Source organism: Neolamprologus brichardi, chromosome 2, assembly GCF_056152115.1.
Source record: "Neolamprologus brichardi isolate AB-2024 chromosome 2, ASM5615211v1, whole genome shotgun sequence".
NCBI classification, from domain to species: Eukaryota; Metazoa; Chordata; class Actinopteri; order Cichliformes; family Cichlidae; genus Neolamprologus; species Neolamprologus brichardi.
Window position 1 is genome coordinate 14416974 of NC_142105.1, and position 72089 is coordinate 14489062.

Here is a 72089-nt window from a genome sequence, read left to right on the forward strand (position 1 = left end):
AACTTCTTACAAACTAATCCAGCTGCTTTTTTTTATGTTTCAGTGCAGCTTGCCAAACAATGAGGGCCAGTTACTGCTAAAAAAGACAGACAGTGAAAGTAGACAATATAGCCTTGATTTCTTAAAACTCATTGTTGCAGCTGGAGGAAGTACCAAAGTGACTTCCCCTTAGACTGATTTTTAGTTTTAGTCCCCTTGTTTTCCTAAGAGTTATAGATTCTGTAACTATTTAAATAATGTAAACTAATGTAAGTCTGTTGGCCACAACCAACCAACCTGTTGACCTCACATTCTGTTCTGGCACAAGATGCCACTAAACATGTTCTAAAATCTTTAAGCACTTATTTTTCAAAACCAGCTTTTCAGACAGCGTTAAATCCATGCTAGTTCTTGAGAGCAGGGCTCCATAGTGTAAATTAGACTTTATACATGTAGTGTTTTATGTTCACCACAACCCACATTAACAATTATCTTGCTCTAAGGTGCAGTGCTAACCATTGCACCATTCTACCACCCAGAATAGAGTGCATCGAAAAAAGACTACACATTGAAAAAGGCAGGTCATTTTTAGCCTTGAAAGTGTTGTATTCAAATTTGTCCCAATAGCTCTCCTGACTCGTGTTATCTACAAATATGCCAGCAAATTGGCTCTCTGCATGGTGAAAATGTAATCAGTGTTATGTTGAATATATATTACCAAAAACAATATATTCAGAAATGCAATACAGGGACCATAAACAAAACGTCTGCACACCCCTTAATCCTCGAGGCCTCCTGTTTTTAAATGTCCAACATACAGTAACAGCATTGAAAAAGCAAAAAAAGCAGCCTGCTACACATCAACATATACACAACATGCACACATCCTGCAGATCCCTGCAGCAGGGACCTTTTAACATGGGTATGATTGGATATCCGTGTCAGCTCTGTTTTGTCTTTAATAGAGGTTGTTATTTTGTGCACAGATATGTACACACTGCTGCGAGGTTAGGTTGCTGTGTAATGAGCTCCCCGATTTACATTTCGGAACCACGGTCGTCTTGGTGATAGCGTTTTATGTGTTGTTATAGGTTCTGGACAAAATGTCTCCCAGCAGTAACAGTGCAGTGGTTTCTGTGTTAACAGATTGTCTTCAGCTGACCACCTGCCTTCTGCAATTTGCCTGATTGGAACCAATTTGCAAATTGCTTTAGATAAACACACACGCACACACACACACTGTAACACACTCTGAAAATGCCAACATTTGTCAAAGTTCATTCACTTACCAAATTACAATAAATAAAGGTGTATTTCAACTGCATAAATAAAGCAGCTTCAGTATAAATTCTGTTCTTTTCTATTATTTATTCTATTCACATCAGAAGCACCCTCTTGCTCTGTGTAATATGGATGCAGTTGGCTTTTGCGGTGTGTGTGTGTGTGTGTGTGTGTGTGTGTGTGTGTGTGTGTGTGTGTTGTAAGTTAGTGAAGCAGTCTAGTCAGATCTAATCGGATGGTGTCTTTAACCTGCCTTTTGGCAAGGTGATTGCTTGACTCCATATACTCAGAGACGCGGTGCCTCTACATACACAAATGCACAAATGTGATCACAGTTTTCTTTCTGAACATGTATTTCATCTATTTTAATTATTCTCAAGTGTTTTTATAAATTTTAAATTTTATAAATTTTGTTCATATCTTTTGCATTGACCAAGGGTTGGTTCTTACTGAGCTGAGCTGATAGACAAGTTATTAACTGATAAAATAATTTCCTCCTTTCAGAGTCTTAAAATGACCAGAGTATACAAAAATTAGGCATGTGCTTTATTCCTTATAAACTGTGACTAGAAACTGAGCCCATAATGTTTACAGAGATCACAGAGCAGAGATGCCAAGATCTGGGTTTCTTTCTCATTATGCAGATTTAAGAGACACTGGCTTCAGTTTTCAGGCTTGGATGTTACATCTATCATTCGCATCACAAGAGATGGTGACCACACAAAAATCTTACAGGTCAAAGATTTTACATGCACTTACTCACATGAACCCTAAAGTTTTCCTAAATCTAACCAAGCAGATTTATCATCATTGATTTGTTCATCAAGCTCTTCTACAGCAGACTTCATGCATGCCTTTATGCTGCAACCTCACATGAAGTGGAATACATCGACAGCAAAAGTCTTAAATGACTTTCTTTTGGAACATTTTGTGGTGTTTGCATGTTGTTTTAACAAACTACATGCCACTACTATATAATATGGATAAAGTGTTGCCAACAAAGTCTCAGTATACTAAAATTACATATTCACATGCTGAGGGGTATTTTTTTTTCCTTTTAATGTTGATAAATGCTAAACTAAAAATCTGATTTGTTCTGTTCTGTGTCAGACTATGTAGTAAAACAAATGCTAGAAAGTCACATACACAATACAGCTCAATAAATGAATTCTGACAAATCCCTGTAGTTACTGATCTGCCTTATATGCAGTTGTCAATCATCAGTCACTCTCAACACAGCTGAAATCTCTAGTAGATTAAAGCTGAAGGCCAAAGGTAAAAAAGTAGACTAGTATTTTTTTAAAAAGTACATTTAGATACATCATATGAACCCTTGCAGCAGCTGCGGGTTGTCCTTGCTAGTTGGAGAATGGGGGAGAATAGGCTGTTACTATAATCTCAATTTTTAAAAAAACATGATTAGTAACACCCCTTCCCCCCCCCCCCCCCCCAAAAAAAAAAAAAAAACAAAAAAAACAGTTTTCAGATGCTCTTTAGCTGCAACACTTCCTTTGGAGAAGAAAATTACATATTGCTTGTAATTACTATCACAAAATTGCAATATTAGTTTAGAATTCTTAAATACTATCACAAAATTTCCTCATATAAATGTCATAAATCATTCAACAGCTATGATCTTCATCATCTGTGTTGGTAGTCAGATAAGTAACAGTTTTGTTTTTTGTTTTTTACAGAATCCATTAAATATTTAAGAGAGAGATGTACAAAAGCTCCTCATTTTGCATGAAAAGAGTGCATCTTTTTTCGCTCTTTGTGGTTTGATGGTAAAGTCGTACACCTCTAGAAACATGCTGACATTTAGAAATGGCCAGACGCTGCTGGAGAAAAAAAAGTGACACTTCTTAAAGTGCATTTCTACATCAACCCCTGTGATATGTGGTGACACTTGGACAATATAGGCCAGAGTCATCCTTAATCCAATGCAATGAAGTTGGGGCCTGGAAGGAATGCCAAAGAGGAAAAACAACAGCAGAGACGTGATTTCTCACATTTACCCATTTCAAGTCACCTAGAGTCCGAGAGAGCAGCCATTTGGCTTTTCTACCTTTAAAAGCCGCCTACCAGCCAAATGGCTAATATCCTGAACTGAACTGAACTGAACTGTGAACTGCTGCTTTTGTTATGTAAATAAGGTGGTGCTGAGCCACTTGGAGTGGTTAGTTTCCTGGGCCACAAGGAAGACATTGCAAATGTACTTGGACTTGGATTTTAGGTCGCAAGCCACCCAAAACTTGATCCCAAACTTGTCAGGTTTACTTGCAATATACTGCAGGGTTAGGGTTATACTGTGGGTTTCCCAGGTTTGCTGACCAGCAGTCATGTAGTGATGGAACCCTAGTAAACCCCCGCAAGATGACAATTGCATCCACCTCAACACAAAAGGAAGTTCACAGCTTTTAGCAGCTCCCCACCCCCACACACAAACAAAGAGGCAGTTAGCAGTTAGAAATCAGCAATCATTCACACACACCCACTTCTCAAGTAAGAACCTAATTTACATATGAATTGATGCTAAAAGACTAGCCAATTTAGCTTCCACTTGGCTGACTTGGGTTAGGAAAGCCTGGGACTTCCAGTGTTAATACAACCCAAGCATACATAATGGTTCTGCAGGTTCTATTATTATGAGTATATTAAATTCAATTCAATTTTATTTATATAGCGCCAAAACACAACAAAAGTCACCTCAAGGCGCTTCATAGATACAGACCCAACAATCATATGACCCCCTATGAGCAAGCACTTTGGCGACAGTGAGAAGGAAAAACTCCCTTTTAACAGGAAGAAACCTCCGGCAGAACCAGGCTCAGGGAGGGGCGGCCATCTGCTGCGACCGGTTGGGGTGAGAGAAGGAAGACAGGATAAAAGACATGCTGTGGAAGAGAGACAGAGGTTAATAACAGATATGATTCAATGCAGAGAGGTCTATCAACACATAGTGGGTGAGAAATATGATGCTTGGTCTGCAGCTCAGTAATAAAGAAAAATAAGGGTTAGTGAGATGTGACTGTCTTTTAGACAAAATGAATAAAAGTTGATCTGTTATAGACAGAATGTCTGCCTTACTTATTCTAAAGCTATGCACACACTGTAAGCTAATTACCAAAATAACCACTGGCAACAGGAAAGTGGCAGAGCCCAGTATAAACCTTTCAGCTTCCACCGGCACTCCCAGCACCTTGACAAGAATCAAGAGTAAGAGATGCCTTCTACTTTCTAAACCCACTGCTTGTTATTCCACCAGTCTGAGACAGGACACTTTGAGTCAAACTTAATTTCTGCCTGTCTTCTTTAAAAACACAATGAATTCATAAATGCATACAAATGTTTTATTAACTATATTTTTATTCTGTATTTTCCCGGTTTCTTCTGTAAAACAGAAATCAACCTTGTTGATAACTCACCCTGATTTTAGAGTGCTGCACTCAGATATGATTTGAAAGGTTGCCAACTGTGACTATCAGTCAATTTAACATCCTAGGCAAGTAATATTTTTAAATGATTCAGTGAAATTTAAGTAGCCATGAGTGATAAACCTGTCCTTTTTGGTGTTAGTGAGCACAATTCTTTAATAACTGGGATAATTTAAGTGATGAATTAGTTTCTGCACCTTAAAAGTCACATTTTTGCGAACAGTGTTAGACCTTTAGAGAAGGGAGTTGGCATTAATGCTAATGATCAGCTGACGGTGACTCTCATTGTCGCAAAGTCAGATTGTATAGAAGACCGTGTGAAAATAACAGAGCTCCTCACTTGATTTATAATGTCAGTAGACATTTTCCTCATGTCTTGATGGCTAATATAAAGTCTAATTAGAATGCTGGAAGGTCTTTAGTTAGACTTAGACTTAGAGACTTAGAGCTTTTTATTGTGATTGTGCAGTTTCTTGCACAGCAAAATTGGGTAGCTGGACCACAAAGGTGCAAAAGTAAGAAGAAGAGAAAACAATATACAACAAGGGGGAAAAACTAAATAAATAAATACTTTTTTTAAAAAAGCAATGTATATGTATATATATATGTGAGTGAAACTACATACATGGTGTATGTGTAAGAAACATTGGAACAGAAACATTGTGGGTCTGTATACAAGGGCAGTTATATAATATAATAAATAAATAAGGGTGGAGGGGCTATGGTCATTTAGGGTGGAGGTGGTAGTTCTACTGGGACCAAAATATTGCACAGGACCGAAAAACATTGCACATACCAAGGATATTGCACACGAGCCAAAAATATTGCACAGAACATGGAAAGACTGAGATATTGCACATAGATGATCAACAGCAGTGTCAGAGTGGATGTGTTGGGGAAGTCTGTACACACTCTTAGTTTGCATTAATAGTTCTGACAGCCCACGGGAAGAAGCTGTTCTTTAGTCTGTTGGTTTTGCACCTGATGGATCCTTTTTCCAGAGGGCAGGATGTTGAAGAGGTGGTGGTTAGGATGGAGGTGGTCCTTTATAATTGCCCTGGCTCTGGAGAGACATCTTAAGCTGGCAATTAAGTCCAGGGAGGGGAGTTCTCTGCAGTTCTGATGACCCTCTGTAGTCTCTTCTTGTCAGCTGTTGTGCAACCAGCGTACCACACAGGGATGGCATGCACCAGCACACTCTCAATAGTGGCATGGTAGAAGGACACTAGGAGTTCAGTCTGCAGCCTGTTTCATCTCAAAACCCGAGGAACTTAAAGGAGGACACCCTCTCCACACAGTCACCTTTTATGGATAGGAGAGGGTGATCAGTTCTTGTTTTGCGGAAGTCCATGACCACTTCCTTTGTTTTCTTGGTGTTTAGGGTGAGGTTATTGTAGTTACACCATTCTGATAGTCGCTGGACCTCATCCCTGTCGGCAGTGTCATCATCGTTGGTGATGAGCCCCATCAGAGTGGTGTCATCTGCAAATTTGATGATGATGTTGCAGGGGTGCGTAGGGGTGCAGTCACTGGTGTAGATGGTGTATAAGAGTGGACTCAGCACACATCCCTGTGGTGAGCCATTGCTGAGTGACAGGGTGGATGATCGCTGGTTGCCAACCTTGACTGATTGTGAACGATCTGTGAGGAAGTTTTTGATCCATGCACATGTGGAAGGGGGGAAGTCCAAGTTTACCAGCTTGTCTATAAGAATGTCTGGGATGATGGTATTGAAGGCCGAGCTGAAATCAATGAAGAGCATCCTTACTGATGTCCCAGGATTCTTCAGGTGATGCAGAGCGGAGGGCGGTGGTAAATTGCATCCTCTGTGGACCTATTTGCCTTATAGGCAAACTGGTGGGGGTCGAAGCTGGGGGGGAGGAAGTCCTTTATGTGTTTTAGGACCAGCTTCTCGAAGCACTTTGCAACCACTGGAGTCAGTGCGATGGGTCTGTAGTCACTGAGGCTATTGATGGTGGTGGACTTGGGGACTGGGACTATTGTTGATGATTTCAGGCAGTGAGGGACAGTGGCATGTGTCAGGGAGATGTTGAATAGTCTGGTGAACACAGGAGCCAGTTGGTCGGCACAGGCTTTGAGCACTCTACCAGGTATTCCGTCAGGGCCAGCAGCTTTCCTCTGATTTGCTGCTCCGAACACATTACGGACCTGATGTTGTTGGAGTTGTAGCTGATGGTCAGAACTAGGGTAGAATACACATTAAAATTTTAGGAGGATAGGCACAGCTACTTTGTTATTGACAAGACACTACTGTCCTCAGTTTGCATTCAGGTCCACCACTCACCTGTGACATCTTGTTTCCAAGTACAATGGAACCCTGACTTACGAAATTAATTCGTTCCAGAGGGTCTTTCGTAAGTCAAAATTTTCGTAAGTCGAAGCACGTTTTTCCATCACCTTTTGAGTGAGGCGATGCTGGCTGAAGATGAAGTTCTTGGTGGAGGCTGAACAAAGCATACGTATGCATGCATACGTACGTATGTGTTAATGTACATGACATTATGGAATTTAATTCTAAACATTCAAACTAAAACTTACATTTACGTTAATTAATGTACGTACGTACGTACACTGTGCAATTATATTTTTTTAAACATTTTTTTTAAACTCGCTCATATTTATGCCTTATGCCGGCCCCATTATGAATGAACGATAGGCTAACTGCAAACAAAAAGCACACAAAAAAGCGCACTACAACAACAATACGTCTTTCACGTGGAACAGCAAAACGCATTTTGCAAACAGATTTCGTTACACGGGCATTTTGTCGTACCATGGGCAAAAATATTGCCGTTTAGTGCCTTTGTAACTTGAATTTTTCGTTAAATGGGGTCTTTGTAAGCCGGGGTTCCACTGTACCAAGATGGTAGAGGCCAAAATGATTAGATTGAGGTTAAACCAAAGCTATAAGCTATAAGCAAATGAATAATTGACTTCAGAGTATTTTTTGTATAATATTTATATAATAATACATTTTTTAAAAAAAGCAACACTCAGATGTGCCCCTATAAGCAAGTGCATTGGTGACAGTGGGAAGGAAAAACTTCCTTTTAACAGGACGAAACCTAGCAGAGGCAGGCTCAGAGCTGTTGGGGTGAGGGGAGGAAGACAGGTCAAAGACACGTTGTTATTAGTTATTATTATGCATTAATAACTAAAAACTACAGTTTCCTGTTATTATTGTATAACTTTGTGTTTTAAAGGATGCCTTAATTGCTAATTACTAGCCACTCAGTTAAAGATATATATATTATGAGCACAAGACAGCAGCACCCAGTCCCAAAATATTTCTGCCCAATTTTGTGCAGTGGGATGAAATAATGGCATATAAAGGCATATCATGGAAAAGTTGCCTTCTCCAGCAACTTTTCCATGATGAAGCAGCCAGTCGTTCCAGGTCACTGCAGGTCACAAGAGACTGTAAGTGCTTTGGACTAACCACCTTCAGGGAAAGGGTAACTGTAGCTCATCACTCATCCCAGCTTAAGCTGAAAAAAAAAAATAGAAGAATGTATCACTTGAACATCAAAACACATTACATAAAAGAAGACTGAGAAACCACAGGAGACAGTGCAGGGAAGGACACCAGACAAAACACCAACTGATGCACTACCCTTAAATGACAGCACAACAACTTCAACAACTACACCCCCCCCCCTCCCCCCCTCCCACAGTACCCCCTGCTCCCCCTCTAAGCTAAGCATCTTTTTGTGGACTGGAGCAAACAGGACTTATATTCATCCAAAACTCTTCTCACCAGCATCCATCTGCATAAAACACCACCGTGTAAGAACATGTGTTACAAAACACTGACATGTGTCTCTTTTGGATACAGGCGCCTCTTTGGTAAAGGGCAGACAGTTTGGACGGTGAACAGAAACTTCACACAAACCAATGCCGTTTAGTGCTGCATCAGATTGTGACGTTACAATTAATATTAGCAAAACTGTCCAAAAATCATGCTCAGCTAGTTGTTCTAAGAAGAGAAGTCCACACAGTATCAAATTAAATATTGCATGATTTCATCAAGAGGGCAAACCAACAACGTGAGTTTTAAAATTACATTGATAATATATGCTTTTAAAGACCTGAATACAACAACGAGGTGCAACAAGTTCTGTGTATTTTAATTGTTTGAAGCAGTGAAGAAAAAGGATGCTCCTAAAAAGAAACCACAAAGAATCTCTAGCTGTCAATCGGGTATTAATTTTCACATTAAATTGTATATCTTTTTAAATATTTGGTTTTATAATTTATCTAAGCAAGCCGAACTGTTGGAAAAAACACTCTGAAAGCTGCTCTGTGATCAAAGATGATCCCGACTCCTCCCTTTGCTGTAATTGCAATATAAATCCAAAGAATGCGTGAGGACCACACTTGTGATTTTTTTTCACTGCTAGAGACCCAGAATATCCCTGACAATGGACTACAAACCTCTTAAAATAAGAACTGTTGCAGAGCACAGACGATAGACTCCACAGATTCTCTCTAGTCTTTTCACGTCACTTCCTTTGCTCTATTCTAATCAATGGTTCACTGAAAGCTGCAGCCAAATAAACACTGGCATCAACTACAGACTTTGTCTATATAAATAGAACGTAGAGTTAATTAGTGGTCAATGAGACACCGCTCTTAAAGTTCTGCAGTCAGTAAAAGGTTTGCAGATTCAATGATCCACACCACAAGTTGGTTTATAATATAGTTTGTATTTGCATTTTAATGCCATATTAGATTATACTGCATGATAGTTCAGATTAGATAACACTAATTCTAGTAAATCAAATATAAAGCCGGTTTAATTGATGCACAGAAGGTGAAAGATCGTTTAACGATTATTTATTAAAGGTGACCTTTGGAAGTTAATTTTCCTGATTTAAGTCTGTCCTCACACACACCAGCATACACATGATAGGAACGATGCACAAGCACAGAGATCCTAAAGCAGCATTACTGATCAGGCACTGCCCCTGTGTGGCTAGTATAAATACAAGCCCATGTATTTCCAAATGAAACACAATCCTTTGACTGTATGTGCATTTCTGCAGTGTCTCTTGCTATGTGGACAAACCGTTTTCAGTAGACATTCCCAGCTGCTCGGTTTGAAGTCTGGATTCACTCTGTCTGAGACAGAGTGAATCCTGTCTGAGACATCTTGTTCCTTATCTCAAACTACACTCGACAAGTTACAAGATGACACAACAAAAGAACAAATCTCAGATTAAAATATTAAAATATTCACAATGTCTGTGGTTCTCCGTACACAAATGAAATTCTAATAATTTTTCCTTTGTTGACTGTACTACATGAATTCAAACAGAATACCAAAAAGGTTGACTAAGCAGGAGAATTACACTCATCCTCCAAATGTCTTAGCCCATTTCACAGTTACTGTAGTAACAGGGAGAGAAGAGACACAGAGGCATCCCTGTATCTGGCAAATTCTTCCAGGTCATCCTGGATGACCCAAAGACCTGCTCTTAGTTTAGCTGGGAGATACAGTCTCAACCCACAAGTTGCCTTCTCTATTGTTTGGTATAAGTATTGATTGCAAATATTGTCTTCCTGCTAGTAACATGTCTATAGAATATCATATTAATTTGCCACTGGTAAGTTTTATTGTGACAAACAGGAACAGTACATAGTTTTGCACATGCTCACAGCAAATCTTGCTGCCACAAGTGGATGCGTGCTTATGAGGTTTATCTGTAGTTGTCTGGGGAGGAGAGCTGTGGACCAGGACTGGGCAATTTGCTTCAGAGTAATACCATCTTATTGCCATCCTATTGGCAGGTGAATGATGACTTAGCCATTGGGAAACAAAGGATCCTATCATGATGCTAGCACTATTCCCTATCTGTAACCCAAACCCACCAAGAAATATTTGCACATTGACATTCAATAGTGATTGATGTAGCAAACCATAATTAGTGAACAACGTGTGTAATTAGTGAACTATAAATATAATAACTATCAGCTTTTTCCATGTAAAATATCACATCTGTCTCTTCTGCACGCTTCAGTGTGCCCTGCAGTGGGTGTGTGCATGCAAAAACATGCCTGTGTTGCTAGTGTCAGTCAGATGGGGCATGAAAATATGGATTAAAGCTATTATGAATAACAAAATAATGATCACCATCGTCAGTTTCCATTATCATTGTCATTAGTCCCGTACAGTGATGATGTTAGGAATTGATAAAGTGGATTTTGTATAAGTCCCTTTTAAATGCCATTTCCAGTGGTACTGTGTTTAGTGTGTGTGTATGAGTGTGTGTGAGATCCTCACCTGCATCATGATCCAGCAAGAGCTTGAGTAAACTATTCCAACCCATGAGGACAGCTCTGCATGCACCATTTGATCAAAAAGGTTGGAAGTGTGACGTGATAAAGAGGCTCATGGAGTAGCTATGGTTTACGGCTATGCTCTGACTAAAGCTGGGCTTTAGGCTGGAGGTGAATAAACACAGCAGGGATAGCAGAGCACAGAGAACAGATCTATTAATAAACAATAAATGGTCTGATCCAAATCCAAAGAAGAAAATTGACAGGTGTTAGAGATCCTGAGAGAAATATTGGATCTGTGTGCAGAAATATGGTTATAATAAATTGGTAACATGTGACAAATCAGAATACAACCATTAATGCAATGTACTGTATTCATTTCAGAACTGTTGTTAGCACATTTGCCATATGAAGGTTGTGATTTCTGTAATACATTACAGTATATTTGACAAGTTATAGACAAATCATAATTGTATAGCATATAGTATTATAGATTCACATCATCTTTAGCTATCACTGTCTCAAACTGTGTTTAATCTATCTAGATCATCATGTAAATGGTAAATAGACCAGTTAAACTGTAACTGCAGAAAGCACTGCAGAGGGTCGTCAAGGTGACACAAATGTCATCAGGACCAAACTGCCACAGCAGTGCCTCTATGATCACCCGGGGCATATTATCTTTAATTCAATTCAATTCAATTTTATTTATACAGCGCCAAATCACTACAACAGTCACCTCATGGTGCTTTATATTGTAAGGTAGACTCTACAATAATACAGAGGAAAACCCAACAATCATATGACCCCTTATGGGCAAGCACTTCGGCAACAGTGGGAAGGAAAAACTCCCTTTTAACAGGAAGAAACCTCCGGCAGAACCAGGCTCAGGGAGGGGCGGCCATCTGCTGCGACCGGTTGGGGTGAGAGAAGGAAGACAGGACAAAAGACATGCTGTAGAATAGAGACAGAGGTTAATAACAGATATGATTCAATGCAGAGAGGTCTATCAACACATAGTGGGTGAGAAATATGATGCTTGGTCTGCAGCTCAGTAATAAAGAAAAATAAGGGTTAGTGAGATGTGACTGTCTTTTAGACAAATAACGAGATTAATAACAAGTATGATTCAATGCAGAGAGGTCTATCAACACAAAGTGAGTGAAAAATGTGACTGAAGAAGAAATACTCAATGCATCATGGGAATCCCCTAGCAGCTTATGCCTACTGCAGCTTAACTAAGGGAGGATTCAGGGTTACCTGATCCAGCCCTAACTATATGCTTTAGCAAAAAGGAAAATTTTAAGCCTAATCTTAAAAGTAGAGATAGTTTCTGTCTCTAGTTCCACAGAAGAGGGGCCTGAAAACTTAAGGCTCTTTCTCCCATTCTAAATTTAAATACTCTATGAACAACAAGTAAGCCTGCAGTGTGAGAGCGAAGTGCTCTAATGGGGTGAACTTCTCCCTTCAAGCAGGAGTACAGATCACTACACTCAAAACACACAAGACTGAAAAATAGCTTCTTCACTAAAGCCATCCATATTGTACATAAACGCTGATACATATATACACACACACTCCACACATGATTACAAGCCTACATAACACAACTCCTGTGCAATAACATTACAATGTAATATTTTGAAATGTGTACATAGAATTTGTGAAGTCATTGCTAATTTTTTTTTAATCTTGAAATGCATTGTCAAAGTGAATTGATCTCCTACCTCCTAATTCTGGAGGTAGGAGATCACAAAGCAGGCTATGAGGATGGGAAGCAGCAGAAGTCTGGCCTCCAAGGGTGGGACCATCTATATAAATTTAATACACTTTATTTTTTCCGACACTGAACACAACCCAGAAAACTGGAGTGTTTTCAGATCATTATTCACTAGGTCTTTTTCAGAACGATTAGAAAGTAGAATGCTATTCACTGACTGCCAAGACATGGGAGAACAGTAAACAAGAAATAAAAACAAGAAAATAAATGTACTTATTGCCTAGGGATATGGAGTTAGGACTGGGGTCAACACCACTGACAAATTAGACCCCAGAGAGTCAAGGCAAGTATTTTTAAATTTAGTTTTCAGGTTGTGGCAACAAAACTACTTGGTTAGGTGAATGAAAAGGTTGAGCTGAGCTCACAAAAGCTTCTCTATCTCTTTGAAATATAAGTTGTTATTGGTGACTAGCCCAACCATGCCCATAACCTCATGTTTTCAAGAGAAATAAAAATGACTTTTTTATTTTTAAGACAAAATGTAAAGAGATTATAATGTGTCATATGCAGTGATTCATTTCCATGCAAAGACGTGGCAGGACACTATTTTTAAAAGAACAAAAATTGCATCATTAAATAGCATAGTATAGTTAGTTGAATACCTAGTAATAATTATCACCTGTGATGGCTTAGATCATAGAGGGTTAACAGGGCAAAACATCATGTCACCCTGGTAACTAAACAACGGAGAGAAGCTTGTTCCTTTCTGCTGTTCTGGCACATTACTTGAATGGACTGGATTCCACCACCGAATAACTTTGTGTTGAACAATTTTGGCAGTTACATGTATTTATGTAAAGCATGCCTATTCCATCTTCCTGTTTCAATGCATATTTTTAGTAAAAACACTGAGAGACATTTTTTATTATAATTTTTCCATTTGGTTGGGCTGGAAATGGTGCAGTAGTAAAAGCACAATCCATCATTTATAATGTATCATCTCACTGTGCTCCATTCTGACTTATTAAGAATTATAATAGCAAGTGTCTCCGGCATCTAAATTGTTCAACTCTTGATATTTTACAAAAAAGTACTAAATCAAAATTGCTTTTATTATACATTTTCTTTTTTCGGTTAAGTTGTGATAGTGAGCAATTGAAATAATAAAGAAAAAGGTCAGGCAAAGGCAAGAAAACAACAAACTTAACTGAAAAAGTGGAAGAACTTTCAAAGCTAATGTTTTTTTTGTTTGTTTTGTTTTTGTTATTGTCCCAAAAGGTTGATTCTGTTCATCTGAAAGTAGCGTTTTCAGTGGGAGAAGCGTCCAGATGAATAGAATCAACCTTTTAGGATTTACTTACCTGGATGATTGAGCATGCATCAAGACTTTTGGTTATTGTGTTTCTTGTTTGTTTGTTTAGGGGTTGTTGTTTTTTTACCTTTCTGAGCTATTTAGTTCAATTTGAATTTTATTGCAATAGATTGTTGCTCATGTTTTGGCTACTTTCACAGTTTCCAAATGTGACAGGAGAATGACGGAACCGCCCACATCTCAACACTTTCAAACACTTTTATTTACGGTTGCTGTCATTTCTACATTTCCGAACTGTCATTTCCGAACACATCACCAACAACAATACAGTTAGGATCCATTTCAGACTTTTATACGGGTGCGACACGATCACTGATGCCGCTCGGGTGTGTCCGCCTCGCCACAGCCACACCAAATTTTGGAATTCAAAATTGGAAAAGGATGAATAAACAAAAGTTTTGACAAACTACAAAAAATGGGAGGAAAATTCTTGCATATAAAATGTAAATGAAAGAAAAGAAAATTATGCAAAAGGGTACTTGGAAACAAATCCTAGATAGAGTAGCAAATGAATAAATGTTTTGCATGTATCATCCATGATGCAGTAAATGTAAAAGGATAGTGGTGTTTAGTGGAGGCAGGCCTTCCCTCATAACAAATAACAATACATGAATGGAACCACAAAGAAGAATGGTAACAATGGCTTGAATCAATTCTGTTATTCATCACAATGGAGTTTACGTCCACTCAGATCCACAATGCCATTATTACAGCTGAGAGGGAAAGTGTCACGTCCGGTGTGGCAGACGTGTGGAATATATTAGGACCCAAAATGTGGCAGCTCAGGTGCAGGTGAGTATTTATTAAATAAAAGGAAATACAAACAACAATGGCACTGGGAACATAAAACCAGAACCTAAACTGGGTAAAACTAACAGAAACGAAGATGCAGGGAGGTCCGGGGAAATACATACGGAGAGACGCAGGGAGACCGAGGGGAAACAACACAGACGAACCAGCAACTAACAAAGGCAGACACGAGGTTAAAATACACAGAAGGATAACGAGGGAATGAGACACAAAAGGAGGGCACAGCTGGGAGTAATCCGACCTGACGAAACAGGGGAAAAGTAAACTGAACACACTGAGAACAAACATGGACCTTCAAAGTAAAACAGGAAACACATACACGTAATGACATAACACACCAACTTAAAACAGACTGGGGGACACAGAACCTAGGAACATGAACCATGAAAGAGTACAAACACCCAAGGTAACCAAAACCACAGAATAATAATAAACTAAAACATAAACACGGAGTCACAGACTCCGGACCATGACAGAAAGACAGGAAGCAGCAGGGAGATTGTGGAAGCATGAATGTTGCTCAGTATTTATTTTCATTTTGTGTTGAGCTCCAGTTGAATTCAAGGTCTTTCACCATTGATCTGTTGGTTTTTCTTTTTCTCCCTCCCATTTTTTTCTGTACTTCCCCAACATTATTATGCTTAGGCTAACATCTTCTGTACTTCATAAACTGCCAGCATTTGATATGTATTAAAGTAACAGACTGTCCTGGAAGAATAATGTAAGTGAACCAGAGGTCATTTGTGCTTATTACAACCCTGTATGACCTCTGGGTCTGAAAAGTGAGCCAAATAGAAAAGTGCCTTACAACTGTAAGTATAGCAAAGGTTTCACAAAGATGAAAATGAATATTGTTCCCTGCATTCTTATGATTGAAATAATATAACACGTGAAGTTATTAGGGTTTTGTCATGCTTTAATGCACACTAAAATTCAATTTCAGTTTTCTTGACATGAACCTAATCCTTCCAATCTTTGTCTATATCCACAAAAATACAAATCATTTCTCTCAAAATTGGTATTTTAGTATTTTAAAATGGGTTTCAGCAGGGCAAATCACAAAAGCCTGCACTTTGCAGAAAGTTCAGAGAGAGAACTCCCTTGGTGGAGGTTTTTTCCTGGCTGACTATGTCAGAATCAGAATGTCTTTACTGCCATTGTCACAGGTACAACGAAATTAAAAGTGGTCCCCAATCAGTGCATCATCAGTTCAAACAGGGAGTGGCCAGGGTGTGAGGTATCGTTTATAATGTTTTGAGCTTTTTTAAGACAGCAGGTATTGTGTAGATCTTCCAGCGTGGGGAGAGGGCAGCTACTGATCCTTTGGGTGGTGTTAATGATCCCTTGGAGTGCTTTCCTCTGAGCCACTGTGCAGCTAGTGTACCAGATGCATATGCAATAGGTTATTACACTCTCGATGGTGGCTCTGTAGAAGGACACCAGCCATCTCTGTGTGATGTTATTCCTCCTGAGAATTCTCAAGAAGTACAGTCTCTGTTGGGCCTTTTTTAGCAGCTCGGAGGTGTTCGCACTCCAGGAAAGGTTCCTCTATGTTGACTCCCAGGAAGCGAAAGTTTGCCACCCTTTCTACACTGTTCCCATTAATGATTAGTGGTGGGATCTCTGCCTTTTTCCTTCTGAAGTCTATTATGAGTTCTTTGGTCCACCTCGTCTCTATAAGCAGACTTGTCTAGGAGATGAGCCCCACCACGGTGGTGTCGTCTGCAAACTTCACAAAGATGTTTCTCTGGTGGAGAGGAGTGCAGTCGTGTGTGTAGAGAGAGTAGAGCAGTGGACTGAGCACACAGCCCTGGGGTGAGCCAGTGCTGAGGCTCAGAGCAGAGAATGTGCGAGGGCCAATTCTCACTCTCTGTCTACGGCCCGAGAGGAAGCTGTTGATCCACATGCAGGTGCTGTATGGAAGCCCCAGGTCTTGTAGCTTTACCACCAGTTTGTGTGGAAGGATGGTGTTAAAAGCTGAGCAGTAATCCCCGAAAAGCATCCGCACATAGCTTCCAAGCCCCTCCAGGTGTGTTACGGCAGCATGGAGTACTATGGCTACAGCGTCTTCCGTGGACCGGTTTGCTCTGTAGGCAAACTGGTGTGGTTCATGCCTGTATTTTATGCTCAATTCCAATTTTATCTTTCTATATATATCTTCTTGTACTTAAAACCCGTGTGTTTTTACCAAGTTTGATTTGATATTCACTTTTATTCTTGTGTAGCTAGTGCCATTGACCTGTTAGCATATTCAGTACTTTGTTAATGGTCTTATATTATTCATGTTTTAACCTGCTGTTTTATTGTGAAGCACTTTGGTATACCATTGGTTTTTATATGTGCTATATAAATAAAGTTGTATTGTATTGTGGATCCAGGCTGCAAGGCAGGGCTGCTGTGATGTGTCTGTGGACCAGCTTCTCAAAGCATTTCATTACCACTGGGGTGAGTGCCACTGGTCTGTAGTCATTCAGGCTGATTATGTGGGGCTTCTTAGGCAAGGGGACTATGGTGGAGGACTTCAGGCAGAGTGGGACAGTCACCTGTGCGAGGGATTTGTTGAAGATCCTGGTGAAGATCCCAGCCAGCTGTTCTGCACAATCCCTCAATATTCGACCTGGCACACCATCAGGACCCGCCGCCTTCCTCAGGTTAACGGCCTGCAGAGTGCACCTCACCTTGTGTTCTTCCAGGGTGAGGGTGGTGCTGCTGTACGTCCGGTACCATGGCCTCAAAGCCGGCGAAGAAGATATTCAGCTCCTCCGCCAGCGCCAGGTCACCTTCCGCAGCTCCGAGGTTGATCTTATACTTTGTTAGATGCTGAATGCCCTGCCACACCTGCCGGCTGTTGTTACTCTCCAGATGGTCCTCAATCCTCCTCCTATAGCCCCCCTTCGCCTCTCTGATGCATCTCTTCAGGTTGGATCTGGCTGCGGTGTAGTGGTCTATGTTGCCAGACCTGAACGCGATGTTCCTCTCCTTCAGCAGCTGCTTCTCCTCCCGGGTCATCCAGGGCTTTTGGTTGGGATAAGCCTGGATACATTTGTCTACTGTAACAGTGTCTATGCAGTGTTTTATGTAGCAGAGAAAACTGTCGGTGAACATTTCCAGGTCCTGATGTTCAAAGATATCCCAGTTAGTCCTGTCCTAATCATATGATAATGAGCCAACAAAATATCCTTTGGTTTTTGGAATAGATAATATAGTAAAATTTAATCTACTATCTGGTCATGCAGTCAGGTCATTGATACACTGCAATGTTTCCACACATGAATTGAATGCTGTATGGAAGCCCCAGGTCCAGAATTGAATTCAAAATCCTGCTCCTCACATACAAGGTCTTAAATAATCAGGCCCCATCTTATCTTAATGACCTTGTAGTACCATATCACCCTATTAGAGCACTTCGCTCTCGCTCTGCAGGCCTACTTGTTGTTCCTAGAGTATTTAAAAGTAGAATGGGAGGGAGAGCCTTCAGTTTTCAGGCCCCTCTTCTGTGGAACCAGCTTCCAGTTTGGATTCGGGAGACAGACACTATCTCTACTTTTAAGATTAGGCTTAAAACTTTCCTTTTTGCTAAAGCATATAGTTAGGGCTGGACCAGGTGACCCTGAATCCTCCCTTAGTTATGCTGCAATAGACATAGGCTGCCGGGGGATTCCCATGATGCATTGAGTTTTTCCTTTCCAGTCACTTTTCTCACTCACTATGTATTAATAGACTTCTCTGCATTGAATCATATCTGTTATTAACCTCTGTCTCTCTTCCACAGCATGTCTTTTATCCCGTCTTCCTTCTCTCACCCCAACCGGTCGCAGCAGATGGCCGCCCCTGAGCCTGGTTCTGCCGGAGGTTTCTTCCTGTTAAAAGGGAGTTTTTCCTTCCCACTGTCGGCAAAGTGCTTGCTCATAGGGGGTCATATGATTGTTGGGTTTTTCTCTGTATCTATGAAGCGCCTTGAGGCGACTTTAGTTGTGATTTGGCACTATATAAATAAAATTGAATTGAATTGAAGATGTCCTCTGCATATATGGGATTTAGCTTCTACTCTTGAACATAAACACATAAGGATGCAGTTGTGGGTGCTTTCAAAAGTTGGAGCTCTCCAGAACAACTCTTCTGGTGCTAATGGCCTCTGCAGTAGAGCAGCCCATGCTGAGTAAAAAGGTAGCTGTGAGGGAAGAGGACACCATTGCCATTCAACTTCCTCTGCATCCATTGCTACTGTAGCCACCTGCCCTATCAGCCACACTGCTGTTAGATTCTGCATCCGTAACTTATGTGACATACAGCAGCCAGCAGGGACTGGCCACAACAGCACTTCCACCTCCTGCTCTCAGGGCACTGTGTTACAGTGTCCCATTAGTGCTGACAGCAGGGCCATTGCATGCCCCATAAACTTTGTATGGCTTCACCTTTTTTTCTTTTTCTTTTTTTTTTGGCTCGACCTCACTCAGTCGTGCTCACTCATAACAACACATCAAGTGGATGTATGGCCACCCGCAGACACCAGAGAAAGACATTACTTTTTGTGTGTGTGAGTGTGACAAAAAAAAACAGCCTCTCACCTCATGACCAAAAAAAGGAAGTAAATCATCTCCTCGTGGCTGTGGTTTTCATGCCACAGCTTTTCCATGTTCCCATCACTTCAGAGTTCATTATAGTGACCTTCCCATAACCTAAAACTGACCTTAAGGCTAGCTTTAAAATGATTAATATAATGGGGTCTTTTTTTTTAATCTCCAGTGTGGCTGTTAAAGTGATTTATGTGCTTGCCATGTCAATAATACAAGTATACACACACATTTGCTGACTGATTTAGATGTTCTCAACTGTTACCTGATAACTGTATATTTTATTTTCCATCGGTTTTTTGTCTGTGGAGCACTGAGCTTATATTACATTTATACACACAAACTGTGCTTTATGTGGTGTATAATAAAACATACTGATTATCTTTTATTTTCCATATTTTCTTTCTATTTGTTTGATTTGCTCGGTTTTGTCCCTTCACTTAGATATCCCCATTGTTTTCCATTAGTCTCTAAAATATTTTTTCTCCTCTCACCATTCTCTCTGCATTTATCTGACTGTGGCTGCTCTGCCTATTTGTCAGAATCTAGCTGCCCTGGCAAACACCAGCATCTGAATAGATTAAAATAGAAAGGGCACTTCCATTTATCTTACATTTGCTGAAATCCGTTTTTCCCTGGTCTACCTTATGTAGATGTGACAGATCCTTATATATTGTTTTATGGACCAACTTTAGCTAGAATTACTAATTGTTAATTGCTCAGAGTCTAGGTCCTAATGTTTAAACAGCTTATTAAAACAAAATGAGTGGTTTTATTTCCTAAACCAAAGATATTTTTGGTGTCTTAAGCAGTGGTATAAATTTTAGGGGGTGTAAAATTGGGTCTGACGGTCAGTACTAGGACTTTGGAAGAGCAGACACTGAAAGTAAAATAAAGCATTGTTCAGCCCACATTCGGTCAGCCAACTCCGCTTGTCAATCAGAGTATTGTGGATAATCTCATAATTGATTCATTATCCTGTAACCCCTCATTCCCACACTACAATATGTTCATGTACAAAATTAAGCTATGACTGTGGTTACAGCGATCAGAAGCTGCCACAGTACATCGCCCCATTACCAGGAGGCAACTTGGAATCTTGTTCAAGGACACTTCAGCAGAGCAGGTAGCTGCCAAACCATCACCTTCCTGCCACGCTCTAGCCACACTCTTGGCAAGGACTTCTGCATACATACAACAGTGCTTATTTGCAACACAACATCAGTGATGCTTTATATTCTAGATGGGGAAGTTCCCTCTTTATCTGTCCTAATTCTGAGCCAGCTGTCATCTAACAGCCCGGCTGTGTTGTGGGACAGAGGCTATCAGAGGATATTATCTGGGAGGATATCACAGTTTTATGATCCATCTTTGCAGTTAAAAAGGCAGTTCGAAACAGACTGGTATTTTCACGGTCACAATTAACTGTGGTGAGGGGTCCGACAGGAGAAATATAATACAAAGCAATAAATCTAAACCCTGGAGCAAATACTTTGAACACCGAGCGCTCTTTGAACACCAAATGTTAAGAAAAACTTTAGCTTGAACACAGGTTGTGATTTTAATATTAAAATACTGCCTGCTTCACCCTCTACTCTCTCTTTGCAATTCTATGTATTTAATGTAATGGGTACCTTCTGCCAAAGACTGTCTGCAAATGGCAATGACTGCAAATTGGTTTGGCTAAATTTAAAAAGTAGCGACACATTTGAGTTGCAGTTGAGACATTTTATTCTCTGTGGCTTTTAAACCCCAAAACACGCTGCGCCAAAAATTGGTCAGTCCCAAGGATCGGGTCCCCCGACACAAACAGAGAAATATAGTGTACGCTGGTTTTTTTTGTTTGTTTTTTTGTGTCCCGTTTGGATCTTTAGCCATCAGAATTGTTGTCTTACGGCCAAGAAAGATGCCAAGCGGATTTATTTTACCAAGTGGATCATCATGGCCTTGCCATATTGGTCCATTTGATTGACCTTTATTATAATTATGTATTTATTTTATTTTCGGTTGCTACAAACGGGACAGACATGACTGGGGGATAGGACAGGGAGAAAGAATTAAAGAAAGAGAGGGAGAGAAAGAAAACCAGAGGGGAGAAGAAAAGGTGAGAAAGGGGGGAAGAAAGAAAGAAAAACAAACAAAACACCTGGATCACCTGTATGGAGAACAAAAACAGAAGAGAAAGCAAACAAAAAAAAGAGCAACATAATAAATACAGCACCATCACAATAAACTAGCTAGCAGTAGATAACAGTAGATACTAAATATTAAACGATATTGTGCAGCACGCAAGATAGACAGCGCACAATGTGCTTTGAGGCAGCAGCCAAGAAAGGTGTAGTCCGTGTCTGTGAACACCTGTGTGTACACCTGTGTGCATACCTGTGTGGATCAGCATGCTTGTATTCCAAAGATTTCTCCATGTAACGATCTGCTAGGGAGTGTGGGGAGCCATAGCCCCATCCCCCAGGGCATGAAGCAGGTATGAAGGAGATCCAGGCCCCAGATATCCAAAGGCCCCAGAGTACGAGGACCCGAGGAGGACCACCAAAAGGGGGGGAACCGTGCCACCCTCCTGGGAAGAGCTGAGTAGAGCCCCAAACGAGAGGTCACCCAGCAGCTACGGAGCAGAGGCCAGAGGAGGTTGCAGTGGCATGCCCGCGGGCTCTGCCGGCAGCCAGCTGTGCCAGAGAGGACCGAGCTTCAGGCCCAGAGGCCAGAGGCCTGAGGGCACCCCGCCCCCCGGAGGGGGCCCAGCCGGGCCACAGGCGCCAGGCCCCGCCAATCGGCCACCAGGAGTGAGCCGGTACATACATGAGCGCCCAGCCCCAGTCGACAAGGACCACCAACACACCAACGTCTGAGGGCATCAGCCACCGGCAGGGAGTGTGGTGAGGGGAGATAGGCCTCCGTACTTTGGAGGGCCTGAGATGTACCCAGAGAGGTTGAGTCTAAGACCCAACCTGACATATAGACATAGACAAACAGGTGCACGCGGACACAAACGTGCATTCCCACCCCCATATACAGAACCAAATACTCGGCACTCACCCAACGTATAGACAGACACAAATAGACATCGATGCACCAGAGGTCCCCTGCACCGGGGCTGAGCCCCCCTGCACCCACCCGCCCACAGCTCCGGCAACACAACAGCCAGGACCCAAGCCCCCAAGGCCCAGCCAGCACCCCAGACCGGGGGCGGAGTACCCCCAGACCCCCAAGCCTCCACGCCCGTCCCGGACCACCCAGGGGCAGCCAGGCTACCAGGCCAGTAACCAACATCTGCCAGCACAGACCCTCCCCCATCTCCGCTGTACGCAGCCACAAGGAAAACACCATCTAAGAGCCACCAGAGCCCCTAACCAGGTCATGGCCACGTAGGGATGGGTATTGATAAGATTTTCACGATTCCGATTCCGTTTTCGATTCTGTTTAACAATTCGATTCTTTATGATTCTCTTATCGATTCTTTTTTTTTTTTTAAAGGAGAACACTAAGATCGATTAGCTTAGAACTTTGTTCCATATCTTCTCTTTGAACAAGATAGAAATTTAGGAGTAACATGGCCTTACAAACCCAACAGTGAGATCTTAAGAGATCCACAGCCTACGGCTCTTCAATGGGGTGTCACAGGGTCCCCAGGAAAAAAAATTGTAAATATAAAATAATAAAATAAATATTCTTCTGTAGCAATAACAAAGTATAACATAAATTATTCTGTAGCAATTACACAAGAATATCCAGTAATGTCCCTGCCTACAATTAAACACATTCACTTACCAAAAATCGGGGGCATCTGCTGTGGCAAATGGGTGCAAGCCTTTGACCACAAACTTAGTCACTGCTCGGTGACATTTGTCTATCCTGGCCTGAAAGGAGACGCTAACAGTAGACTGCAGCGAGAACTGCCAGCATCTGAGCCAGCCAGACTCTGTCTGTCTCTCTCATCATGGTCACCTAAATGCACAGTAATGGCAGGTTTTGTAATAAGGCAGATTGCGCTAACATAGTATGCACTGTTAGTTGATTACTTACCTGCTGCATTAACGGGAGAGGACGTGCAAATGTTACCGCTGCTGCTGCGTTGAGATTCACGAGTCCGGAGCAGAATTAAAAACACGACATTCATTTAAGGTTATCGCGTGTTTTGTGAGCAAATGCTTTTGCATATTCGTAGTGTTTCCTCCCTGAAATGAAATATTTACTTTGCAAGTATTGCAAGTTGCCCTGTTGTCATCCGTTCTCGTAAAGTATAACCAAACTTTTGAGCGTTTGAGCCACTTAGGTACCATTTTTCTTGCCAGGTAAATGACGCTCCGCAATGTGGTGACGTCATTCGGGCGACTGGAATCGATAGGGGAATCGTTTGCAAAAATGGCAAACAATTCCAAGGAATTGAAACAGTGGGAACCGGTTCTTAACAAGAACCGGGTTTCGATACCCATCCCTATGGCCACACCCCCCGGGTTAGGCCCTCCAGGGAAAACGTCCCTAGGGACTCCCCAGACGCCCTAAGGCCGTTCCTACCCCCATATCAACCACAATAGCGAAGGCAGGACCAAACCATGACCCCCCACCCCCACTAGGTGATGAAGCCGATCAAAGGAGCCCAAAGGGATTGATCAAATGTGATGGCAGAGGCTGTATCAAGACTAATGTGATCTATTAGATGGTTTTATATTGGTTAGAATTAAGATTATTTTTATTTTTCCAGTTAATGAGGACCATTTTCTTGGTATAGGGCCGTAAAAACAACGTGGGCTGTGTTTATTTCTGCAGGGACCTCATCCAAGTTGCCCAGCAAGCATACTAAAGGGGAGGCTGGAATGTTACATTTCAGACACTTTGATAAGTCTTCACATATCTCACGCCAAAATTTCTGAACTGGTGGACAGAACCAAAGAGCGTGGATGTAATTGTCCGGTGTATTTGCTGTGCAGTGTGAGCAGTTGTTGGAAGGCGTATAGCCCATCTTGAACATCCTATGACCAGTATAGTGCACTCTGTGTAATATTTTGTATTGTATTAATTGCAAACTGGGATTTCTGATCCATTGAAAGGTTTTTAAGCATATCTGAGACCAAAGGTTTGGGTCTGAGCTGATCGATAAATCTGCTTCCCATTTTGCAATAGAAAGGGATATTGATTCATCTATTTTAGAAACTGTTCTGTATATTTTAGACAATAATTTGGGGGGGTTTAGACTAAAAAATTGTACCACACTTGGTGGTGTTTGTAATTTAGCTTCACTGGGATTAAATTTCTTTTTTTACTATGGATTTAATTTGTTGATATTCCAAAAATCGTTTCTTGTTGATCCCATATTGTGTAACTAGTCTGTCAAACAAAATAAAGTCCGTTCCTTCCAATATATGTTCCAAGTATTTAATTCCTTTGCAACTGCAATCTGGAAAGTTTATCATATTATTGTTTTGTAATATGTCCGGATTGTTCCAGATAGGTGTACGTTTGCATGGGATTAATGAAGACTCTGTCATTTTTAGAAACTCCCACCATGCTGTCAGAGAAGAGCTGATATTGATGCTTTTAAAGCATTCATGTCGTTTGATGTTTGAGCTGATAAATGGTAGGTCTGAAATTTCTAGGTTATTACATAGTGCCTGTTCTACATCTATCCATAGTGTACGCTGTTAAGTGCCAGGAGGATTGCCATGATTTATATGCGGATGTGGACAAAGTGTGACAAGGACTTTCTCTTCCATATTTTGTCACATCACACCAAATGTGAAATATGTTTAATTAGGGGATTAAGAGTCTGCATTTGCAGAATTGCCTGTATGTCAGAGTAGAATCACTGGAAGATAATAATACTAGAGTATCATTAGTTGTTAGCTGCTAACTGGATATCCTCATCTAAATCAGTGAGAACATCTAAATCAGTCAGCCAATACTACTGCTGAAAAGGTGGTAATGGCTTAAGTCAACAGACAAGTCAGTGAGTTCCCACATTATAACTGTACCAAGACCATGGCTACTTTTGATCCGAGCTAGTGCGAAGTTTGTTCTTATCTTTGGTGGAGAGAGGTTGGAGGAAGGATGAGCACAACTGGATCTAAAGATGCACTTATCCCCGAGATCTGTGTTGATGATAATCACCGAACAGGAAAGCAGCTGGGCTTTCAGTGGAAGTATAATGTAAACCAAAATCTTTCTGAATTAAACATCTAACAGGGCAAAAAATGAGCAGATGAAAAACCAAAAATTGCAAAATCAATTCACAGGTTGGACTGTGATTCCCCTTTTAGCGTACCTAATGAAATTTTCAATTGTGAGGCTCTCAGATCTAATCTTCTGGACTGCTGACATTTAATCATATGATCAACCTACACCGTATCTACATTATTACATTTTCTTTGTTATTCTTAGAAAATAACAAATATAGATAAAGAACTCACATAAAGAACTCACATTCACATCACATTAAAACATTCAGTCACACATGGATTTGATTCACTTTATATAGTTCTGCTTCAATAAGATTTAGCCATAGCACGTTATCATATAAGCATTAATCCCTTTTCAGTTCAAATACAGGGGAATGTGTTCTTTTACTTTTTACAACTGTGTTTGTAAGTTACCATTTATTTATTTGGCAACCTTTCTGATGATGAGTCCTCAGACGTCAATGTGCCATATGATTGCATTAGCAATAAATTTAATAACGCTCTATATTAACAGTTACACACTATATAGAACAACTTCCCAGAATTATATTTGTTTGCAGATGTTGGCAGCTATCAGCGCATAGTTATCAGCTATTTTAAAACAAAAAAAGGACACTTTTTATCCATATTAAGAACTCCAAATTAACTGTGCAACAGAAAATGCAAATGCTATTTAAGGTCTCCTCACAACAATGATAAGAAAAATAAACTGGGCCAATATAGCGTGTACGAACGTGATAATTATGTATATTGTAATAACGTGATATTATGTTGTTCAAACATGAAAAGTATCTTGTTAGAACAATAAACTTTTCATGTTATAATGTGATATACTTCTATTTTTCTTTTGCCTGGGTGGCAGCTCTACGCTTCCGTATTATTATTAGGAAACAGAGAAAAACTCCCTTTTAGGACCGATCACATTCACTCACATAAGGCTGGATGTTAAGGTCTTTTAACCTCTGTTAGCCCTGATGTAAAGGCGGGGTTGCGACACGGCTATTGAAATGCAGCTGAAAATCTTAGGCACTTTCTTTTATGTCTTCCTTGACTACATCATTTTTTGTTCAGTTTCGATCTATAAGGATATATACTATTGGCACGATATAACTAATTAGCCACTCCCTGGTGCCTTGAAGGCTCTGCTATTTCCTTCAGAGGCAACAAGAAAAGCTTTATGTAGAAACACCACAAACCACTCTGGCATTATCATCTGCATTACTTTTGTCTGCAAAAGGCTACACAGAGACACAAAATATAGCTAAATGTGCTCTCAGCGAGACAGAGTTTGATTTATTTTGGATGGAATACCACTTTGGGCCTCATGTTGCAGCCTCTGCCGTGTGATTAAATGCCGGCTGTCTAGGAAATTTCCTCTCTCAGCTTGGTCATCCATATATCTGTCTGTCTGCTGACTCTCAGTGTGTTTCTTTCTGTCTCATTCCCTGCCTGTCTACCCGTCTCAGTTAGTCTCGAGAGGCCTGAAGAAGATGTTCTTAAAGACAGGGTGACAACACACAGACATGGTACACATCAGTCAATGCCAGGCACCCACATACACTGTGACATGCTCAACAATCAGTATATGAATAATCCTTCAGGGGCAAATTAACACTTTTAAATGATTTCTTGTCACTAAGTATGTGACATGAGTAGAAATCTTCTTTACTTCAGCTCTGCTATTCTATCAAAGAAAGGCTGACAACACCCATTAAATCTGTTGGTTTACTAAAAGAGGCTCTCCTATGATTTACCATCTTTCATTCTTTTCTTCCCTTCAGTCAAGTATTACATATTGAATATCAGTCACATTTTCATTTGGAGTATGAGTGAGAATGAGTTTTAAGGTATGGTTAAAACTAAGATTTTAGTTTTAGATATCATAAAATGTTGACTTCGCTATTGTTAAGAATAGATTCCTTAATATACATCAGAGTTAAAGAGAATATAGTTTGGGATTGATTGTAATATTACAATATGGCCGCTAATGGGTGTAAGAAGGCCTGGAATGGGAACAAAGAACTGGGGTGCAGGGCAGGAGGACAATCAACCCTCACCCGCAGGCCAGGAAGCAAGGGTTACTGAGAGTGAGGGGCAGACAAAGGGCAAACGGACACTACCTTAAAAGGAGATGGGTGTCAGGGTGTCAGCACCCTTGGCCACTGTACTAGTGTATTTCCATTGTGGGGGTGTTTACTGTAGGGTCGAGGAGACTAGAGGTTATAACTGTAACTGTTGTGTGGAGTTCTTTAGATCAGCCTTAACAGTGTGCTGATCTCCAGATGCATCTGTAAGAATAATGGGTAATAAAAGGATTGTGTAAAACATGGAAACATCTCAGCGTGATCTCTACCAGGACCAAAAGAATCGCAGGCATTGTCTCAACACTATGGTGGTAATGTTGGCATGCCAGAGTCAGCCTGGCATGTTTGTAGACTGTAGTATAGCCCATCCATCCATCCATCCATCTTCATCCGCTTTGTCCGGGGCAGTCCGCGGGCTGTAGTATAGCATTACTAAAAATGTGTGCATGTTGGAGGTTTTGCAGTGACTCATTCTTTTCATGGTTTTTGGTGATGTAAATGCTGAGCTTGACTTTCAGTTTCATTCAGCCCACTCAGTTCTAATTGTCACCTCTAATATTTGCTCATGTCTGCCCTCTGCGCTCCAGCCTGTCTTAAATCGGCTCCTGTCTGAGGGTGAAATATTGCAATTCATTGCTTTCGAATTGTACATAGACAGGTGCTAGCTCCTTGGGGAAAAAGTGAGAAAGCTTTACCTCTGCAGTTATTGCACATCAAGTTCTCTTGATTCTGTTACAAAACATTTCTTTTTAATAAATGTTGGATTTTCATAAGTGAGTAAGTGTACCTGTCAAGTGCTGTAGACCCTCTTTTATGCCTGATATGAGTCAATTTGACACGCTGGTATCACATGTGACTCTGCTAAAGCCTAGGTCCTATATGGCCAGACTGGTGTCCAGATCTGGACCCAGATGCCATTCTAAACAGAATTTTGATGAACTATATCTATTTTACTCTACACAACTTTTCTCGTATTTACAGTAGCCTTATTTTAATCTGGGAGGCCATTTCCTCTATCTTTATGGTACTCAATGTATAGGAAACAGAAATCTAAGATATAGATGCACAAATCCACAAAAGAATTTAAACAGAGAGAAAAGGAGGGGGGGGGGGGGGTTAAACCTGAGAAGATCAAAAGAAGTAGTAGGCTTAAAACATTATTTTTTGCTAAATGGCCTGTATTTGTATAGGGCTTTACTAGTCCCTAAGGACCCCAAAGGGCTTTACACATCCAGTCACCCACCCATTCACACACTGGTGATGGCAAACTACATTGTAGCCACAGCCACCCTGGGGCGCACTGACAGACACTGGCGCCACCAGGCCCTCTGACCACAGCTAGTAGGCAACGGGTCAAGTGTCTTGCCCAAGGACACAATGATCAAGACTGTCGGAGCTGGGGCTCAAACCGGCAACCTTCTGATTACAAGGTGAACTCCCAACTCTTGAGCCACGATCGCCTCTAAAGCATGTAGTTAGGGCTGGATCAGGTGACCCTGAAGCCGTTCTTATTTATATTGCAATAGGTCTAGGCTACTTCCCATAATGCATAATAATTTCTGGCTCTCTTGACAGTGTGTCTTTTACTCTTCTTTACTCCCCTTACATCCAACTGGTTGCAACAAATGGTCACCCCTCCCTGACCTTCTGCCACAGGTTTTTTCCTGTTAGAAGGGAGTTTTTCTTCCCACTGTCACTAAGTACTGTCTGTGAAAATTAGTAATAAACTTGAAATACTTTTGAGTTGTCCTTTCTTAGTTTTTAGAGGCAGTTGTTGACTGTAAACAGATATTTATATGACACACTCCTAAACCTTCTGGAAAGCCTTCCTAGATGATTTGAAGCCCTTATAGCTGCAAAGGGTGGGTCAACATCATATTAAACCCAGTGGATTAAGAATGGAATTTTGCTCAAGTTCATACGCATGTGAAGGCAGACAAGAGAAATCTTTGACCAATATAGTGTATATTTAGATATATAAAATATTTAACAGTTGAAAGGTGAGCAGAAACGTTGGCAAACTTAACATATCTCCTGAAAACGGCAGCTCTCCGCGGATACTAAACTTTGAGAGCGTGTGTGGGAAACCGTCCAGAAGTAGTGGCTCGTCATTTGCGACCTCTCAAAAACTCAGAAGTTGATGTTTTTTAACCGTAGCGGTGAGAGAGAGGAAGGACGCTAGCATCAACTAGCTAGCCAGTCGTCACGGCAACGCTACAAGCATTGGCCCAAAAAAAGTTCTGTCAGCCGAGGAAGGTGACGATATTAAGAAGTCGCTGGAGTTTATGACAGAGGAGATTTCTGCTGTCAAACTGCAGCAGAAAGCCATCCTGGACCTGGTCGAGGAAGTTAAGGCTCTCTGCATCCAGAACGCTGAGAAGGATCGGAGGCTGGCGTACCTGGAGAACAGAGTGGCGGATTTGGAGCAGTACACCCGGATGAACGATGTCATCATCACGGGGCTTCGCATCAAACCCCGGTCATACGCCCGGGCGGTCGCCGCTGACAATGTAGGAGGGCCAGGAGTGGAAGATGTCAACTCCACGGAGCATCAAGTGGTTACCTTTCTACGGTCCAAAGGTGTGGAAGTGGATTATAACAACATTGAGGCTTGCCACCCTCTACCCCGAAAAAATGACAGTGACAAACCAGCCATCACTGTGAGATTTGCAAACAGAAAACACAAAACAGCACTGTTAAAACAAGGAAAGAAACTGAAAGGATCCGATGTCTTCATGAATGAACATCTGATAAAAAGAAATGCGGACATTGCCAGGAAAGCACGTTACTTGAAGAAACAGGGAAAAATTCAAAATACATGGACCACCAACTGCAAAGTATTCATTAAACTCAATGGAACACCGGAACAAGCCAAAGTGTTGGTCATCAGAAATATGGAGGAGCTGGACAAATACTGAGGTTCAACTTACTCTGGAGGTATGAATACACATGTGACGTGACACAACACATGGCACAGTCCAAAAGAACTTCATCTGCATCCGGCAACAATATCAATATAACTCATTGGAATTCTCTTTATGATAATCTGGAACTGAAAACATTTTGATACACAGACCATAATGTTCTAGACTTAGAAAAGGATATAGACCCGGAAAATAACTTCTTCTACAACATCAGCAGTAACTGCTGCTACTTCACTGATGAACAGTTTAAGCACACCATCAACACGGAAAATAAATTATCAATAATCCATTTTAATAGCAGACGTCTGTATGCCAACTTCAACAATATAAAGGAATATCTAAATGAGTTGACAAATCCATTTGGAATTATTGCCATTTCTGAAACATGGATCAATGCGGAGAAAGGACTGGACTTTGGACTGGAGGGATATGAAGTGAATTTTGTAAATAGAAGGAACAAGAGTGGAGGGGGAGTAGCTGTGTATGTGGATAAAAACCTAAATTACAAGGTGGTAGAAAGCATGACAACTGTAATTGATAATTTATTAGAATATATAACAATTGAAATTTATAAGGAAAAAGAGAAAAATGTAATAATTAGCTGTATATATAGAACACCTGGCTCTAGTATTCAAGTATTTAATGACTTCATAGAGGAAATATTCTCTAAAACAAATCAAAAAGTTATGTTTATCTGTGGTGATTTTAATATTGACCTGTTGAATCCGAAAAAGCATAAAATGACCGACGAATTCCTAAACACTATGTACAGTTTGAGTTTACATCCTAAAATAACCAGGCCTAGCAGAATTACACCACATTGTGCCACCTTACTTGACAATATTTTCACTAACAATATGGAAAACAACATTGTGAGCGGAATATTAATTAAAGACATCAGTGATCACCTACCAGTTTTTGCAGTTTATGACACTAATTATAAGAAAAATCAGCATGAAGAACAACTGAGATACAGACGTGTAAGGACAGAAGAAACTATGAATGCACTTAAGAATGATCTATTAAATCAGGACTGGGACAATGTGTACAAAGAAACTGATATTGATATTGCATATGGCATATTTTTAAGAATATTCATGGAATTGTACGATAAAAACTGTCCAACAATAAAATACAACAGAAAGCACAACTATTCAGATAGACCATGGATCACTAAGGGTTTACAAAATGCATGTAAAAAGAAAAATACACTCTATACGGAATTCCTAAAACAACGAACAAAAGATGCTGAAAATAAATATAAAAAATACAAAAATAAGTTGACCAATATTATACGTGTATGTAGAAAGGAGTATTATAGTAAAATATTGAACAATAAACATAATATGAAGGGAATATGGGATGTTTTAAACGGTATCATTAAAAATAATTCTGGACAACAAAGTTATCCTCAATACTTTATCGACAATGGCAATATTATGGAAAACACTGCTGATAAGGTCAACAGCTTTAATCATTATTTTGTAAATATTGGACCAAAACTGGCAGAACAAATTCCTGAGTCACTGCCATCAGTAGACTGTAGTGAAAACCTGATTGATAGGAACCCTAACTCAATGTTCCTCACATCAGTGGAGGAAAAAGAAATAATTGACATTGTACACATGTGTAAATATAAAACATCAACTGATTGTAATGATATTGACATGAAAATCGTCAAGAAGGTCATTGAAGGAATTGTAGGACCTCTAACATCTATTTGCAACTTATCATTTCAGACGGGAAAAGTGCCAAACAAAATGAAAATAGCTAAAGTTGTGCCGCTGTATAAAACTGGGGATAGACGCCACTTCACAAATTACAGGCCTGTTTCTTTACTACCACAATTCTCCAAAATCCTAGAAAACCTGTTTAATAAACGATTTGACAAATTCTTAGATAAATATAAATTACTCTCTGACAGTCAATATGGATTCAGATCAAAAAGATCAACATCTCTGGCATTAATCGAATCAATTGAGGAGATTACAAATGCTATAGATCAGAAACAGTATGCAGCTGGAGTATTTCTGGATCTCAAGAAAGCATTCGACACAATCAATCATGACATATTAATTAATAAACTGGAACGGTACGGGATCAGGGGGGTTGTACTGCAATGGGTGAAAAATTATTTAAGTGACAGGAAACAATTTGTGAAGCTGGGTGTCCATTCCTCATCATGCTTGGACATTGCTTGTGGTGTTCCACAAGGCTCTGTACTGGGTCCAAAATTATTTATTATTTATATAAATGATATTTGTAAGGCATCTGATATATTAAAATTAGTATTATTTGCAGATGACACAAATATTTTTTGTTCTGGGGGGAATCTAAAGGAGCTGCTGGATACAATTACTTCAGAAATGTGCAAAATTAAAAAATGGTTTAACAGGAACAAACTATCGCTAAATCTAAGTAAAACTAAAATAATCTTATTTGGGAATTCCCTTAGAAATGTACAAGTGCAGATTCATATAGATGGTGTGGACATTGAAAGAGTACTTGAACATAAGTTTCTTGATATGATTATAGATGATAAATTAAACTGGAAGTCTCATATAAATCATATACATAACAAAATTATATATATATATATATATATATATATATATATATATATATATATATATATATATATATATATATATATAAAAAGAATAATAAAAAAAAATACACATGACATATAATGTAATTGCAAGGAGGTATTTCTGTAGTCTATTGATTACTAGATAGTGGAAAAGGGGTGGGATTAAATAAGCGTATGCTTCTTCCTGCTCCTTTTTGAACATGAAAGTTATTTGTAGTTGTGGTTGCTCGTTTTCTTTTTGTTTTGCTTTGTTTATTTGTCTCTTTTAATTCTATGTTGTTGTACTTTTTTAACATGTTCAAAATAAAGATTCAATCAATCTGACTGACAGTGTGTGACACAGGCAGCTGCACTCCCTGTCAGGCTTCACCTCACATAATTCAAATCACTAAACTGGACCTCTGAAATGTATCTGCTGTTTCTGTTTGTCTGGAGCATTTAAAATGACTAAATATTATATTTGGTGAAATCTATCAGATTAGATCTGCAATGTGATACATAGCATATGAAGTACATGAAGTACAATGAGCTATTGTTAAGAATATTTACCTGGTCATGCAAACATGAATTCTTGTGCTAAATACTCGTTTTTGTAGCTTCAGTGAACCCAGGCAGCCATGAGTTCTGCGTAACCTGTGACAGAGTGTGAGTGAGATTCCAGCAACTTGAGTACCTTGATCAACTACACGGCTTTGAAAGAGTATTTGCCCCTCCCTGATTTCCAAGTTTTGGGCATATTTAACACACCTAAATGTTTCAGATCATTCAACAAAGTGTGACATTAGACAAAGGTAATTTAAGTAAATCCAAAATTCAGTTTTAAAATCATGATTTCATTAATTAATGGGGACTAGGTCTTCAAATCTACCTAAACCTATGTGAAAAAGTCATCTGAAAACTCACCAGCCTCTGAATGACAATCAAAATCAAAATGGTTTTAGAGTGGCCTAGTAAAAGTCCTGAGATGTTTTGGCATGACCATTGTTACGAACTGAAACTAAAGGATTTGTTTCTTATGTTACGACCCAGCTCAAAGCCGCAACATAAAAAAGGAGACGAATACCAGAGTGTAGGTGTACAGAGGTGAAAATGAAGTTTATGATGTAGAGCAAGCGAACGATCTGAATCAGAAGGAAAGTGAAATGATTAGTCACTTGGAGCAGTCGCCACTGTCGGAGATTGATGTACAGCCACCTGATTCTAGAGATGAGGGAGGAAACGGGACACATGGAGGGAAGGAGGTGGAGGTTGAGGAGAAGGGGTTGATGACGTCACACGAGGTGCAGTTGAATAATGACAGCAGGACAGCAGATGCAGAAGATGGCGGGGAGATGACATGGTATTTTTCTTGGAGGTAGTGTTTGATCAATTAATCAAGTATTCACTGATCACAATCCATTGGTGTTTCTCTCCCAGATGCAAAACTCAAATCAGAGACTTATGCGTTGGTCCCTCCTTTTGCAAGATTTTAACCTGCAAATCAAACATAAGAAAGGGACGGAAAATGTCATCGCTGACGCCCTGTCGAGAGCAATTTCATAGTTTGGGAATTAAACATTGGGAGGGTTGTTTAATTCTTATGGAAGGGGGTGTTACGAACTTGCATGTTCATGTGTTTGTTTTGTGCAGGTGTAATGTCTTTTTATGTTAATTTAGCTGTGCCAGGGCCCTGCTCCGATTGGTGCATGGATACACTGCAACGGCGTGACTGGTTCCAGCTGGAGGACCCACCCATTAAAAGGAGGCTGGAGCGCTACAGCGGGAGGGGTCTTCGCGTTTCTCCTCACGACCCAGCAGTCTTCCTGTGGCAGCCGCTGGCTGCAGTGCGTTTGAAAGTTGTGGAAGTGGAGTGGGTAGGGGTGAGCTGCCGTTTCTTTTGATCACCCGTTTTTCTCCTGTTTTGAGTTAGTTAAGGAGGTTAGACTCTGTCTTTATTTTTGACTTTGTTTTGGTAAGGTCAGGGGTGTGGGATTTGTTTAGATTTGTTTTGTTTATTGTTTTGGCCTTGGCTCACCCTGAAGTGTTGACACTCCCGTTTTGGTTCCTTTTTTTTCACATTGTAAATAAATCACATTGAAACTAAAGGATTTGTTTCTTGTGGCTGCTTGGGTCTTGGGGGGGAAGCGAGTGCCTCACTCATGTTATTGCCTGGCCCTAGACGGGTCGTAACACCATTCATTCTTGAAAACACTCCAGTATGACTAAACACTTCTGCAAAGAAGAGTAGGTCACAAGTGTGAAAGAGACAGTCATCACTGATGCTTGCAGTTCTTGCCACCAAGGGTGGAGCAATCAGGTATTGTGACATAGGGCTGTATTTGTTTTCTATAATTCTTAATTTGTGACTAACAAATCAAGGATGGCAGTACATATTATTGTGCATGTATTCTTTATGTATTCTTTATTACAAATAAAAAGCTTTTTTGTTACAAAGCATTATAAACATTTTTTTTTTTATTAAAATCATCTATCATATGTAAAATGTGACACTGAATGAAACAGCAGGTTCTTCATAGGAGAAGAAGATTAACAAAACAAAACAAAACAAAACAAATATATATATATATATATATATATATATATATATATATATATATATATACTAATTGAAATTTTGACCAAAGTATATAAAGGAGCACACAGCAAAGATCTGATACTTTGATTGACAGGAAAGGCTAGAGGAAGTGAACCACATGTGCCTTGATTTTAAAGCTTGACCGATAATCAGGCTGAGGTTTGCCCTCAAGGCTTCCAGTTTACAAAGAGAAATCAAAGACACTGTTCACAGCAGATCAAATATCAACATTAACAATATAAATAGATCAGTCTCCTCAGCATCTCCTGAGGATAGATGGTATTACATTGGATGGCATAAAAGAGGACTGATGCAACCTCCTGATGCAAATGTACAAGACAATGGAGAAGGTAGACATCCATGTCAGTGAAAGTTTATGTATTGTATTTTACCAACTGTATGAGTATTACAATTGGTCTTATGTACAGGGCTGGACGGTCGCTCTCTCTGTCTCAGTCTCTCAACATGTATATATGCATATATGGCGAGGTGGTCAGGGGAATTATGATCAGAATGCAACAATACCACCTAAGAGAATTTCACCCCTAGGAAATAAAAACAAAACGGATTACACAGGTTCAAAAATACACTACTGAGGCAGATTGGTTCCAATAATAAAATACCTTTATTAAATATATTTGTTTAAAAAAAGCAGTTGCAGCACGGATCACAATAAAACTTGACTGTAGCACAGCCTATCATGTAGTAGCGTCCTAAATTAAGTAAAACAACCAAATATTGAGTCTTGAGATCTACCAGTAGCTGAGGACCACGAGAAGAGGAAGATCACACGTACAAACCAACCAAACTAATATTCAAACATCACACATAGACACTTTTAAAACAAAGAAAATAAAAGGTTCACAATCCAAATAGCTTTTTACACTGCACAGGTGAACTGCAGTCTGCCAGGAGAGAACTGTAGATGTCACGGACCCGGCTCTGGGGACTCGGGGTCCGTGGGGACTATGACTGTTGATATTATTATTATTATTATTATTATTATTATTATTATTATTATTATCCTTATTATTATTATTATTATCACTTGGTGTGTTGTCTGCATTGCTTCCTATCTCATCCGTATGTAGGCAGGTGTGTGTGTGTTGCTGTTTTCTGTGGCCATGTTACAGGCACCTTGTGGCCTGGCTTGAGGACTGGCCACACACCTGCTCCTCATCTGGGCTTGTCGGGGGAGCTATTTAGAAGAGCGATGGAGCTTCCACCAACGCTGGATTATTGCGTTTGTCAGTCAGTCTTCTAGCATAGTCAGAAAGTGTGAGTGTATGCCTGCTGGGATAAAGTGTGTAACGGCTGCCTCTATTGTTTTCCCTCAGGAGGAATGTGGGACGAGAAGGAGCTGTGAGCACGGGGAGTGCAGGAACACTGGAGCAGAGAACATTACACTGGGACTTTTCTGGGAAGAAAACACAGCACGGGAGTCTGGGAAACTGGGGAATTTATTGTTGCTTACTTCACCACTCTGTAAATAAACACTGTTGCACTGAAGAGTCCGGCGTTTGGGTCCTGTTTCCCCACCTCCCCACGGTCTGCCAGCCAGACCGTGACAGTAGACAACACAGTAAACAAAACAAAACAGTTGACAAGACAAGACAGGAGTTTCTCAAAGGACGGGCCACAAAATAGTGACTGCTGCAGGTGGTTTCCTCAACTTGACTGGGCCGGATACTCAAACGGAGGTTATGGCCGGCAGTGATCTGGTTCCCAGAATTAAAAGGATACTAACTGTCCTCTCCACAACGGCCGGAAATAAGTAAGTCGGCCACTCTGTAACTGTTGCAGAGCCTAAAATGCCCAAAAAAGTACTGGCACCTGATACCATGCTCAGGAAAGGCAAAGGAGCAATTATTTGTGATTAGTGCTAGCAATAGTAGCCTTCAGTGACCATAAAGAGTTTCTTACTACTTGTTGCTGGTACTGCTGTTGATGGTGCAGCAGCTGCTGGAACACCTAACATGTCAGTTAATCCAACACATTTTGCAGCAAGTTTTTTTTTATTTTTCTGTCTTAGCTTTTCTGCTTTTTGCCACTTTTTCTACACTAAACTCTGTTCTACAAGAAGCATTTGCAAAAAACTAAGTGTGCAGCACTGTGAGAAATCTTGGAGTAGTTTTTGATCAGGATGCATCATTTAATGTGCACATTAAACAAATATGTTCATTTGTGAAATATCACTAAAATTTGAAACATCCTGTCTCAGAGTTATGCTGAAATGCTAGCTCATGTATTTAATACTTCCAGGCTTGACTACTGTAATTTATCAATATCAGGTCACTTGAAAAGAACCTGAAAAGCTTTCAGTTATCCAGAACAGTACCGTTTTATTCTAACAGAACACTTCATTCTCAGACTGCAGGTTTACTTGTGTTTCTTAGAGTTTCTAAAAGTAGAATGTGAGTCAGAGCCTGTACTTGGATTTGGATACAGACGCTCTCTCTTATAAGCTTATAATTAAGGGTGACTCAGGTGACCCTGAACCATCCCTTAGTCCTGCTGCATTAAGCTTAAACTGGTGTTTGAATAATAGCAGACATAACACAAAGTGATTGATACGTTTTATCTCTACAACAGGAGCATAAAACAAATAGATATGTTGCCAACCTTCATGTAACCCCTTTTAATATGCAGAATGTCAGTGCCAAAGAACATGCAAGAGATGGCACAACTTACATACGTCATGTGTGAAATATAATACTTGCCACACAAGTATTTGTTTTGTAAAGTTTGTAAAATCCCAGAGCATCATATGATGCATCTCTTTTCACTTTCTGTATGAAATTATTACGTTCTTGCTTTAGCTCTTGCTATTGCTTTTTGCCTTTTTTCCCTCTCCGCTCTTTTCCCCATATGTATACTTTTGTATACTTTGTTTTTTTTAAAGTCATTAAGAATGTACGCTATACAGTCATTCCACCCTGGAAAATGAACAGCTCAAAGAAATCATTAAAAACTCAAAATCCCCATGTCATTCATGCCCACAATGAGTGTATGTAAACTGTGGACCACAACTTCAAAGAGGGTACAGATACAAGCATGTTACTTTTCTGAAGAAGTGATATGAGATATGAGTTCTCTGTGTGTTTTAAGGAGAGTTTGGAGGAGCACCAGTGGAGCTAATTAAGTGACTGATTCCTGCATAATTTAAAGTTTTCTATGTTAATGGCAGAGAAATGATGGATGGGCTCCTGGCTGCACTTACTGAGCCAGAACGTTCAGGTTTGCAAGTCAAGTCTGGAGTTGTCCCTCAATCCTCTCTCATTCAGACCAATTTCAGCAATATACATGTTCTTTGTTTTCCTATTGTTCATTTAAGAAAACAATACCTACCCACCAAAATGTTATACTCCATATGAGTTGTTACTTACCCGCAGGACTCCAAACAAAATGTCTTGTAAAGTCCATCAAATGTCAAAATTAAAGAAATAATTGCAACACCTGGGCTTCATTAGTTTTTTTGTATGTTATCACTGTGCATCACTGTGTTGAATGTTCACACTCTAAATGCACTCAAAACATTTTTTATTCTCCAAAGAAAAAGTAATGAAAGCCAGCTGGAGGAACTGGTCACATGACAGCTGTGACAGGTAATTGCAGGAATGGCTGGGACTGCTTACGCTGTATTTTTGGAGGGCAATTGGGATGAATCATAATACCAAAAAAAGAGGGTGGTGAAATATAATTGTCGATTTCTCTGCTGGAATCCCTCCAGTTAGTTTTTGCCTGTCTGTGATTCTGTCTGCCTTTCAACTTTCAACTCTCTGACACTTCATACGCTGGCAAAGTCACAGGAGAGCTAAGCAGAGCTGTCAATCACAAGTAAACACATACACAGAAGAATGAGCGTGCATCTATCCCTAGGACATGTTATAATGATGCCTCCATGTGAATGGGTTAGTCATACAGCAGGTGTTTAGTGTGTGTGTGTGTGTGTGTGTGTGTGTGTATGTTCACATTATTTTATCAAAACTGAAAGAACTTTTTCTTTTCAAACATCTTGTGTGTGTAGTTGTCCAACATGCTTACTCCATTAATGTGTCCAAGTAGAAAACCAAAAAATTAATTATGCTAAAATAAACACACATATTTTATGTTTGGGGTCGAATTCTTGCCCCAGGTTTAAACAAAGAGAATAAAGTGCATTTGTTACCGGCGCCAGAACTGGGGGAAATCTGGACCGGCAGCAAGCGGCATACAGGCTACAGAGCACTGAGTAGGCAATTATGAAAAAACCGTGGATTAATAGGAGCTCATTTATTTCTCACTGCCATTTATTTTCTTAAGATATACACAATACAACTCACACTAAACAATGCATTCTTCCAATAAAATAACAGATTTCATAAACAAAAATAAAGTTAAACAAAGCATTCTTTCAAAAGCAAATTAAATACAAATTAATTTAAAACAAACACTTAAAACACTCACGGCTAAAGCATAACAGCATAAACCGAAACAACCCATCTAACAATCATACAACCTTTCCCCACATTCGCGCCATATACACCATTACTTTTGTATTTGGCGTCACCTGAACATAACACAATATGGCGACAGACAACTGCAAATACCACGCTCACCAACTTACATCTTTCGCCATAACGCCCATACTCAATACTGCCTGGCTAACCCTAGAACAAATTCTACACCACATTTTCTGAAGGTGCAGGTTGCCACTATCATAACATACACTTATAGTGCTACTTAACATACTAGCATTCTGCAGATGATACACTGACGCTCTAAGGAGCTTGGAAAGAAAAAAACATCTGGACTTCTTTAAGTTCCTTGAAGACGTTTCACCTCATTCAAGAAGCTTCTTCAGTTCTAGTGTCAAATGGTGGATATTTAAGCCCTGTGGGAATATCCCTCCAAGAGGGACAATGGACCCCCTACTGATCCTCTATCTAATCACACGAGCCAAGTTGTGAAAATGGGTGTAGGTCACAATCAGCCAAGGTTTCAGGTGAGCTCATTGTGAAACCTAGCCCCACCCTATCATGTGATTTCCTGAGGTCAGATGGCCCAGGATGTGAATGGGCGTTAAGGCGTCTGGGAAGGGATCTCAAAACTGGATTATAGATGGCAGACAGTTGGTGTCGTAAACCACCGCCTCTATTCAAAGATGGTCGCTCACAATGGAAAGAGTGACCTTTGTCCTTTAGATGCAGATGGACCGCCGAGTCTTGTCCCGTGAAGGTGGCTCTTCTATGTTGTTGTGTTCCTTCTTTTTCCCTTCAGACTCAGAGGGAACATTTTCTGCCCGGTGTTGTAAGGTCCTGATTAGTCCAAGTTTTTGACTCCCACCACCCTCTGAAACACAGAGGAGGTACTGGTCCATGTGTGTGGGCTTCCAGTAAACTTCCAGTAAAACTGACACTCATTACAACAAAATACCACAAAATGACATCGTCACAATCATCTCAAAACACGGTCGAACAGTTGTTACTCAACTTACGGGAGTTTTAGAACCACTTTGGTAACATAAAAGTAGCCAATTATGAAAAAACTGTGGATTAATAGAGAAGACACTGCAGTTTGCGTCTTGCTTAGGCTGGAGCTCATTTATGTCTGAACTGCGCAGACATAAATACTGCGCATGCAGTAGTTGCACAGCAGTGCAAGAGCACCATCTACTGACATAATGAGGTACAACCTCGGTAAGGAAACGCAAGGGGGGGGGGGTCTTTTCCTGGGATAGTGGTAACCTTTGCTCTGCATAGAGGTTTTGGCATTGGTCCTCTGGGATTTTAAAATAGTTAGTGTAGCAAGATGTTATATTTCATACATTATGTATGTAAGTTGTGCCATCTCTTTCAAGTCCTTTGACATTCACTGACATTCTGCATCTTAAAAGAGTTTACAAAAAAAAAGAGTTTACATCAAAGGCAAAGTATCTATTTGTTTTATGGTTCTGCTGTAAGGAGAAAATCAGTGGGTTTGTGTTGTGTCTGTTATTCAGACAGTAGGTATGTGACGTTAATGCACTTTAAATGCTGTACGTAATGTCGTGACTTTCAGAAAAATGGTACGACTGATGACCTCTCAACCAGCCAACTAACCAACCAACTAAACCTTTACAACAACTCAGTTGTTTAGCACACTCACAGGCGCCTCTAGAGGAGGAGTTCCTCTACTATGGTCTCTTTTATTTTCTCTTCTTGTCCACATTAGCCTGTAGTTGCCTGACTGACATTAATTTTCTCATCACAAACACATCTCTATCTTTTGACATTTACATGACATTTTGCCCTGCAGTTTGCAATTTTTCATCCCCAAAATTTTGACAAATTGTGATGGAAATACATTTGCACAAGCCAGCCTCAAATTTTTCTCACCTCCGTGAATGACAGTGACACTGCAATTTAACTTGTCAACATGCGAAGGACATATACAACTGCCTTCAGTGAGAAATGTCAATTATGATGACGACCTGCTTTATTCCGTTTTTAATTAACTGTTGGTCCCTGTCTCTGAAACCACTCAAAACCCCAGGACCATCACTGAGCTGTGTGATGATGACAGTGTAGAGACAAGCTACTCTGTTTTATGTTCATGGCATGGTGCTCACTGACCCAGTGAAGCTTTTGTGAATTAAATGCATCAAACACTAGCACTGGTTTCTTCACTTTACATGTTTCTTCACTTTACATTCTACTCTGGAAATACTTTGTGACAGAAAACTTAATGATAGAACTTAATGATTCTGTCATTGCTAATTTATGATGGACACAAATACACATTTTAATCAAATCACATCAAATTTAGGTGGTAAGGCCACAAAATCCCAAGGACACATGAGCTGAAATCAACATAGAGGCAGAAATTTTCCACAAGACACTGTAGTTTTTGTGTCAAATGTTTGCATTGTTGATTTAAAAGATGCTATAACTAAATAGAACATTTGTCAGAATTGATTTACAAAATTAAAAAGCTACAAAACAGTGAGAAAAAAAAAAGACATAGAGTTCCATTTTGCTGCAGAAGCAGTGCACATAAACACACTTTTATTTTTAACCTTTTTATCCAAAAGTTGCACTCATCACTTTTACCAGCACTCACTGGCAGGGCTTTTTTATGCTTAGCCTTTAATCTGGCAACCAGGGGGATTGTTATAAATTCCTACCTTCCCCTTTTGAGTGTTCTCTCTTCATCACAACAATATTTTCTGCAGCACTTGAAGGCAGAATCATCACGGCTGGAAGAGAACTGAACTGTTTTTCCATGATGGTTCTTAATAATAACAGAAAAATACAAACGTGATCAAAGCTTACCTTGAAGTCTGTTTAAAAATAACAGGTACATGAGCTCAATTTGACAAAGCACCAAACTTAATAAAGAATTCAGGCTACAAAGTGAGCAGTTAGTTTGCACTTGATCCTACTTCCACTTTTAAATAATCCAAGATGGGACGAATCAATAATGCATAGTTTTCTGGTGGGTCTCTGCAGGCGCTCAGCAGCGTGTTTCTGCCCAAAGAACAGCTGACAGCAGCATAAACAACACTTGCTGTATCTGAGGGAAAAGGTTGACAGTGTTGCCCTTTCCATGTCTGTACGTGATAGAATGGTGAGTGAGTGTATGAGAGACGCTTTGTGTGACCTTAGCAGTTTGTGATTTAAGTGTTGGTCTCTGTGTGTAGCTGTATGTGTGTCCATAGCCTGATGAGTTTCTGTTGGCCTTTGGTGAGTGCAGTGACTTTGTTTGTCTGATAAAACGTTCCAACTCACAGCACAAGCCACAAGAGCGTGTTCTTTCCTAAAGTGAATTATATGTTTTGCGATTTTAAAGAAACTGATCCAGACTAGGACCAACATTTCAAGGGTTTTCTGCAAATAGTCCACGTCTCTGCCAAATTTCACAAAGTTTGGCTTTCTGGTTTTTTTACTAATCTTTTCGATAAAGAGACATAAACAAACAGAAAGCCTTAGCGTTGGCTCTGTTCTTTACAGAAAAGTAATCTAGCATACTGACATCAGTCAGGAAAACCTTTGAGCGTTTTACACTGAGGAAAAAAGCGCATAACTATCTTTGTTTTAATGTTAGCTACACAATGTTAGCTACACAATGTTAGCATGTCTTTCACATTTGTGACATTATAGCTCAGTCTCGTGGCAAAATGTGAATAATGTTTGTTTAATGAATTAAAATTGTTTCATTTGCTCATTTGCTAGGTTTTTCTTGATGTACCGGTCGATCTACGTCCCTACCCTCACCTCTGGTCACTAACAAAACGTGACAAAAGCATGGATGCAACGCTCAATCACATATTTTTTTTGAGAGGAGTGGACAATAAAATGAACGTGAGTGAAGAGCTACTTGACCTCCAGAGCCTTAAGGACCAAACAAGAAGAAACAGATTTATTTGCTGCTGTTTGTTCTGCTGTAGATGACATGAAACTACCGTGCAAAAAAGTCACTGCTATTATTGCGGATGGCGTACATGCCATGGCTGGGGAGAGAAATGGATTAAGAACCCTGGTCTGTAACAAAGTCAGCAAATAAGGAGGTAAAGCTATAAAACTCAACTGTATTATTCACCAACAAGTACTCTGTGCTAAACATTTAAAATATGACCATGTTATATTTTAAATGTAATTTAAAATATAACATGCGTCAATTGGTGGCGCTGTCACTTGGTGTTCGCTCGCTCTGCGGTAGAGTATCACTTCCTGTTCCTGCTCAAACACAGTGGTGTTTCTGAGTAGCTTATTTGCTTAGCAATTTAATTAAGAACTTTTAAATACATTCTTTTTTCAGAGTATAATCTTCACGTGCTTCATCTGAAGCACACTTTCTGTGTACTCACTACCTAATTTATAGCCAAAGTATTCACTCACTGTCTCTGTACTGTTTCGCTAGCTTAGCTTAGCTCGTAGCCGACTCGTTAGCACCATGGCTACTTCACCTGTCCCTCATGCACTTTCTTGCTCATTGTGTCAGATGTTTAGTTACTCCTCGGCCTCCTTTAGCAGTAATGATATCTGTAACAAATGTAGCATATTTGCAGCTCTGGAGGCCAGGATTACTGAATTGGAGACTCGGCTTCGCACCCTTCATTCACCTGTAGCTAGCCAGGCCCCTGTAGCTGGTGCAGCCGAAGATAGCGTAGGCTCCGCTAGCTGTTCCCCGGCAGACCCCAAGCAGCTGGGGAAAGAGGGCGGCTGGGTGACGGTGAGGAGGAAGCATAGTCCTAAAAAGAAGCCCCAGGTACACCACCAACCCGTTCATGTGTCTAACCGTTTTTCCCCACTCGGCGATACACCCGCTGGGGGTCAAACTCTGGTAATTGGTGATTCTGTTCTCAGACATGTGAAGCTAGAGACACCAGCAACCATAGTCAATTGTCTTCCAGGGACCAGAGCAGGCGACATTGAAGGAAATTTAAAACTGCTGGCTAAGGGTAAACGTAAATTCAGTAAAATCATAATTCACGTCGGCAGTAATGACACCCGGTTACGCCAATCGGAGGTCACTAAAATCAATATTGAATCGGTGTGCAACTTTGCCAAAACAATTTCGGACTCTGTAGTTTTCTCTGGTCCCCTCCCCAATCAGACCAGGAGTGACATGTTTAGCCGCATGTTCTCCTTAAATTGCTGGCTGTCTGAGTGGTGTCCCAGAAACGATGTGGGCCTCATAGATAATTGGCAAACCTTCTGGAGGAAACCTGGTCTTGTTAGGAGAGACGGCATCCATCCCACTTTGGATGGAGCAGCTCTCATTTCTAGAAATATGGACAAATTTATTAAACCCCTCAAAATATGACTATCCAGAGTTGGGACCAGGAAGCAGAGTTGCAGTCTTACACGCCTCTCTGCAGCTTCTCTCCTCCTGCTACCCCCCCCAAAAACCCATCTCCATAGAGACTGTGTCAGCTTCCAAAAAGACAAAAAACAAACTAAAAACCAGCAATAAACAACTTAAACATAAACAATTACAAAGAAAGAACAATACAGTATCCACATCTGAACCAAAGAGTAAAACAGTGAAATGTGGATTATTAAATATTAGGTCTCTCTCCTCCAAGTCTCTGTTAGTGTCAGGCGTTGTGTGGAGGCGAGGAAGAAGGAACCCAAACGCAGGACTCACAGGTAGGTGAAGACTGGTGGATGTTTATTATAAGGAGTGGAGGAACAGAGGGTGAACGGACACTGACTGGCTGGAACACTGAATGGCTGACTGACTGAGAGAACACGGGGAGGACAACATCACACGAACATCATCAATGACACGACAAAGAACGAATAGAAACAGAAGACTTAAATACACAGACTGATGAGGATGATAATGAGAGACCGGTGAGTACACAGCTGAACATAATCTGGCTAACGGCACGAGACGAGCTAACACAGGAACAAACAGGAAGTGACGAAATAAACTGAACGTGAACAAAACGGAAAGCACTGGGTCACCGACCCAGGAACCCTGACAGTACCCCCCCCTCCAAAGGCCGGCACCCGACGGCCAAAAGAAAGAAAAACCAGAACAGGGCGGGCGGAGGGGGCCCAGGACGGAGGGACGGGGTCCAAAACAGAAACAGTTCAGGCGGGCGGCCGCGAGGCCGGCGGCCGAGACGAGACAGTTCAGGTGGGCGGCCGCGAGGCCGGCGGCCGAGACGAGACAGTTCAGGTGGGCGGCCGCGAGGAAGACGGCGGCGGCCGCTGAGCTGGTCCGGTGGGCGGCCGCGAGGAAGACGGCGGCGGCCGCGAGGAAGGCGGCGGCGGCGGCGGCGGCCGCTGAGCAGGTCCGGTGGGCGGCCGTGAGGAAGGCGGCGACGGCCGCTGAGCTGGTCCGGTGGGCGGCCGCGAGGAAGGCGGCGGCGGCCGCGAGGAAGGCGGCGGCGGCGGCGGCCGCTGAGCAGGTCCGGTGGGCGGCCGTGAGGAAGGCGGCGACGGCCGCTGAGCTGGTCCGGTGGGCGGCCGCGAGGAAGGCGGCGGCGGCCGCGAGGAAAGCGGCGGCGGCGGCGGCCGCTGAGCAGGTCCGGTGGGCGGCCGCGCCAGCGATGACGTCCAGAACGTGGCTGGGGCGACGAGGCTGAGGCCGGACCAGACGAAGCTGCAGCTGGCGACGAGGCTGAGGCCGGACCAGGCGAAGCAGAAGCTGACACCGAAGCTGAGTCCGGACCAGGCGAAGCAGAAGCTGAAGCCGAAGCTGAGTCCGGACCAGGCGAAGCAGAAGCAGAAGCTGAAGCTGAGTCTGAGGCTGGACCAGGCGAAGCAGACGCTGAAGCTGAGTCGGAGGCTGGACCAGGCGAAGCAGACGCTGAAGCTGAGTCGGAGGCTGGCCCAGGCGAAGCAGACGCTGAAGCTGAGTCTGAGTCTGGACCAGGTGACGGCACGGGAGCCGGGGGTGACGGAGCCACAGCTTTAGGGCCAGCGGGCGCGGAGGCCCCTGGCTGGAGACAGGCAGGGCCAGCGGGCGCGGAGGCCCCTGGCTGGAGACAGGCAGGGCCAGCGGGCGCGGAGGCCAGGCAGGGCCAGCGGGCGCGGAGGCCCCTGGCTGGAGACAGGCAGGGCCAGCGGGCGCGGAGGCCCCTGGCTGGAGACAGGCAGGGCCAGCGGGCGCGGAGGCCCCTGGCTGGACACACAGGCTGGGCCAGCGGGCGCGGAGGCCCCTGGCTGGAGACAGGCTGGGCCAGCGGGCGCGGAGGCCCCTGGCTGGAGACAGGCTGGGCCAGCGGAGGCCCCTGGCGGGAGAGCGGCCGGGCCAGCGGGCGCGGAGGCCCCTGGCGGGAGAGCGGCCGGGCCAGCGGGCGCGGAGGCCCCTGGCGGGAGAGCGGCCGGGCCAGCGGGCGCGGAGGCCCCTGGCGGGAGAGCGGCCGGGCCAGCGGGCGCGGAGGCCCCTGGCTGGCAAGCAGGAGGGCTCACAGCTGGCTCTGGGTGCTGTGGCTGCAGGTCCGGGGACTGACCTGACTGGACGGGAGGCGACTGGACTGACTGGACGGGAGGCGACTGGACTGACTGGACGGGAGGCGACTGGACGGGAGGCGACTGGACGGGAGGCGACTGGACTGACTGGACTACAGACTGGACAGACTGGAGGACGGGAGGAGACTGGACTACAGGGGACTGGAGGACGGGAGGAGACTGGACTACAGGGGACTGGAGGACGGGAGGAGACTGGACTACAGGGGACTGGAGGACGGGAGGAGACTGGACTACAGGGGACTGGACTACAGGGGACTGGAGGACAGGAGGAGACTGGACTACAGGGGACTGGAGTGAAGGCTGAAGAGCAGGTGAGCTCTCGCTCTGCAGGCCTACTTGTTGTTCCTAGAGTATTTAAAAGTAGAATGGGAGGGAGAGCCTTCAGTTTTTAGGCCCCTCTTCTGTGGAATCAGCTTCCAGTTTGGATTCGGGAGACAGACACTATCTCTACTTTTAAGATTAGGCTTAAAACTTTCCTTTTTGCTAAAGCATATAGTTAGGGCTGGACCAGGTGACCTGAATCCTCCCTTAGTTATGCTGCAATAGACGTAGGCTGCCGGGGGATTCCCATGATGCACTGAGTTTTTCCTTTCCAGTCACTTTTCTCACTCACTATGTATTAATAGACTTCTCTGCATTGAATCATATCTGTTATTAACCTCTGTCTCTCTTCCACAGCATGTCTTTTATCCTGTCTTCCTTCTCTCACCCCAACCGGTCGCAGCAGATGGCCGCCCCTCCCTGAGCCTGGTTCTGCCGGAGGTTTCTTCCTGTTAAAAGGGAGTTTTTCCTTCCCACTGTCGCCAAAGTGCTTGCTCATAGGGGGTCATATGATTGTTGGGTTTTTCTCTGTATCTCTGTAAGGAGAAAAACCTCAGGAAAGCAAAGAATCACGGGCCCAGAGTTAATTCATGTACATGGGCGAATCCTGTGCAGGAAAAGCGCCCAGGCATCTGGTCAGAGTTTATTATATACTGTCCTCTCACGTAACACTCATGGGTGGAGTACAAGTTAGGAAAAAACAACTTCTTATCTGCTGCTTGCATACGAGGCTGCACAGGATGAAGCCTTGCAAGACGAAGAGGAACAAGTTGATTAACGATCTTGTAGTGGGTTAAAACAATACATGTGGGTGTTGTCTAAACTTGAGCAACTTCCTCATGTGATCACTTTGTTGCAGCTAAAGAATTTGCTGACACGCTATGTACAGGCATTACTGTGCAATTTAAATAAGCTAAACATAAAGGTAATAAGGTAAAATCTTTTCACATTCCAACCTGTTTTTAGCAATTTGAATTGTACGGCAAAACACATATCATTTATCAGGACATAACTTCTTACAACATGTATTTTCAGTTAGTTCATCATAGAATGCATTTGCTGGTTTTTATGGGCAACTTAGACACTTGTATCAGAGTCTACATCATAGTCATCAGTAAGTAACTACTTGTCTTTCACATTTTCAGTTACTACATAATTAGTTGCACTTCATCTTCATTTAACAAATAGGAAAAGAAGTCTTCATGATCTTCATCGGTTTGTGGTACATCTATGTGAGTGATAAACTTATCATCTGTGAAATTACAGCCTTTAAACAAGGTATAACACAAGTAAAGAAAAGCAAAATAAAATAAAATATAATAAAGTAAAATAAAACCAGGAAAACTCCAACGCCGATCAACAGTCTCTTTAGAATCTGAAGCCATGTTTAAAGAATGTACATTATCTGGCATGTAGGTGCAGCACATGGTGTTGAATAAGACACACAATCCTCCTTTCTCAGCCAGGATCATGTCCAGTGCTACACGATATTGCATTACAGCAATTCGGAGAGCGTCCATTTCTTGGTTATGTCCCTCGTTGACCTTGCAGGATGCATTGAGGAACAAGCCGAATCTATAGTCCAGTGTCCAGTGTCTCACTTCCGAGAGCATGTTTTCCAGTCCCTATCCATGGGAAAAGGGCGTGGAGAACTTTCTGTCCTGTGATAGGAATACTTATGACTCTTCTACTGCAGAAAAAAACCCCTCTGTGGAAAGGGTGGTGGGTCCAGTTATCTTACTGCTGTTATGATCCCAGCAGTCTTCAGAGTGTCATCGTATGCACAGTACAGTGACACAGCATTAGGTGATGTTCATAGGAAACTGCTGTCATCACCACCATAGCTTCTGGTTCCTGTGCTTTTCACAGAATCATGATGTCATCCTCGGACTCCCTCTGCGCTGTCGATGGAGCTTGGCACGCTCCCCTCATCCTTCAGGTGCCCGTCTGTTGTCTAAAATCTCTTCTGTTGGCCTCTGGAAATCCCCCTTGGCACAGTTCTCATTCCAACGCAGCTTCGTGGTCCTTGCTGCGGCTCCAAAGTCTAATCTCATAATGGGCCCCAACCAGCTCGACTTTTGACCTCAACCACTGCCTGGGCTGTCAGCTATGCCTGGAATGGTTCTTACTTCTTACCGGGCCTCTGAAGATTTCTCAGGAGATGACTGCTGCACCTGTATTTCCTTGCTAAGAGGAAAAACTTCTATTTGGAGAGCATGTCAACAATCATCAAACCACATTCTTTAGTTGAGTGAACTTCACTTATAGGCCATCAAAGCCTCATCTGAACATGGTTGCACCACTTGCATAGGTTTAATACCCGTTGAATGAACTGTTAATCACACAAATCGCTGCAAAAATCATATAAAATATAGTTTAATGTTAATTCATTGTTTCATGTTAATCCTGGGCCCCTCCTCTTGACGCATGGATACTCCCATGAGTCAACTCATTAAAACCAAATTCCTGTCTTAAAGAAAAAGGTTAGCTAGATCATGTCCCAGGCAACATCAGGGCATCTCCCCCTCTGGAGCAGCACCACTTCGGACCTATAATCCTGCAATAAAAGATGTTAGTGTGTTTGCATATTAAGTTTGCTTAAAAACTGGCTCCGCCAGGAGCCTGCATACACACCATCATGGCCTGAAAAACAAGATCTGGAAGTGAAATCAAAATAACCTTCACATTTTCCCTAAAACACAGTGTAACAGCATCACCACTCATAACCTATAAACACAGTTTCTTCACACATAAACCCAGAAATCTTGTAGTAGAAAAACATTAACTAGTTGTTCTGGTATAAATCACATGATCAAATCACAAGAAGAATTGTAATGCTGTAGAAAAGAAATGTAAATGTTAACGCTGCGCAGGTGTATACACTCTTTCTCACAGTAATCTCTATGAACAACACAAACTCATGAACACAGAAAGTGGCATTTAAAAGTTAAATCGGTATGCAACCTCGGATGTTGCTGTCATCTTTCTGCTCCTGTAAAAAGAAACACATAAATTGATCCACCCTTTTGTCCTGTCTAGGTGGAGGTTAACTTTGAGTCGTGGTCAAGTCTTGTCAGCTTTTACCAGTCAGTCAGTTTGTTTTTATTTCCATTTATTCATTCATTCATTCATCCATTCTTTCTTTGCTGATAGTGGAAACTATCGCCGCATTTGATTTCCATCCTCAGCAAAATGACGTCATTTCAAAAGAAAAAAGAAGAATTTTAGATCGGATTACCTCGCTGAATCCTTTTTAGGCAGGGACTCTCATTTTCTAATCGTCCCAAATAAGTGGCTTTCTCCTGAGCCCATTTTAATGTGGAGAAACTTACTTGTAACAATTTTCTTGACGACGTATCATATAGCGCTTCTAATCGTGCAGATCTGCTGAGAGAGATTATCGAACAAAACTTTCAGTGCACTGTGAAAGTATCAAAATAAAAAAGCCTTGTTACGTCATGACACAAGCTCCTCATCTCAGGAGGGTAAATCATACCATTAACATGGTTTATCATACTATCATACTAATTGGCAGGCTCAACTTCACAACAAAAGAAAAATCATCAGCTAGATTCACTCCGAACCAACCATCAGCTGCACAACACACAACATAAGCCTAATATGTTATTAGTTATGAGTTTAATCCCCAGATCTGTGCTTCACACTCATTTAGGCCACACACACCCATTTTATTCAGTTTTCCTTTTTTTCCCGTCATCATAAAACATGTGACATGTTGTCATGCACTTCACAAAAGAAGTTTGTTCTGACGTATTCAGAGTTGTGTATCTAGGTACAGGATACACTCACACATCAAAACAGGAAACACAGTGTTTTAGAGTCTCCATTCTAACAAACTCCAACACATCTCATTCACTCGTGCTAAGAATTCAGTCACCTTTCCTCAATCTAAGAACGATCAACTAATTTGCATATCAGCTATTAACCCACTAAGTTGACAGGACAACAGAAATGCATATTCAAAATGTAATCACAAAAATAGAATTTCCCTCATACAGTAAATTACTTGTGCTGCATCAAACAAGCAGAAAACATCTCCCAATTTACTGTATTAACAACTAAATTTATTGTCTGATTACTGGTTGGTCAAACCAGAATCTTTTTTCCCACAAAAGTTAAACTGTTGTCCTGCAACCTAGAGAGTCAATTTTTTTTTTTTTTTTTTTGGATAAATTCAGCATTTGATAACAAGTGTCTGTTAAATTTACCCTATTTTAACACTGATGAGAGATAACAAGCTAATTTTCATTGCATGTGTGTTTGTGTTACTAGGCAGGTTTAATGCATGTCTGTGGAGCTGCATATCCAGCAGAACATGTTTTTAAAGCTGCCTGTCCTACACATTTCTCTGCTATTATTTAATCATTTTGTAACTGATGTGCTATGAGTCCACTGATCTTTGCATCACTTCTCATCACACTAAGTGACTTAGACAAGATGGTAAACAGACTCACATGCTTAAGATGTTGTCTAATCTTCATGAGCTCTCTTGTGTTTGGAAGTGTTAGTAGGGTTAATGCATATTCTGCTTGTGTGTGTGTGATTTTGTATGTTTCTTTTTGCAGTGTTTCAGACTCTTTCACAATTTTCCCACTTAAGCAGTCAGTTTTCTTTTCCCCAGGTTTGCTAACCCAAATTTTGATTTCCCAGATTAAACAACAAAATTCCTGTGTTCTCACCACTCCTCTCACTCTGTTGTCCTCTCCCACTTCAACAGTCCAATAGCAGGCAGTTCTTCTTCAGCTTTGTCCTGTGTTTCACTGTCTCTTCTTGCCATTTTCTCCAAAGGTGGCAAATCAAACTCCAACAGTCTCCTCAGTTCTCCTCAAATGTTCTTGTCACATGCACAGTGAATTTGCAGCTTGTTGGGAACACAGTGCCATTCATCCAATCAGGCAGGATGATGGGTTTGCTCTTCTTCTCTGATGCTGTTTGTCCACACTGCTGCTGCTTGCTGGGACTCTTTGCCCAGCACTTTGCTGCTGTCTCTTTATCTGCCATGTCATTGCTCTTTGGAGCAGCATTCCTTGTCTTCAGAGAGGAGTGAGAGCTCGCTTGTGAGTTTGAGAGACACATGGTGCTGTAAATAAGTTAGCCAGAAACTTGGCCTGAATGTTTCTAATGATGTTAAACTATAACTTTCTTCCGACTGCTGCATGTGGAAAATTGATTCAGGTCTGCTTGTCACCTGAAAGTGACAAACTAAAACATGTTCATTATTATTATCACTGCTTAACCAACACACACAACTCTCTCTCTCTCTGTTTTTGTGTACTGTCCTTTCTTAAAAGCAGAAAATGAGAGTGTAGTTGCTCTTGGCTGAGCAACACAAAACCTTTTTCCTATGATTATTTTTCATCTACAATGTAAATTTTGTCTCTTTTCTACTCTTTTTTTTTTTTTTTTTTTTTTTTAATAGCTGGTAACCTGCAGAATCACCGCTCTCACAATCAGAGGCAATTACTTTTACACAGCGCACAAAAACACTGTGACGTCAGACACATTAACACTCACTTTTTTCATCTGCGTAAATAAATCATTTGGCCAATGGCATGTGCTATCGTGATCCATAAATATGATCACAAGTTTATTTAACTATTTTTTAACCCACCAAAACAAATAAACAAAAACATGATGCTGATGCTATGAACACTCTACACATATGAGTCAGGATGCAGGAAAACTGCTCAGGAAACTCTGCACATTCCAGTTATCACAGTTATCATAGTTCTATTTCCCTCTCTTTGAAGAGTTCTCAGCCAGCTTCTGATCTGATAATGTGTAGCTTGCTCATCAGCTCAGAAAAGACCAAAATGCAACCTCACATAGTGGTTGCGTGCTTTGCCCCACAGTGGCAAAGACTTGCACTTTCATATTCAATTCAGCTTCTCCGTCATGTAGTTTTCAGCTGTTTCATACAGGGTTCAGCATATTAGTATGATTACATTAAAGATAAGTTGTAATTTAACCTTTTGTTTATGTTTATTTTACTTTATTCCTCTTGTATTTATATCTATTCAGTCGGGTCTGTTTCCAACCCTTTTTAAACTACTTTGATCTCCAGTTTTTACTTGATGAGGGATTATTATGTTCTTCCTGATATGGGTGAATGTATAACGGGTGGTGCTGCAGATGCGGCTGCAGGAACGGGTGGTGGATTAATAAAAGGATTTCGAGGACTGCACAGTGTCTCATCTGATTTTATGTTGAATACTGTTTTACACGCCCCCGTATCACAGAGTGCGATCAATAACATACCATTAACGTGTACTGTGATCTCGGGTTTGTCTACAGCTTGTGAAACTAATTGGTGAACATTGAACACCTCTGTGTCTTCCTCACTTTCCTCAGCTTGTTCTCTATCCTCTAGTCATTCATCCTCATGCTGACGCCTTCCTGTCCCTGACCTGCAATTCCTTGAGAAATGACCTTCCTCTCCACATGTCCAGCATTTGTTATCTTTCTCCTCACCATCTTGTTCTGAGCGTCTGTAACCTCTCCCTCTGTAACTTCCTCTGCCTCTTCTCTGTCCCTGCCTTTGTCCCCTGAATCCTCCTGAAAATGCAATAAATCCTGTGGCTGGATCTACTGTGAAAATACCTGCGTCTTTCTCTTTTTTTGTAACTACACGGAAAGCATGTTCTGCATACTGCAAAGCCTCAGGTAGAGGCCCTGTGTTCCTGGTCACCCAGTGTTTCTCTACGTATGTTTTTATGGCAGGTATTGCTGCCGTTGGTGCAGGAAGTGATGCTGGTGCATAAGGTGGAGGGTGGCCGCACGCAGCTTGAGTTCCGCCTAAAAGGGGATTTTGCATTTTTGATTGCTTAGCTTTCCGTTGCTGTTTTTTATTTTTATTTTCTTGACGTCTATTTACTTCCTCCTCCCAGGCTGCATGAAGCTGCAATTCCTGTGCACCTCTACCTTTCTTTTTTAAGTTCTTTGTGTCATTTAGTTCCTCTACTAAAGCTTCTTTTAGCTGAGTTACAGCTGAGGGGTTGCATTTTCCTTCCCAGCTGGGACATTTTGTTTTCTTAGAATTTCTCCATCTACAAACACTAATTTGTCCGGCGCCTGGACATTTTTTCTCTAGCCACTGCTCGTCAGCAGTGAGTTTGGTGGGCTGATTACCCATTATCACACAACTGCAGAGCCGTCTCTGGCACGAGACGCAGGGGTGGTTGCTGACACGCCCTTCTACTTCCTGCTAATCAGGAAGCAGTGTCAGTTTTATGGGATGAAACCCAACCTTTCCCCTTTGTCACCAGTACTTGAGCTCCTTACAGTAAATAAAAAGACAGTAACAATGGAAGCAGTTCAGCATCTTACTGTGCTGTAAAAAATCACTTACTTCCGACACACAGAAAACAGACATTTATACACAGTCGCGCAGATCCTTACGGCGGATCACTCCTAAACCCTTACGGCGGGTGAGACCTTTAACGTGTTTTACTTTACAATCCTTTCGGCGGATTAGTCCTATGAGCTCTTACAGTGGGTCAACCTTATTACACGTATTTTTAGAAATCCGTACAGTGGATTAGACTGTCAACCCAACCCTTTCATTTTACGCGAGTGTGATTGAGTGGATTCTTTACCTTCCAAGATCTCTCCGTCTATGTTTGAGGTCTTACACTGGATCCCAGCGTCGTGGACCGCTTAACCGGCCTGGACCCAAATTTTTTTACGTCCCAGGACTTTCACTCCTTCCTTGAGGAGGCTGTCGACAGTCTGCGGTACGGCCCCCCGACGGCGACAGGATACAGGTAGATCTCTGGTTTGGAGTCACAACAATAGAGTTGCTTTTTCCAACTCCGGCTCGGAGGACCAAGAAATGTAAGGAGAAAAACCTCAGGAAAGCAAAGAATCACGGGCCCAGAGTTAATTCATGTACATGGGCGAATCCTGTGCAGGAAAAGCGCCCAGGCATCTGGTCAGAGTTTATTATATACTGTCCTCTCACGTAACACTCATGGGTGGAGTACAAGTTAGGAAAAAACAACTTCTTATCTGCTGATTGCATACGAGGCTGCACAGGATGAAGCCTTGCAAGACGAAGAGGAACAAGTTGATTAACGATCTTGTAGTGGGTTAAAACAATACATGTGGGTGTTGTCTAAACTTGAGCAACTTCCTCATGTGATCACTTTGTTGCAGCTAAAGAATTTGCTGACACGCTATGTACAGGCATTACTGTGCAATTTAAATAAGCTAAACATAAAGGTAATAAGGTAAAATCTTTTCACAATCTCTGAAGCGCCTTGAGGCGACTTTTGTTGTGATTTGGCGCTATATAAATAAAATTGAATTGAATTGAATTGAATTATGAAACCGGTGATAAATAGCTGCAGCTGGAACTCATTGAGCTGCAGTGTGACACCGAGTATCGCATGCTTGTGCAAGAAGACATTCTCGGTCATGAAAATGACCAAGAACCGCGTGAGGCGGAGATTAAGTGACTCTCAGTTGCGTGACATTTTGCTCATCAAAACCACTGTTTTTGAGCTAAACCTGGGCCATTTACTTCAGTCAAGGTTTAATTATCACCCTTCACATTAGTGCAGGCAAGTTATTTGTTTAGTCTTTTTTCGTTGTTGTTGTTGTTGTTGTTGTTGTTTCAATTAACACTCAAACCAGGGGTCCGTTCTTCGTACCTCGCTAAGTAAGGCTTACTTTAAGTAAACAGGATTAGATCGCGGCCACTCAGGTATGTCCGCTTCATTTATACGAAAGCATCAGCAATATTTTTCCACTGTTTTTCCATAAATAAATATTATCAATGTAACTAAAGATAATGCAGTATTTGATTCTTTTATTGATTTCATACAGATACATACAGGTCATTTCCTAAAAAAAGGGAAATGTACTATTAATCATTCTATTTCATGTATTTGATTATTTCAGATGTAATTCATATTTTAGAGTAGTAATAGTAAATTACTTCGTGTAATCAAGATGAGAGACCACGGCTATAAAAGCGAAGGTGGATTTGGGAAGTCTGTCGCAGCCATGTCCTGTCCGTTTGTACGCGAGCAACCCATTGCGGAAGGTGCAAGATTGATAAGGAGAGTTTTCAGAATTCAGCGTATATTGCAGGATAGACAGGATCCTTTAGCTCAGCGCGACAGTGTGCTCATAGAGAGATATTGATTTTCCCGTGAAGGTATTATTTACTTAACCAACTTGTTGGGTCCCTATGTTAAGAGTTCCACTCACCGTAGTCGGGCATTAACAACTGCACAAACTGTGTGCATTGCCTTGCGTTTCTTTGCGAGTGGCACGTTTCTGTACGCTGTTGGAGACGCAGAGAACATTGGCAAAAGTGCTGTCTGCCGTTCCATTCGCAAAGTATACCTGGCACTCAAGCATTTCCTGGGTGTGTTTGTGGTTTTTCCAAGCCACTTAAGACGACAGGTTGTCAAACAGGGCTTGGGTGAATAATATATATATATATATATATATATATATATATATATATATATATATATATATATATATATATTGTGGCAGGAATAAGGCACGGCGGGTCCAGGGATCAGTGTTTTCAGACATTTTTTTATTCAAAACACCTCACACCACACCCCACACACACCTGAGTCCCCGTGTTTTAACGTGGCGGGCATGATTGCGGATGCCGTGCAGGTGCGTCCGCCCTCCCTGCACGCCACCGCAGACCACGCCCCACCACACACCCCCATCGCCCGATTGAGGCCGGGGAGTCATCCGGCCGAACCTACTCCCCACCGGTTCCCAACCTTGGAACAGAGCAAAGTCCGTTGCGGAGGCCGCCCACACCTCCAATGGCGGCGAGCCTTGTCCGGGGGTCGGCCACGCCTCCAGCAGCAGCGGCGAAACCGGTCCGGAGGCCGGCTACCCGGCAAGCCGGCACGACCCCGCCGGCCCCGGGAGGGGCTCACTACCCGGCGCATCTGACGCTCCGGGGCAGCTCGATCCTCGACCTCGGGCACCGGTCGAGCAGGCTCCCCTGGCACGGGGACCGCCATCTCCCCTCCCGGTTTCTCCACCTCTTCTGGCTGGAGCGGCTCGTCCGCCGCTGGCTGGGGCGCTGGCGGGAGCGGCTCGTCCGCCGCTGGCTGGGGCGCTGGCGGGAGCGGCTCATCCACCGCTGGCTGGGGCGCTGGCGGGAGCGGCTCCGGCAGCCCCTCCCGCGACTCCTCTTCCTCCAGCCGGTGCAGACCCTCGCGCGCCTCGTCTGCCGCCTCCGGTCGGAGCGGCTCGTCCACCGCTCCCGGCAGGAGCAGCCCTTCACCCGGCTGTTCCCCCTCCTCCGGCAGGCGCAGATCCCCGCGCGCCTCGTCTGCCACCTCCGGCTGCTCAGGTGCCCCACGCGGCTCCTCCACCGCTTCACTGTCCTCGGTACACACCTGTGGGGGTGGCGCCCAGGCCCAGAGCAGCGCCGCCAGCTCCCCAATTCGTTGCAGGTGGCGCTCGGACTGGTCCTGCAGCTCTGCCTGCTGGTGACGTACCTCCGCCGCCTGCTCCCGCTGGGCGGCCGCCATTTCGGCCACCCTCTGGGCCAGCTCCTCCACTCCCTGGCTCCGATAAGAACCCGCCGTGCCGCCTCCTGGGTTTCGGCACCACTGTGGCAGGAATAAGGCACGGCGGGTCCAGGGATCTGTGTTTTCAGACATTTTATTCACAACACCTCACACCACACCCCACACACACCTGAGTCCCCGTGTTTTAACGTGGCGGGCGTGATTGCGGATGCCGTGCAGGTGCGTCCGCCCTCCCTGCACGCCACCGCAGACCACGCCCCACCACATATATATATATATATATCTCCCAACTTACTGTGCATTCTTCAGTCACCCCTTGCATGGGAACAGGTAAAAGTGATGGAGTGTTATGTAAAACTACACACAAAAAAACCCACAATGTCAATAAATGTCAAAGTACAAAAAGCATTTTAATTAAGGCAACAACCAAATATTTTACATTGTACAAATAGAATTATGAGCTCATTTACCAGTTATGAAGGTGCTGCTGCTACTGCACCCCGGCTGCTGGTCTAAGGAAGAGCTGCCCCCAGGGATGCCCTCAACAATGGGTCTGGTGCCATTCAACCCTAGGGCCAGCTCCTCTGCCGGGGTGTGACGAGGGGGTGCAGGACCACCACCTGTCTTTTTTTGCTCTGCCCTTTTCTTGGTTGCTGTTATAAACAAACAAACAAACAGATTATTTCAGGGTCTCTTTTCAAGAGACTAAAAGCAATATAAGTGATAAATATTACCATTCTTTGTGTATGTTGGGACCCTCGAAAAAATTACTATGTACAGTAATGGATTTCTATACATTTTACATCAGATGAAAACGTTTGTTGTAAGAGTCAGATAATTATTTATTCAAAGTTTTTAAATGACATAACAAAGAAAAGTATTTCCCTTTCCCTGTTAATGCCCTACATGGCCCCCTGGCAAAACTTTGCTAGACCCGCCCCTGCACAGTTACCAGCTGTCAGCTACTTAGAAAAGGATCCTGGTGTTATTTATCTCTCAAACTGTTCATAACCTCCCTTCAACTCATTCATGTCACCTAAAAGGTAAACCTGTTTCTCCATCACCTGTTCAGCTCTGATGATTCAGTAAGGACATCTCCTAGTTTCATCTTCAGGTTTCCCTCTCACCAGATAACCAAACTGATATTATGACCAGCAACTTTTACAGCTGTGGCTCCAGCAAACATCAGCTGAAACTAGAAATTAATATTAAATAAATTCTAAGAACAGCTGATCAAGCTTAAACGTGCTGCTGTTGTTTAGCATGACATCCGCCGGTTTCTTCTTTCTGGCGCAAAGTGGGAAATAAACAAACAAGAGAGAAAAGCCAATCAGCTGATCATTGATCAGTTTCATGATTGAAGTAGAAACAGGAGAGGGAGGGGAGAGAATGAGAGAAGAAGAGGCAGCTGTGCAGCAAAGACACAGAATAACTCCAGCTTTGTGTCTTTTTCATTGTAGCTGAAGTCCGGGACAAACTGTTCCTTTTCACCTTATACGAAACACGCAATATTTTCTCTGAATACCAGACGATTCCGTTTTTTACGGGACGGTTGGAAACTCTAATAACTAACCTTATAAATAAAATAAGATAAAACAAGTTCAACATCAATAATATCATAGCACCTGCCCAGCAGTATAGAAACTCCATTATGCTAGCTAGTAGCATAATGGTTATTATTGTAATAACAATTACAAGTTATTGTAACTGACTATAAAAAGTCTGTAAAAACACAACATTAAAAGTCCAGTGGAGTGGTGCAGAAGGGAAACCCAGCGGTGTCCTCGCCTTCCTCTCCACGCAGAACGTGGAGAGGAAGTTTAGAAAAAGTAGAAAAGAAGAGGAGGAGAAACGAGCAAAAGATACAGGTAAGCAGATGTGTCATTGGATAATGGCAGGTCATCCTGAAACAATCAGAATCAGAATACTTTATTAATCCCTAAGGAAATAATGTGGGTTACAGTTGCTCCAAGAAGAAATTGTAAAAATAGTAACAGTAACAGACTAAACATCAAACAATACATTATGTTACAGATTTTAATATATTATTAATTAGTCATTGACAATTGTTGATTCATCCTGTTCTCATTGTATGACGAATTATGATGGTAGTTTGGTAGCCGTTTGCATACTATGCATACTCTCTCTCTCTCTTCATATGTGTGTGTGTGTTTCTCTGGTGAAATTCAGTATGGTTTCGACAACAGTTCTATGTTAATGTACAATCCTTAATATGTTTTGTGTGTGGGGGGCGTCAGAGGGAGTGCTCGCCCAGGGCGCCAAACAGGCTAGGACTGCCACTGCACTGCCAGCGTGTTGTATCTGCTGGCCTCCACCACTTGCTAATGTTACTGAATCTGTGGAAGCTCCGCAATAGCCACCACCAAACAACTGAGTTATTTTTACACATCTCCCTTCATCTGGCCAATCCACCACCTTTCAGTGTTTATACCGTTACGAAAAAAAAAAAAAAAAACGGCCCATAAAAACGAAAAATCACCATCGGCCCACCGGGCAAATGCCCGGTATGCCCAATGGCCAGTCCAGCTATGGCCATGAAAGGTGCAATACAAATAAAATATTACTTAATTATTTCACATTAAGATTCTGAACAGGCTTTTCTTCATGGCAGCTATATTTCAGTAGCTATTTGAGCAGAGAAATTCTAAATGGAGTCACTTAACGAAACTCCAGCTAAGATCTTAACCTGTAAACTGTGACTTTGTGGCAGTTTGTTTTTGTAATCCAGTGGATCCCTTTGAAAACCCAGCTGCATAATGAATAAAAAACACTCAAGAAGAATATCAATATTCTATATCAAATCATTTATAAACAAAATCACCAGCTTTTCACACAGCTTATTTGCTGGTTAGTAACTTTTTTTCACCTTAGACCCCTCATGTCTGTCTGTCTGAGTGCAGACGTAGATAAAGCCATTGAACAGATCATGTTTATGAACTCCTATCTACATATTTTTTGATGATAGCAAACCAAACCTAAACATCATAGCTATGTTTATCTGCCAGTGTCACATGAGCTTATCAACACATTCACCTGTCAGACCAGCTGAATAAATGCTAAAAGAACTAATACCTTTCCACCTTCTAATAAGATGAAAATAACAAATGTGTCAATCAAACATGATAGCTGGTTAAAGGATGATGATGATATGATATGATAGGAAAACAACAGCCTCCAGTCAGAGTTTTACTGTGAGGTACGGGCTGACTTTACAACAGTAATTTACATGTTAAAAAAGCAGCTTTGAAAAGATTGTTATGACTCAGGGAATGTCTTAATGAGCTGAGCTGACCTCATTTTGACCATGTTGATTTGAATTTTAAGATTACTGTAATGAGATGCATACTGTGAGAGCAGTTCCTTATAGACTATTAAAGCAGCATATACTAAAATAGATATTTATAGTTCTTCCATATTTCAGTTTTAATTAAATGTTTTGGGGAAAAATGCGTATTCACTTTCTTGCAGACAGACAGCTGGAAAGGTCAATTCTGTTCCCATGTCTGCTTTTCAAAGTGGCTGTAATCAATGAACATGAATGATGGCTCATCAAATTTGTCAAGGCTCGAGATACTTCTTGAAAAATTTTGAAGATGCTACTAAAACTCATTGTGGACATCTATTGATAGACTTAACCCCTACATGTCCAGAACAAGTTCAGTTAAGGACTGGATAACTGTCTGACCTTCCAAGGATATTTATCAGCCTCCCACAAAACCAAACATGCCTGAGAACTGTAGGATGGAATATGTTTTTGAAAGTGTTATCAAAATTTAAAATCCCACTGTCAACAGTGGGTAATATTTTAAGTACATGTCTCAATTGTCTCAGTGCATCTTTGCAAATGATTAAGTACAAGTAGCCTACAGTTATACAGTTAGCCCACATTTAGCACATTTTCCAAATGAATAGATCTTGTAGATCTAAACTGATTAGTTGATTCTCTCCAAAACATGTCAGCATGATTTCATTGTATAAGTACTCGCATGAACACTGTCTGTTCAATTGTCAAAATTGGTCAAGAACATAATACCATGAACACCATATATGAATTTCTTTGAATATTTGATAAATTGATGACAGTCATTGACAGTCAGGTGAAACTAGACTAACGAATGGGGAGTGTCACACACAGGTGTGTTCCATGATTGTGTGCTGCCATTCCGATCTCTGAACATGGATAGACAAGGCCAAGCAAACGGACAAGGTGAAGTTCTTCCTCAAGGAAGAGGAGGAAGAAGAAGAAGAAGAAGAAGAAGAGGACTGAGAATGCGTGGTGGAGGAATAGGGGGATAGAGGCCGAGGTGCGCGAAGACACTGTGCTGTCCCGAATGAAATTTGGGCCACAATTATAGACCATGTCATAAACCATGGCCTCACAATGGCAGAGGCAGGTTGTCGAGTGCAGCCTAATGTGCCTCGCTCTACAGTCTCCTCCATCATCCACACCTTTCGCAGGGAAAACAGGTATGTACTCTATGTAATCTATGATGGAATTATATGTTGTATAGGACAGGGCACTGTGCGTGAGGCAAAAAATGTATAACTTACTGTAGAGATTTTGTGTGCATCTGCCTACAGTAGTAGGTCTATACTAGCAGGTGGAGAGGACTAGTGGAATGTTTTGATACTAAATATGACAAGAAATATATTGAACAAATTAGTGTAAACTATGGCATTACATAATTTATACAGTTTAGAGTAGTATGCCCACCGTGCCACCGTGCTGCCCACGGTGGCACGGTGGTTAGCACTGTTGCCGCACAGCAAGAAGGTCCTGAGTTCAATTCCAACATCAGGTCGGGGTCTTTCTGTGTGGAGTTTGCATGTTCTCCCCGTGTTTGCGTGGGTTCTCTCCGGGTACTCCGGCTTCCTCCCACCGTCCAAAGACATGCAGCTTGTGGGGATAGGTTAATTGGTTAATCCAAATTGCCATTAGGTGTGAATGTGCGAGTGAATGTGAGTGCGAATGGTTGTCTGTCCCTGTGTGTTGGCCCTGCGACAGACTGGCGACCTGTCCAGGGTGTACCCTGCCTCTCGCCCTATGACAGCTGGGATAAGCTCCAGCGCCCCCCGCGACCCTGAAAAGGAGAAGCGGAAGCGAATGGATGGATGGAGTAGTATTCCAGTCACTGTGCAATGTTGCATTAGGATTGTGGTGAAGTTACTGTGAGTAAAACAATAATACAATTACACTGGTAACTTACTGTATTCTGTTCTTTGTGTAGGATTGGACGACAACCTCATGTGGGTGGCAGAGGAAAACTGCTCAGTGAACAACAGGAAAGACAGATTTGTAACATGGTGATGGCAAATAATGCCATCACATTGAGACAGATCCATGATGCTATCCTTCAGGACAATCATATATTCCAGAATATAAACACAATAAGCATCTCCACAATAGACCGGGTTTTGAAGAAGCATCAGATGACAATGAAACAAATCTACAGGGTACCATTTGAGAGGAACTCTGACAGAGTGAAGGAGCTGCGCTACCAGTATGTAAATGTAAGTCAGTTACTGGTTGTCTCTCATTATAACCTTACCTGTAATCACAGTAAGCAGTAGTTCACTTATTTGGTTTCAATACCTCCTTTACCTGATTTCAGAATCAGTATTTGCTTCATCTGACTTCAACAATTTCAACAGAAAACTGCAGTTTACTGTATGATACAATTCATTATAATCCTTATTTTGTTGTCTCCCAATCAAATCTATCTAATACTGTAGGTTTTACTGTAACATCTCAGTAAGTCATCAGTATTTCCCACTGCCCTTTCTATCAAATACCCCTGCAGTACTTCCTCTTAGGCCTATCACTAGTTTAGAACCACTGGAGTAGTGGCCTGTAGTATATTGAACCTGTGGGGGAGAACATGTAATTGTCTAACTGTTGTATATGACTCTTCTGTAGGGATGGGTACCGGTATCCGGTGCCATGATGGCACCGGTTCTGACATAAACGGTAGTAACCAGACCAAAAAGCAGCACACATTTCGGTGCTTTATTTCGGTGCTTTTTTTTCCTGAGCTGTAATACACTTTCTTCTTCCTTACATTTGTATTGGCGGTTGGAAAACAACTGAAAGGTGCATTACCGCCACCAACTGGTATGGAATGATACACTTTAAATTCTAGCCAATCATTTTACGTTTCCGAGGATAGTAGGCAGGTCCAGGTACGTACGTTCTTTTAGAGCAGAGCTACAGATTAAAAATGCCCCAGGCGAAGCGGTCAAAAGTCTGGCTGTACTTCACAGCAAAAGATGCAAACTCAGCAGCCTGCAACAAGTGCTTTAAGCTTATACTGTGATACTGTCAAAGGAAGTAACACCTCAAATCCGATGAAACACCTGCCGATGCATAGCGGTTTTTTTTTAAAGCCGAGAAATGCGCCGTATTTGATAGCTTGCTGCGAGACCTCACACCATGCACATCTACTGCGGGTGTGGTGCCTGTTTTCGGACCCAGAGTTAGCAACATCCCCCAAGTCCTGGCCCCTAGCCCTGCCAGTGTAGCAGAAATGATGAAGGATGATGACGGCAGCAGCAGCCGTTCTTCTCTGCGTGAGTAGCTTAATGTTGTTCGTGTGTAATTTACGCTGAGTAGGCTAACCACTTTATTACATTAACGCAGTAAGGTGAACTAGCAAACATCATCATAGCTACATGCGGCTGTCTTCTTGTTTGATGGCAGATACTCCCTTCACCCTGGCCAAAAAGGCTAAAATGACCAAAGAAAAAGTGGAAAACAGCTAAACATGAGAGGTTTTTGTACAAAGTTTGTGTTTTTTCCATTGATTAAGAACTGCTTCCAGCCCAGAGTGATACCATATATGCCCCATAGCTGCAGAAAAGGCTAACATTGTTATCTTTTTACAAAAAACAGCTGAACATGAGAGGTTTTTGGACCAATTTTGTGTTTTCCATTCTTTAAGCACCAGTTTGAGCACAGTTTAAGCACCGGCACCGTTTCAAAAGTACCGGTTTGGCACCGGTATCGGATAAAACCTAAACGATACCCATCCCTACTCTTCTGTATGACTGATTTTATGTTCTTTACTCTATTTTAGAGAATAATGGCATTGGAAGGACATGGGACCCCTCACATCCTGGTGTTCGTGGATGAAGCTGGCTTCAACCTGGCCAAGGGCCGAAGACGTGGCCGTAATATTATTGGCCACCGGGCCACAGTGGAATTCCCAGGTCAGCGAGGGGGCAATATAACTATGTGTGCTGCCATTTCTGAAAATGGTGTGGCCACTCACATCCCCAGTCTTGGCCCATACAACACATACCTCCTCATCTTCTTGGATCGCCTTTATACCGATTTTATCCCTGAAAATGAGAGAGGTCTCATAGGGTCTCACCTACCCATTTATGTAATTGTGTGGGACAATGTCAATTTCCACCATAGCCCATTCATTAGGGGCTGGTTTGCGATGTATCCAAGGATGGTCATGGGGTTCCTACCACCTTACTCTCCTTTCCTCAATCCGATAGAGGAGTTTTTCTCTGCTTGGAGGTGGAGAGTGTATGAGCATCATGCTCAGGATCAGCCGTCCCTGCTCCATGCTATGGACGCAGCGTGTGACGACATTACAGGAGATCAATGCAGGGGATTCTTCCCTCGTTGCATCGCAAGAGAAAGTATCTGCTGTGATGTGGACGAGAATCTGTGGCCAGACGGACAACAGCGTGTAAATAATCAGGAGGGTGAAGACAGTGGACAAGAGCGGGAGAATGAGTACAGCGACCACTGAATAAGTCCTTGTTTTTTGATTTTGTGTTCATACAATTTACTACTGTAATGTACATTTTCTTTTTACATATGTATGAAACTTTCTTTGCGTGTGAATAAAAAATGGTTATCATTTCCTTGGTAGTGTGAGTGCAATCTGTGATGTCAAACCTTGGAGGCTACTCTTTTCTGTTGAATATTGTTGGTCTTCTGCCATAGTGACAAAACATCTAAACATTTTGTATGGCAGTACACACACAATGCCAAAGGGATGATGCAGTTTGGGGGCACTGACTATTCAGATTAGAAAGAAATGTAGTTTTGACACATGAGTGAACTGTTTTAGGAGAGATGAGCTTTTGCAGGTGGACCATGTTGTTGTGATCAACCATCCAGGTTTATTTTGACAAAAGCACCAAGAATGATGAGAATGTCCGATCTATGTCGAGAAATGAGCCAAAGCTATTGAGAAGGATCTTTGCCATTTTGGAGACACTGACTGTTTAAATGAGAAAGGGATTTAGATTGAAGCCTGAGTGAACAGTTTTGGAAGAGATATGAGCTTTTGCAAGTGAGCTATAGTGTTGTGCTAAACTGTAAGAGTGTTTTGCCAAATAATCTTTTGAGAAGTTTGAGAATGTAATTTCTGTTTCAAGAAATGAGCCAAACCAATGGAGAAAAACTGTAATACCAAACCTGAACATGATAAATTAATTGACTCTTTAGATACAAGGATTAGTATTTAGCTCTCTAAATATCCCAGTTCAAATTTATTATATGGAGGAGATTTTAATGTTTCACTAAATGACACTATAGATAGATGAGCCCCAGCACAACATTTTAGGAATAATTTGAGATTGGAAACATTTATGGATAAATTTAATATAACTGATATTTGGAGAGACATATATCATTTACCTGGAGTAACCGTTCTGGTTCAAGAAAATCGCATATTGTTCAGGGTTTGGCTATGTGAGATGATTGCTTATTTGTATATTGAAGAGGTTCGTTATCATTTGGCTGACACCCATTTTAAGTTTGTCAAAATATGGGGCCATTTTCTCAATCATATTAATGGGAATTCAACATAAACTTTAACCCATTTGACTGCACTTTGTGTTTGTGTGAAACTGCACTGCACGGACCCTGATTCCTTCCTGGACTTGTTTCCCACATCTTTTGGTCTTGGTGAACTCTCTGTTACCCTGTCTAAACTCACACAGAAGATCATCTTCTTTGGACAATGGTGTTTCTTTTGAACTTTTGATTTGTACTGGCTAACTGGTGTATTTTCTTTTCTTTTCTTTCCTGTTTTCCTGTTTGGGTTTTTTTTGTGTGTGTGTGTTTGGTTTCTGGTTTTTCTTTTTTTTTCTGTGCTTAAATGTTATTGTTTTTGAATCTTATGTCCTTTGTCTGGTGTGACGTTATGTAACTTAAAATTTTATAAATAAACATTTAAAAAAAAAAGAAAGAAAATTGCATATTGACTTCTGGTTAATATCAAGTAGTCTATCAAAGGACAGCGTTATGGTCAATGTCCTTACAACTCCACTTAACGACCATAGAGCAATATATATATATATATATATATATATATATATATATATATATATATATATATATATATATATATATATATATATATAGCTGATCTACAATACGGCAGCAGTGATCAGTGAGATGCTTGGCTACAAGTTGAAAAGCCACAAGGGGCAGTACCCTCCATGGAGAAGGAGGCTAGAGGCTGAAATCAAGGTAGCACAGAGGGAGGTCAGCCAACTATCGAAGTTGCAGAAAGGCACAATGAAGAAGGTGCCTAAGAAGTACAGGAAGCTGTCCTTGGAAACTGCCAAGCAACGACTCACAGCCTTGGCCAGCCGCTTGAAGAGGTACACCAGAGAGATAGAAGGCAGGATAATAAACCAGCTGTTCTCCACGGAACCAGCCAAGGTGTACTCTCAGTGGCAGGGAACAATATGACAACAGCACCACCAAGGCTGGAGACAGAACAATACTGGAAGAGCATATGGGAGAAGGACGCAACCCATAACAGCAATGCTCAGTGGCTAGTGGATCTGAGGGCAGACCACAGCGACCTCCCTGAACAGGGTCCAGTAATCATCACAGTGGCAGATATCCAAGAAAGGGTCTCCAGTATGAAGAGTTGGACAGCACCAGGCCCTGATATGGTTCACGCCTACTGGCTGAAAAAGCTGACTGCACTCCACGAGCGCCTGGCAGCACAAATGAACCAGCTGCTAGTTGACGAGAGACACCCAGAATGGCTAACCGAAGGCCGGACAGTCCTGATCCTCAAGGACCCCCAGAAGGGGCCGGTCGCCTCCAACTACCAACCAATAACCTGCCTCAGCACCACGTGGAAGCTCCTATCAGGAATCATAGCAGCTAAGATGAACAGGCACATGGGTCAATACATGAGCGGGGCACAGAAAGGTATGGCAAGAATACCAGAGGCACAAAACACCAGCTACTGGTAGACTGAGCAGTCAGCCAAGACTGCAAGACCAGACTGACCAACCTGTGCACTGCCTGGATTGATTACAAGAAGGCCTATAACTCAATGCCCCACACCTGGATCCTGGAATGCCTAGAATTGTACAAGATCAACAAGACCCTGAGAGCCTTCATCAGGAACTCAATGGGGTTGTGGCGTACAACACTAGAGGCCAACTTCAAGCCCATAGCACAAGTCACCATCAAGTGCAGGATCTCCCCACTGCTGTTCTGCATAGGCCTTAACCCCCTCACTGCGATCATTGAAAAGACTGGCTACGCATACCGACTACAGAATGGAGCAGTTGTCAGCCACCTCCTGTAGATGGATGACATCAAGCTGTATGCCAAGAGTGAACGAGACATCGATTCACTGATCCACACCACCAGAATATACAGCAATGACATCAGAATGTTGTTCAGACTGGAGAAGTGTAGTCGGATGGTAACAAAGAGAGGGAAGGTAGTCAGAACTTTGCAGACAACAACATTGCAGACATAGAGGACAGTTACAAGTACCTGGGGATCCCGCAGGCGAATGGGAACCATGAAGAGGCTGCTAGGAAAGCTACAACCACCAAGTACCTGCAGAGGGTCAGGCAAGTCCTGAGGAGTCAGCGGAACAGTAAGAACAAGATCCGGGCCATCAACACCTACGCCCTGCCTGTGATCAGGTACCCTGCTGGGGTAATAGGCTGGCCAAAGGAGGAGATAGAAGCCACTGACATAAAGACAAGAAAGCTCCTTATGCATGGAGGGTTTCACCCAAAGTCCAGCATCCTGAGGCTGTACGCTAAGCGGAAGGAAGGAGGCGGGGGACTGGTGAGTGTCAGCACCACAGTCCAGAATGAGACAAGGAACATCCACGAATACATCATGAAGATGGCCCCAACTGACAGCGTGCTCAGTGAATACCTCAGGCAGCAGAAACTCAAGAAAGAGGAGGAAGGCGAGGAACCATCATGGAAGGACAGGCCCCTGCACGGTATGTACCACCGGCAGATAGCGGAGGTGGCTGAAATCCTACCAGTGGCTGGACAAAGCTGGATTGAAAGACAGCACGGAGGCACTACTCATGGCAGCACAGGAACAAGCACTGAGCACAAGATCCATAGAGGCTGGGGTCTATCACACCAGGCAAGACCCCAGGTGCAGGTTGTGTAAAGATGCCCCAGAGACAATCCAGCACATAACAGCAGGGTGCAAGATGCTAGCAGGCAAGGCATACATAGAACGCCATAACCAAGTGGCCGGCATAGTGTACAGGAACATCTGTGCCGAGTATAACCTGGAAGTCCCGAGGTCAAAATGGGAGATGCCCCCAAGGGTGATGGAGAATGACCGAGCTAAGATCCTGTGGGACTTCCAGATACAGACGGACAAAATAGTGGTGGCTAACCAACCAGACATAGTGGTGGTAGACAAACAGAAGAAGACGGCCCTAGTGATCAGTGTAGCGGTTCTGAATGACAGCAACATCGGGAAGAAGGAACACGAGAAGCTCGAGAAATACCAAGGGCTCAGAGAAGAGCTCGAGAAGATGTGGAGGGTGAAGGTGACGGTGGTCCCAGTGGTAATCGGAGCACTAGGTGCAGTGACTCCCAAGCTAGGCGAGTGGCTCCAGCAGGTCCCGGGAACAACATCGGAGATCTCTGTCCAGAAGAGCGCAGTCCTAGAAACAGCTAAGATACTGCGCAGGACCCTCAAGCTCCCAGGCCTCTGGTAGAGGACCCGAGCTTGAAGGATTAACCACCCACAGGGGCGAGTGGGGAATTATTTTATTTTATTTTTTATATAGCAATACCTACAACTGTTTCCTACTATTACCATTAATAGAACTTCATATTGGAAATTAAATAGTTCGCTTTTGAGCCATACAGTTGTAAAATCTGAAATTACATGACTGTTAAAACACTTTATACACAAGGCTAATATTGAGAATTCCTATAGCGCAAATTGGGAAATTTTTAAATTTTAGACGAGTAAAATGTTGCAAAAATAGCTAAGTCAAGGGCAGCAGAAGAGGAAAATCTAATTGTTCAAATTTCCGCAATATATCAACTCCCACCACTCGAGGTCTCAGAGGCTGATAAATTACGTCTTAGGACCTTTCAATTTAAACTGGAAGAGATTTACTGCCAGAAAGCTGAAGGAGCTTTTGTTCGTTCAAGAAAAAGATGGATAGAGGGAGGGCAGAATTCTGCTTATTTTTTCCACTTCGAAAAACATAGATCTAAAGCCAATGCTATTCATAAATTGAATATAAATGGTCAGTGATGATTCAAAAATTCTCTCTCAATTTTGTTGTAATTTCTACTCAAAGTTGTATGAATCCAATTATAACGCAAAGGTCGCTACCCAATTTATCGACTCTGTAAATAATGTTGAAATGATTAAAAGTGCTGATAGGCTTCTTTATGACAGTCCAATTACTGAAAAAGAAATATTGACATCTACTGAGAATCCCTTAAAAACAAGAAATCTCCAGGCACAGATGGGCTGGTGGCTGAATTCTATAAATCATTCTCTTCTCGGCTAGCACCCTTTTTGTTGCAGGTTTACAATGAAAGTATTGAAAGGGGCACTCTTTCCCCCAGCCTCACTCAAGGAGAAGAATTAAATATATTTTGGATGATATTGTGGATGAGACACAGTCTGGATTTATGACAAACAGGCACATCTCCAATAATATTAGACTCACCTTGGATATTCTGGACTACTCAGCATTAATATCTAATGACTCATTCATCCTTCTGCTAGACTTCTATAAAGCCTTTGACTCAATTGAGCATGAATTTATATTTCTCACACTTCAGAAATTGGTTTTGGTGATATCTTCTGCAAAGCTATCAAAACTCTGTATTCCAATGCAAATAGTTCTATTGGAATGAAAAATGGCACCATTTCTGGTTTTTGTCTTAATCGAGGGGTACGCCAGGGATGCCCGACTAGCCCTTATCTTTTTTTACTTTGCACCCAAATTCTTGCCTCTCATATTTTGAATAGGCTCATGAAAGGTATAAACATAGCAGACAGAGAGACTGTCATCAGTCAACTGGCAGATAATACCACAATTTTTCTTAAAAATGCCAGCCAGGTGCCAATTCCTTTGCAAGTTATAGAGAATTTCTCAAAAGGGTCTGGAGTGATGCTAAACTTAAATAAATGCCAATTA

General features: G+C 42.0%; 2 protein-coding genes across 2 annotated transcripts; one reads left to right on the top strand and one right to left on the bottom strand.

Moving 5' to 3' along the window:
* The first annotated feature begins 30012 nt into the window (after positions 1-30012).
* LOC148106097 (uncharacterized) lies at positions 30013-30673 on the top strand. The gene has a single exon (XM_087852604.1). It carries the CDS (start codon positions 30028-30030, stop codon positions 30658-30660), a length of 633 nt encoding a protein of 210 aa, XP_087708730.1. The 5' UTR covers positions 30013-30027; the 3' UTR covers positions 30661-30673.
* Positions 30674-54487: 23814 nt separating this feature from the next.
* Positions 54488-59669, bottom strand: LOC148106098 (uncharacterized). The gene is made up of 4 exons (XM_087830322.1): positions 59651-59669; positions 59109-59291; positions 57874-58754; positions 54488-54676 (listed from the first exon to the last, which is right to left on the bottom strand). Exons 1-4 carry the CDS (start codon positions 59667-59669, stop codon positions 54488-54490), a joined length of 1272 nt encoding a protein of 423 aa, XP_087686448.1.
* Between the last annotated feature and the right edge of the window lie 12420 nt (positions 59670-72089).

Bases quoted from the DNA above. Each gene is read 5' to 3' on its own strand.
- LOC148106097 (XM_087852604.1), top strand. From the start codon at position 30,028: ATGACAGAGGAGATTTCTGCTGTCAAACTGCAGCAGAAAGCCATCCTG.
- LOC148106098 (XM_087830322.1), bottom strand. The intron at 58,755-59,108 runs GTAAATGAGCTC...CTGAAAACACAG, and splicing joins CAGCAGCACCTTCATAACTG to ATCCCTGGACCCGCCGTGCC. The intron at 54,677-57,873 runs GTTGGGAACCGG...TTGCATTTTCAG, and splicing joins GGACTTTGCTCTGTTCCAAG to GAGGATTCAGGGGACAAAGG.